General features: G+C 33.8%; 2 protein-coding genes and 3 non-coding genes across 5 annotated transcripts; 2 read left to right on the top strand and 3 right to left on the bottom strand.

Moving 5' to 3' along the window:
* The first annotated feature begins 12,337 nt into the window (after positions 1–12,337).
* Positions 12,338–24,481, top strand: LOC123658907. Its single transcript, XM_045594198.1, has 2 exons — positions 12,338–12,954; positions 24,417–24,481. Exons 1-2 carry the CDS (start codon positions 12,456–12,458, stop codon positions 24,479–24,481), a joined length of 564 nt encoding a protein of 187 aa, XP_045450154.1. The 5' UTR covers positions 12,338–12,455.
* Positions 24,482–49,811: 25,330 nt separating this feature from the next.
* LOC123658870 (probable ATP-dependent RNA helicase DHX34) lies at positions 49,812–71,559 on the bottom strand. Its single transcript, XM_045594159.1, has 19 exons — positions 71,009–71,559; positions 70,709–70,827; positions 70,150–70,316; positions 66,352–66,555; positions 65,899–66,031; positions 65,113–65,261; positions 64,614–64,721; positions 64,103–64,208; positions 63,482–63,687; positions 63,087–63,290; positions 60,752–60,934; positions 59,901–59,998; positions 58,933–59,137; positions 57,653–57,715; positions 55,349–55,530; positions 52,711–52,821; positions 52,399–52,520; positions 50,328–50,616; positions 49,812–50,128 (listed from the first exon to the last, which is right to left on the bottom strand). Exons 1-19 carry the CDS (start codon positions 71,542–71,544, stop codon positions 49,852–49,854), a joined length of 3,462 nt encoding a protein of 1,153 aa, XP_045450115.1. The 5' UTR covers positions 71,545–71,559; the 3' UTR covers positions 49,812–49,851.
* On the bottom strand, positions 51,379–51,450 carry Trnaw-cca. Its single transcript has one exon. It is a non-coding gene; the product is annotated as a tRNA-Trp (tRNA).
* Trnaw-cca lies at positions 61,231–61,302 on the bottom strand. The gene has a single exon. It is a non-coding gene; the product is annotated as a tRNA-Trp (tRNA).
* On the top strand, positions 61,834–61,905 carry Trnaw-cca. Its single transcript has one exon. It is a non-coding gene; the product is annotated as a tRNA-Trp (tRNA).
* Positions 71,560–72,089: the final 530 nt, after the last annotated feature.

The following is a 72,089-nucleotide window of genomic DNA, read 5'->3' as shown; positions in this document are numbered from 1 at the left end:
ACGTATGTACGTGTGCTAAACAATAACATAAACTTTGATTAATCTTCATATATCGACATAATGTCATCAAGTACTTGTAAAATAATTTTGAAGCCGGTAGAACGTTAACATAACATATATTGAATATCTTAAATCTATTTAGCTATTTTGGTGCTAAAAATAATTTTTAATTTCTCCTCTTTGTATCAAATATCTTATAAAAATATCAAATAATTTGAAACATTGTATGATTAGTGTAAATTTTGTTACATAAATTATAGGAGCCAAAAAGTATTAATTATTAAGAGGAAGGTGATCACGCTACCCTCTGTGAAGCACATTATTCTTCCTTTTGCCAAACATTGATAAGATATAAATAAAATATAATTAAAGCAATTTTTAATTTTTTATTTATTTCTTCACACTTGCCTATTACCCAAACAAAATCTTATTGTTTTTAAAAAAAATTGATTAAATAAATTATGTAAAAAATAAAATAAAATACGTTAATGAAGCATAGAAAATGATCTTATGTTAAAAAAATATATGCTATAATTAAAACGAATAATGGAAAGTTATCTCAGACAATCTAACTTTAATTTATAATAATTGCACATAAGCAATGGGTAACCATTAACCAGTTCATTTGCACATAACTAAAAATAAAATCATCTTGAAAGTAAAATTTGACAATCATTTCAAGATTTACACTACTAGAAAAAAATAAAAATAAGCACATTAAATACAGAGAGATTCCATACAATATAATAATAATATTTTTACGATGATTGACTGCTATTAAGAAAATTTCTTAATTTAAGAATTTCTAACATTATAAATCTTAATAAAAAAAAGAAAATGTCCAGCTTATACAGTTGCTAAATATAAATGTGTAATATTTTTTGTAGGAAGTAGGTAATATGTACAAATATATTTTTTTATACCTACCACTTAAGTTTACGTTTAATGGTAAGCGGTTTCCGTAGCCTACGAACCAGCCAGAACATCGCGAAATCACAGGCTCGTTGTAGGGGGGCTACATAGCGCATATCTAGGTGCTCCAACTGCTTTACATAATACAAGGACACAAAAAGAATTTAAGCTGTATTATTTTGACTGTATAATGGTTAATTGAATACTATAATTATTTCATTTAGAGCTTGATAAAAAACGAGGAAACACAAGACAGAAGGAATTAAATATTTGTTTTATTGTCATTTTCATATAAAAATACAAAACTGTATTGATGACTTAGTATGTTTTTGTTGATATCAACATCACACATTCCTGCAAAACTAAAATCCTTCAATTCTTTTTTAGTAAGGATCAAAGTTTTTATAGTATTAATTAGTATAATCTGTGTACAACCCATATCTATTATTCAAATGCCAATTACTGCATGAATAAAATAAAGATGAACCTAATGGCTTTACCCTTATATTTTTCTTTAATCAATAAGCTTTTTTTATATAAATATAATATTTCTAATTAAAAAAATTAAAACGAGTAATAATTGTGTTAGTTGCAGTGAATTGTTGCACGTAACATGTTATTAGATGTCAAAAACTTAAAGATAACTACTAACTTATAGATACATCAGTAGGTAATTTTTAAAAGTGGTCATCTCCAATTTGAACACTTTTCTTTTGAACGAAGTATTTACAAAGAAACGATTTGGAATTCCTAAAAATAATTTTAATTTTGTTCCAATTTTTTGTTCCAATTCCCATAGACTATTACAAAATAGTTTTTATTAAATGTTCTCTTAAAAAAATGAATTTAAATGTCTAATATCCACATACGGTCAATGATCTGCATAGACATTTTTTTTAATAATGTAATTATTAATAAAAACATAATAATGCTAACTGATCTAGTAAATATGAGACGATCAGGAGATGATTGGTTCTTGGTTGGATACTTACCTATTTTAGATCCACGTACTATTAGATTTAATAAACCAAATGAAAACAGCATTTTAGTTTAGTTTTGTACTACGCAGTGTTTGCATGAAATAAACTCTGCAACTATTGAGCTTTCTAAATTTCTTGTCACTATAATCTACGCCTTTTTTTAGTCGGTATGATGATCATCTTCTAAGTGCTAACTAACTTTTAACTGAGGTGGGGAACAGCAGGAAAACCCCTGTTCAAAATACGAAGCAGCCCGACAGGGGTAGTACCTCGACCTTACAGCTATAAGATCACAGCTAAATAATATTGTTTTTAAGCAGTGTTGTGTTCCTATTGGTGAGTAAGGTGACCAGAGTTGGGGGGAATCGGAGATATGGTCGGCAACGCGCTTGCGATGCTTCTGGTGTTGTATGTGTCTATAAGCTACGGTAATCACTTACCATCAGGTGAGCCGTACGCTGGTTTGCTGACCTAGTTATATAAAAAAAATGCTAGACCAAGAGTTTAAATACTCATTGACGATCCCTCGCTTCACTTACCACTATGCGTAGTTAAAATAGGTACATTTATTAGGTAATAGTCAAATTGAAATAAGCATTTTTTTTCAAACAAAAAAAAATAACAAACTTGAATAAAAACAAATATGTCTTATACTGTGTTCGTAAGTAAGATATAACGATATAATAATACACCATACAAGCACAACTACATAACGAAGTACTGTTTATCTGTGCCCAATAACGATGGCATTTGATGACACATTGATTGTAAACATTGTTCGCCGTGACATTTCCGTCACACGCGACATTTCACTGTCACGTGTCATCGTGACATCGCGTGACGGCAGGAGCGTTAATATTTAAACACCCCATTATTGGACGAAATTCTATCGTTTTTGAATTGAATCAGTAATAGGTATTTTCAGTAATTAGGACCGAAGACCGTGTTATACTTATATATCTATGTGTATATTTATACATATAGGTGTAGGATTTTTATTACGCCCATTAAGCTGATGAAGTAACTTTAGAGTTCGATTGAACCCTAAAAATGCTTAAAAATATATTTCTTTTTTTATGTATATAAAGAGAATTGAAAATATAAATGGCCTATGCCCAATAGTAGGATGTTACAGGCTGAATGCGTATGAATGTATATGTATATTTAATGTCATTATCTAAAAAGTAGGTCATTGGTTCTCATTATTGAAAGTAACAAAATTAGCATTTTGCAAAACTAGACAGGCAATCTTAAGTCCACGACAACGACGACTTCTACTATCGCCTGCTAAGAAGGCCAGGGATGTATTTTTTTTTCAGAGTAGGTACCTCTTCAAACAAAACGTTATAATTGAGATGATCTTAAAGAGACGTTCATATAAACTTATAGAGATAATTTTATCAACATCGAGAAAAATTTACTTTTTAAATACGATTTTACTTATTGAAACGAAGCCTTATCGCGCAGTACACGCACTGAGCGGGATGGGAACGTGATCGAAAAAAGCGTAACAAGATTTTTTCTCGACACTTCTTGCCATAGTGCATTTTTTTATTTTATCTATAATGTGTACAGCTTTGTCTTTTTTAGATATACCTTGTAATTAAACCATTATATAGAAATAAATATATTTTATTAAAAAATTTTCAATGTAACTTTGTTCAATTAATATTTTACAATATAAATTATGACTGTACAGCAAAAGTCTACCAAACAGCGAACGGAAGTTCGTTCCCATCACGGGGTTCATAGACTTTTCATGTCGTTTTTTAATTATAATGGTTCAATCGTACTATCTTGTCAAAATGTAAATTTAAAAAAAAGATAAGAACGTTATTGAAACAACTTTCAATATGTTTACTTCAAAACCGAAGTTACATTGAACAGGTATCACGAAATCTTTTTTTTTTTCACTAAATCAGACAGATCGTCTAACAAATGTTTATAGTAATTTATAAACGAACCTTATTGCAAAGGAATAAGTTTGAAAATCAATGTAAATTAAATGGCAGAATATGCGGTTAGCGCATTCAAAATAAAAATCGTAACGTCTCGCTTGTCAGCAATTTGTTTTGAAGAGAGAACACTTCTAATTTGCAAAAAGAACACTCCTATGCTTAAAAGTACTGGTACCGTCACGCGAAATCCGTAGGTTGGGAGCACACTAAAAAAATTCAAAGTTCTAAATTTAAAATATGATTTTAATTATTAATTTTTAAATTATTGAATGGAAATGTAAAGTAACTAAATCTAAAAAACTGGTTGATTTGTAGCCGCTATTGTAACTTATTGACAACCCAACTAATATTGTATCTGTTGAAAGGTTACAATAATCATCATTACCCCAAAAGTACGGGTATGCACATATATTCACATAGGTAGGTCAATAGGTAGGATAGGTACTCTGGTACTTCAGCGGAGTTTTTATTTCTCAAATAAAGTTTATGTTCATAACTATGATCTAGGAATTTTAATCTAATCCATCTCTGATCTCCTTTTTTTCTACTTTAGAAGTTACTATTTATAAAATTGACATGAGTCTATTTATTAAAACATTTTTAGCTTATAAATACATTTATTAAAGTATTATAAATTGAGAAAGGTAAATCAAATTATATTTATTACGCATTAACATAATTTGTTATTTCTTTCAGGTTATTTTTAAAACGACTGTGAACGCATCCTTATCAATTCGAAATTTGAATATGAAAAGTTAAGAATGGAGCTTTCTAGACTTTTTTGGTTTTTTTTTATGCGCCGTTAATGAGTGTGGCTTCTTAGGGAGCAGGTTATTTCCATAGGTAATTCATACAAATTCGTTTCTGAAATTCTGTAGAATCGAATCGTTTTTAATGTTAGAGTTTAGGTTTTACTAATGACTGCACGGCTATCGATGGTTTGTTCGAATGTGCGAGCGTACAGGAAGGTTTCGATATGGGAATTAGGGATATGGAATAGATTATCGAGTAGAAAAGTGATTTAGAAATTTTGGTATTCTCTATCATATCAGTGCGTTACTTTTCTAATAACTATTTTAATTATAATACTCAACTCGGTTTCACATGTTGCCTTTGTTTACACTTACAGAATATCTGCAAATAGGTACCTACTAAATTGTTGTAATATTTATTAATAAATTCGTCAATAAAATTTAATGATCATATGCCTAAATACACATTGTCATCTTTGCAGAGATGTTAGATGAGTTAGGCCAAATGCTGGCTGGCCTAAACAGATCCTCCCAGCGCGTCGGTCTCTGTATGAACTTGGACAAAACGAAAGTTATGTTTAACAACCGAGTCATACCGAAACCGGTATCGGTCGATGGTACACCTCTCGAAGTTATTCAGGATTGTATTTACCTAGGCCATACTGTCCAACTAGGCCGCAATAACTTCGAGAAGGGGGCCGATAGGAGGATTCGGTTGGGCTGGGCGGCGTTTGGCAGGCTTCGTCGAGTCTTCACTTCGAAGATTCCACAATGCTTGAAGACAAAAGTCTTCGAGCAATGTGTCCTGCCTGTGTTAACATACGGAGCCGAGACGCGGACACTGACGAAGGGACTGGTCCACAAATTTAAAGTCGCTCAACGTGCAATGGAACGGGCTATGCTTGGAGTTTCTCTCAAAGATAGGATTAGAAATGAGATTATGCGCGAGAGAACGAAAGTAACCGACATAGCCCACAGCATTAGCAAGTTGAAGTGGCAGTGGGCTGGTCATCAGTGTCGCAGGACTGATGGTCGTTGGAGCAGACGGATCCTGGAGTGGAGACCGCGTCTTGGCAAACGCAGTGTGGGACGTCCTCCGGCCATTTGGACCGACGATCTACGTAAGATCACCGGTGTAGGCTGAATGAGGATTGCGGAAAACCAGAATGTCTGGCGCGAACTTGGGGAGGCCTATGTCCAGCAGTGGACTGCAATAGGCTGAGCTGCTGATGCCTTAATAAATGTTCCTTTATTTTCGTAATATTTACCGCCTTTATTCTCATACTTAACGATAATCATTTATACCTAAAATTCCGTATCTACCTACATCAGTTCTGGTTCAAGTGTTAGGTACAAACAGAGCATAGGTACCTATTCCTATAATGAACGCCAAATGGTAAAGTCAACTAATATGATCGAGATTCATCTCATTAGTGGTACAGCGGTAATCACTTATCGATTTCACGTAATTATCAAAATTAACATTGAACGGTTAATGGGAACCTGTGGTGTTGTTTTTTAACCGTCCTTCAATAAAATATAACATGATTTAGTTTTTTTTTTTTTGAGTGAGGTTTAATTTTTAACTGATTTAAAAAGAGGAGGAGATTACTCAATTCGATATATACTTATATATATTATGTATGTTCGGGGATAACTCCGTCGTTTATGAACTGATTTTGATAATTCTTTTTTTGTTGGAAAGAAGATATCCCTAGTTTGGTACCACGATAAGGAAACCAGGATCTGATGATGGGATCCCAGAGAAATCGAGGGAAACTCTCGAAAATCCGCATAACTTTTTACTAGGTGTACCGATTTTGATGATTTTTAATTTAATCGAAAGTCGATATTTATCATGTGGTCACATTTAAATTTCATCGAGATCTGATTACAACTTTTGGAGTAATTTTTGGTAATGCGTATTTACTTGACTATTTTTTCGTCTACCTACGTTGTATTACTTGTCGATATAATTGAAATCGGTTTTTCTTCGTTTGCCTGGAAACACAATTATTTTATTTATGTTCGGCGATAACTTTGTCGTTTATGAACCAATTTTGATAATCCTTTTTTTTTGTTGGAAAGGAGATATCCCAAGGGTGGTACCATGATAAGGAAACCAGGAACTGATGATGGAATCTCAGAGAAATCGAGGGAAACCCTCGAAAATCGTAGTGACGTTGTGAAAATAATTTTTACTATCTGAGAAGTACCTACTTACTCATGTTACGTATATTAGTTACCCGTTTAGAATTTTAAAATAAATGTAAACAAAATATTACCCATAAGTTACATAAACATAAATAAATTTATTATAAAATTGACACCATAATTATAGTCCTCAATAATAAACTTATGGTATTTTTTATCATCGGTTGCAAATCAAGTTCCACTTAAGAATATGAGACCCTAATAAGGACCATAAAGCACCGTATTTTTTTTTCTCGAAGCATTGTTTCAAAACGATCACGCGATAGTCAGCCGCAGGGAAGGCGAGAAACAATCGAATTCTGACAATTCTTATTTTGAAATTGAAACGCTGAGGGCTCCGCCATATTGCACGCCATGACATTGTAATATCAACTTTTTTGACAACAATAACCATTTGTTTTTTTTGTGGATATACCTATACCTAGGTATATCTATTTACTTGCATTTTTTGGTACTGACTTCATACGTTGTGAAGGAACCTCTTTAAAGAATGTACCTTATGAAGTATATCTTAGGTATATCTAACGTACTTTATAGGCAGTTCAGTTTTGATACCTATACCTACTTAGGTTACTATTTTTGATTGCAATTATGCGTGAATCGTAAAAATACACAATTACCATTATTTGTGGTTAGATTTTCATATAGATGAAATTTACTTATTAAAAAACATAATTTGTTGACCATGATAGGCCATTACTATTTTCGACAATTAATCAAATAGGAAGGCCACGTCTATGTTTATTAGGTAGGTACTAAAATGTAAAACAATAGATTTTTAGAAAAATTACTAGAAGATTGGAGCCTAAATCACAAAGTTATCTGTGTTATTTGTATATAGCTACACTCACCTACTGTATCTAATCATGCATTTGATTAAAATTGTTTATACAGAATAATAAATATAACAAAATAGAAATAATAACAACGAAATTCTTTTAACGCTGACAAACTGTGAGAAAAGAATCCAGATAATTATTTGAATATGTAATATTTATAATACCGTGCAATTTTAAAAATCCTACCGAATTCCGAACATTTGAAATTCTAAATCGGACACTTTAAATACACTCACTGACTTTCATTTAGCCGAGAGCATAAAAATGTTTAAAATTCCTTGACAATCACCCTCAAAAACCTATTAGGATTATTTCGTGATATCGTTACAACTGAAATGCGCCAGTAAGCTATTCGATTCGCTTTCGGCTACAATTTGAAAAAAGAATATTCAAAGAATTATTCTAAATATTTAAATAATTCTATAAAGAAATTTAAATTATTCGAATTAAATTTGGAACCTAAAACTTTTGACAAACCGTGTGAATATATTTACGTGTTTCGGTATTCAAATTTTGAAAATAATTCGATGTTCAATTTAATTTACAAATTATAGCGAGGCACATAATCGAACATTCATAAACAATTGTAAATATTTTCATTTAATCTGCATATTATGGTGGACAAAACAAATGTTTACGTAACAAATTTAAACCTATAATTAATCACGTAATAATCACGATGGTGTAGTAATGTGACAAGTTGTCTCCGAAGATCGTGGCTTTTATTTACGACCTATCTGATGGTAGGCGGTTACCGTACCTAGTCTATACACGCCTACAACACCAGAAGCATCGCAAGCGTGTTGCCGACCCTACCAACCAGCCCGGGAGCTCTGACCGCCTTAGTCACCATAGGAACACAACACTGCTTGAAACCAGTGTTATTTAGCTGTGATCTAGTTGCAGTTACAATTCCTATTTAGGGAAGATACCTCAGTTCCTCTTTTATCTACCTACTTTACTTAAACACCAGATAGTTACTTATTGGAATTGTTGTATTGAGTTCCAATCCCTCTCGTTAATGCAAGAGGCACCCAGTAGCCTACTACTGCCAAAAGTATCCCGATACTTGCAGGCTCTTTGAGTTTTAATTACATGTCGATTGTCATGTTTACGTATACGTACCTACCTATGTAGATACATATGATGTAGTTCACATATTATATACCTATATACTTTGAGTGTATAACGTTTATGAATCTTAATGAATATATAAGAATTTCAATTATCTTCATGATTGCTTATACGTATAATTATACCTACAATTGGTCATGCGATTCAAGCTTTGTATCCCTAATCAGCTAGCACGCAAAAATTCCCACACGGAAGCCAAATGGCGAATTCAGTAAAATTTTCGAGATCGATCCGACCAATTTAATCGGAAGCACGAGCCGTGATAGTCAAATTTATCTCAAATTGATCTCCATTTAATGTATTTACGGACACGCTCCCCGTTCACGCGATTTTGTATATATATTTTTTGTTAACTCTCAAAACTTTACAAAAATATTAAACGATTATTTGAAGGTTTTTCGTTTCGTTTATTTCTTAAATGGTTTAGTTTTTACAAAACCCTAGATAGGTAAATTGAGTAAAAAACGTACGATTCTTAGGAACACAACACTGCTTGAACGCAAATATTAGGTACTTAGCTATAGGTAATTTTCTGTAAGATCGAGGTACTTCCCTAGTCAGGCTGTTTCTAATTTTAGCAAAATATTTCCTGCTGTGATATATTAAAACTTAGTAAATCGATCTCAACAATCGCTAAGATCGCTAATTCTTTAGGTATCTATTTGTCGCGCTATTAATTGGTCGACGTCAAAAAGTACGTTAAAATTCAGGTAGATACCTACCTACCTACTAATGGCTCAGCTCGACTTTACGTGTTCAAGGTAACGTAAGGAACCCTAGAAGGATAAACGCCCAGACCAGATACAATTATTTATAACTACCTACAAATATAAATATTTACTCTAAGCTGATATCAAACACACTACCTACCGTCAATAACAAAACTTTCGCAGATCTGTGCCAGAATGGTCATCAAGTCGTAAATAATCTAATTTCAGACTTTCTATATCTTATTTACATACAAATTTGTCTATCTTTCATAATTTGTAACAGTTTTTAAGGTTGCTAAATTGTTTAAACAGTTATGTTGATAAATGTTAAAAATCATACCATGGGGTTAGTTGTAACAAAAACCCGGGGCTAGTTGTAACAAAATTCCAGGCTTGATGTAACGTGTTACAATATGCCCCAAGTTATGTTCTTCTAGAATGAGGGTGTATAAAAGAAAGTCAGAGCGGGCAACACAAAGCCAAGAAGTGTACGAGTTAGCGGCAGCTAAAGTTTTAGAAAAAAAATGCAGTATTCGGAAAGCTAGTCAGACTATGTGGCTACGGCACTAAAGAATTTAGCCACCCCCTCTCTTCCCGTGGGTGTCGTAAGAGGCGACTAAGGGATAACAAGGTTCCACAACCACCTTGGAACTAAAGAAGCCGACCGATGGCGGGATAACCATCCAACTGCTGGCTTTGAAATACACAGGCCGAAGACGGGCAGCAGCGTCTTCGGTGCGACAAAGCCAGCCCTGCGGTCACCAACCCGCCTGCCCAGCGTGGTGACTATGGACAAAACACATGAGTTCACGTTATTTTTGACGTAAACTTGTGGAGGCCTATGTCCAGCAGTGGACTGTTTAGGCTGTAATGATGATGATGATGATGATGAGTCAGACTTTCGGATTATGTCACGTATCTCTTTATAGACACATATTGTCTGGTATGTGGTGAAGCTTACACAGATTCAAATAAAGAAGATTGGGTAGAGTGTATCATTTGTAAGATGTGGGCACATGTAGGATGTGTTACAGGAGACACTATTTCTTTTATTTGTATTAATTGTTGCTCAGATGAAGACTGAATTTAATTATAATGAAACCTACCAAATGTTGATTCTTATAGAAGTACAATAATTTGTTAGATAGATATTAAAAAGAGATAATTACGAAGCATACCTTACATATAAATAATTTAATTACTTACTGTGATATAAAAGTGCAATGATGATTATAAGTAGTGTTTAAGTACATAAAACAGTTAATTATTTAATTTTTAGGCGTTGATTACTTAAAAGTCTATTTGAGTTGATTTTTGATAAGAATTACATAATACCTACTTTAAAAAGGTGTCAATTTTGTTAAAATAAACAAAGAATAAATGATTACAGGTATTAGTGTCGTTTTTTTTGTCGTTACTACTTGCCCCGGTAGATGTTACAACTTGCCCCAAGCACGAGGTAAGTTGTAACACCGCACTTCTTCTAGAAAATAATTGATTGTAAAATAATGACTAATAGTTATGGTATTATTTTTACTTTATTGGGTAGAGGAAGAGTTACAGCATCCATCCATCTTTATTTAGTAGCAATATAATCAATAGATTTCAAGATATATTAGTTTTCATGAAAAATGTTACAACAAGCCCCTCTCTCCCCTACCTCCAAAAAACTACGGTAACAAATTCAATACTTTGGTACTTAGATATTTTATGCTTTTATGTGAATAGTTATATTCATAACTTGTAAATTTTACTCAAATACAAGTCAAATCCGAAATAACTATTTAATAATTCTTTAATAACTGTTTAATAATCTCATCTTTTAACAAAACCTATAAAAAACTACCAAAACAAAAAAACGTGTTTGCTTTAGACCACACGATTGAAATTAAAATTCTTTAGCAATAGGCCTGCACTTTGTCTTAGATATACGAAACGTAACGTATTATTATTTATTATTATACGTTATTATTATTTTACTCATATTGTGAACTGGCTATGGGAGAAAGAGAGAAAGAAAGTGTGTGCGCGAACCTCTCTTGTTTCGTTCGCCTCACTCGATCTCACTTTTCGTAACGATCGTTCGAGCTTACTCCCTAAGTCAAGCGTGCGTAAAAAAGTTTTACTTCAGAAATATTGTAAGCACAAGATCAGATTAATCGTCTGACGAAAGTGACATCTACTTGACATTCCATAGTCTAGCCAATGATAGAGAGGCACGCCGCCATTGGTCGAAAGTGTCACTTTGTTTGTTTTTTTTTTTAAGTTTTTTTTTTTCAACCAAGACATTTTGTATCGTATAAACTTTATAAAACACCTCATTATAAAAGTATATAATTATTACTTATTATGTTTTAAAAGTATTATATTATAAATTCATATCTATCAAAAACAAAAATAGAAAAAACACTAGTCTTAAACTAAACACTTTCAAATAACTCTCTAATTATAAAATTAGATATATTCCTAAGCGGCTGAAATCTCGCACATTCCATTTTCAATTCAAACACTTGTTCTAAATTCGAATGTCGTGGGCGGGCGACGCCGGTTGGTCGGAAATGTCACCGACGACCTCATTGGCCGCAAGTGTCACCGTGTCGCAGCGCGTGACACTCGCTATTGGTTGGAACACGCCCACACGCGTGTTCTAATTTTAAATTTAACATTCTTATCACTCATTGGGAAGTTGACAATCACATAGATCACTGTGTAATGTACCGTATTTTTTTTTCAATAGAAACGTGTTTTATTTTGTTATAAGAAGTTATTGATTTCGAAAAGGAAACAACTCCTTTTGTAAATAATCAAAACTCCATTCATGTAATTCATGTAGTCATTGTAATTTCTTTCCTTGATCTTTTCATAGATTGTTGAGTATAATACATTGTCCACACAACCTGTACATACGTTAGAGATTGTTACATTTATCTAAATTCTTAAACATAAAAAAATAAAAATGATGACTCGTGGATCCAAGGCGCGCCAGGCGGAGGAACAACTCCGGCTGGCGCTCCAGGAGTTAAAGACATACAGGGTACAGTGTGAGCAATTACTAAGGGAGAGAGACGAAAATGAGAAGGAGTTAGAGAAGATTTTCAAAAAAAATACAGAATTAAAAAATCAAATGTCACAAATGTATACTGAATATACTAATGTAAAAAATGAAAATGAAAATCTTCTCAAAATAGTCAATGGGTTTGACCAGTGCAGAGATGAATATGAGGAAACCCTCAAATTCAACAGTGAATTGAAACATCAGCTGCATGAGGCAAATAAACAAGTTATTCAGCTTAAAAATATAAACCATAGTCTAACAGCCTCTCAAACCCAGTGTCTATACAATGAATTGGTTGAAAACGCACCAAACTTAGTGTCTTCTGTCTCAAACTTGAAAAATAATATTAGTGTAATAGATTTGACCAGTGATGACTCGAACACTACCATCCCTATGCCAAGTAAAAATAAATTAAAAAAATATATCAAAATTAATAAACTCATCAAAAAATGTCACAAATTCTTAAAAACAAAAAATATTTATAAAAAGTATAATAATATTTGTAAAGAGAAAATAGAAATTAAAACAAAAATGATATCATACTGTCAAGAAATTAATATATTAAAAAAAGACTATGAGGCGGATGTTAGCTCACTGCGGTCTGAGATTGGAAATTTAAAGCATAGTTTAGAAATATTAACATCTAAATACAGTACTGCTCAGAAAGAAATTGCTGAACACATATTTGCCATGGATGACCTGGTGAAACTTGGCAACAATAACCTCGAGCGTTTTGACTCTTTTATTAATTATCATAATTGCGAATGCCACCTTTCAGCCTCCGGTCCAACAGGGCAGATAGATACTAGCTTAACCAGTGAATCCCTTACTCGGCCTGCGGGGACTCACACCGACCCCAAATATTATAATGTACAACTACCTGTACATTCCATATCTATTCCTGAGGAAAAAAATAAAATAAAAATTTACAGTGACGAGTTAGGAAAAGGTATGGGAGTATTATTGAGTGATTTTTGTGTGGGCCAGCGAGTAATCAATCATTGCATGCCCGGAGCCACTTATAATCAAATAGTAAATAGCATTTTGAGTGAGGCTCACTGTCCCAACACAACTATTATTTTATTAATTGGGAGAAGGGGTAATGTAAACAAACACCTAATGGAAAACATTTTAAATAGATTGAATCAGTTAAATATAAATAAAATTTTATTGTTTACACTACCTTATTTAGCTAAATTGCCACAGGAAAATAGGTTGAGATATGACATTAATAATCTAATGCACACAATAACTACTTGTAAGTATTTAAATGTAAATATTAAAAAAAGTAACAAAATTGATGTTATTGACATAAATAATTTATGGAACAATAATAATTATATGTTGACATATAGTAGGCTGAGCCTACCATTTTTCTTTAAACGACAGATAGCATCTGTGCTATCATATTATATACAAACTGACATAGCCAATAATCTGGTTACTTTGATATCTGCTCATATTGAGCAAAACTGTAATATGACATTTTCTGACGTGGAATCCGTTCCAAATAATAATTTAAATTAATTATTAAGACAACAGAGGAAACCTCTAGCATATTAATAATCCATGACATTAAATCAGATAAATGTCATAATAATTTGGTAAGGAAAGCCCACAGTTGTAAAAATTTATATACTGTAAACTTGGTGCACCAAAATATACAGTGCATGCTAGGTAAAGATCTTGAACTGGAGTTATTTATGAATGGTGAAAATATCAATATTTTATGTTTAACAGAACACTGGCTCTCTATTTCCCAGTCCATATTTAACTTCAGCGGTCACCAGGTAGCTAGTATGTTCAACAGAGAAAAAGCTATACGCGGTGGCTCTTTAATAATTGTAAGTAAACTTTTTAAATATAAAGAACGTAAAGACATTGTGAGCCTCTCTGTTGAGCAAACTATTGAATTAGCCTGCGTAGAGCTTGAGCACTTCATTGTTGTATGCGTATACAGACCTCCTAGTGGGTTATATGAGTACTTTGAGAAAGTATTGGAAGAAGTTTTGTTAAAATCAAATAATTCTAATAAGGCTATTGTTGTATGTGGGGATTTTAATATTGATTTATTAGATAATTCTAATATAAGTCTGAGATTTAAGTCTATGCTTCTATCATATAACCTACATAACTTATTTACTGAACCCACTAGAATCACTGCTACTAGTGCTACATGTATTGACAACATATTTACAAACTGTAAACCTTATTCTAAAGCTATTATTAATAAGTTAAGCTCAGACCATTGTGGCCAGTTAGCTTCCTTTTCTTATTCTTTAAATGTCAACAAAAATATTTTAAAAAAGACCTTTGTACCTATAAGTGCTACACGTATGGAGAAGTTTAGAGGTAGTATTGTGGCAAAACTTCCTTATTTATCATACATTAATGACCCTAACTACTTATATAACTCTTTATTTAAATTAGTAAAAACTGAATTTTCTACAATATTTACTTCAAAAACAGTCAATTCAGGGGGTCTCTTGACATTTGGTGAATGGGCAACTACTGGCATATATAAGAGCAGGCAAAGGCTTTATGAATTGTACAGTGAAAAAGCCTATAATCATAGTGTATCGTTTGCTTCTTTTATAAGTGCCTACTCAAAAATGTTTAGAAGAGTATGTTCCATGGCAAAATCCTTGTATATTAAAGACAAAATAAGAAATGCGCATAATAAAATTAAAATGACATGGAACATAATTGCTTGTGAAAGTGGAAGAGTCACAGATCGCAGCTTCGATTTTAAGTTAAATGTCAATGATAAATTTGTTACCTCAGACCGAGAAGTTGCATCTGAGTTTGAAAAATTTTTCACTGACATTCCGCTTTCAACAACGCAATCACTTAATTCGTCTCCAGGCATTGCCGAAATTTTGCTAAAGAAAAACGTTAAAGAATGTAATGTAATATTTACATTTAAACCTGTAAACCCCAAAGATATAATAATAGCCTTCAGAAGCCTGGACGTCAAGAAAACAGCTGATCTATGGGGTTTATCTGTAAAAGTCGTTAGTTCGATAATTGATGTTGTCGCACCTCATCTAGCTACTATATTTAATGGCTGTATAGAACATGGTGTGTTTCCTGATCTAATGAAACACAGTAAAGTAATTCCTATTTTTAAATCAGGCAGTACCCTAGATCCTAATAATTTCAGACCAATTTCAGTACTCCCAACATTTAGTAAAATTTTTGAAAAAATCATCCTCGGGCAAATGTTATCGCATTTTAATGCACACAATCTACTACATAAGAAACAGTTTGGTTTTACAAAAGGTCGCTCCACAACAGATGCTAGTGTTGAGCTAATTAGAAATATTTTTGAGGCATGGGAGAGGTCGCAGGATGCTCTTGGGATATTCTGTGACTTATCCAAGGCCTTTGATTGTGTGCACCATGAGACGTTGATCAGGAAACTGCATCATTATGGGATTAGAGATAAGGCACTCAGCCTCCTGAATTCCTATTTGAATAATAGAATACAGAGGGTTGATGTAAATGGTAAGAGATCTCCTGGGGCTCCTCTGGATATGGGGGTTCCACAGGGCTCTATCCTTGGCCCATTTCTCTTCCTTATTTACATAAATGATTTGCCATTTTTTGTACAGGACAAGCATGAGATAGTATTGTTCGCTGATGACACTTCACTTATTTTTAAGGTGAAACGTAATTTACTTATGTACGACGATGTAAACGATGCTCTCTCAAAGGTTGTCTACTGGTTTGATTCAAATAATTTATTATTAAATAACAAAAAAACAAAATTAATAAAATTCACGACACCTAATGTTAAACTTGTTGATAATGGTGTAGAATTGGGAGGAGAGATGTTAAAACCGGTGGAGTCCACTAAATTCCTAGGCATCACTATAGATTCGAAATTGCGGTGGGATCTTCATATTGAGGGGATAGCGAATAGGCTCAGCTCTGCAGCGTTCGCGGTTAAAAAAATTAGACTTATTACTGACGTAGATACAGCTCGCGTAGTATATTTTAGTTATTTCCATAGCATTATGTCATATGGAATCTTATTATGGGGAAATGCAGCTACTGTCAATACTATTTTTGTCCTGCAGAAAAGAGCTATTCGTGCAATTTATAGTTTAGGCCCTAGAGTATCATTAAGAGATAAGTTTAAAGAAATAAAAATATTGACTGTTGCTTCTCAATATGTGTACGAAAATGTTATGTATGTTCATAAAAATATACACGAATTTCCCAGGAATTGTGACATGCATAGCATTAATACTAGGAACAAACATAAACTTGTAGTGCCTGTAACTCGCTTACGCCGAGTCAGTAATTCCTTTTATGGACAATGTATACGCTTATACAACAGGCTCCCAGAAAACGTTCAAAAAGCTTCTATTGCTAAATTTAAAAAAATTGTGAAAAAACGATTGTGTAGTAAAGGATATTATTCGATTAATGATTTTCTAGAAGACAGTACGCCTTGGGAATGATGTGATCGCTTCCAGGCTATTTCAACTTATAAAATTATTGCTCAATTCGATTTGCTTTGGGGAAAAAAAACATTACTGTAAAAAAAAATGATATTAGTCCCGCTGAGTTTCTTCCGCCAGTTCTTCTCAGGTCTGAGGCTTCTTCTTTCCGAACTGGTAGTAGACTCATGACGTTCAGTAAGAAATTGTAATAATTTTATGCTGAATAAAATATTTTGAATTTGAATTTGAATTTCCAAGTTTTGGAAAACTATCATAAAATCTACGTTAATACAAATTTAAATTACCTACATTTATATGTAGGTGTATCTACAAATTCATTTAGGTAAATATGAAATAGTAACTTATGGTACAGTGACAATGGAACATGAACCTAACGTACCTCAATAAGAATAAAAGAAAAATTTGTGTTTGGCTAAGGATCTCTACCACCATAAATGATTAATGAAAAACTGATTTAACACTATCGTATTTAGTTCTCATATCCCTCTATTCATAGGGTTATAGCGGGTTATATCCGGTTCTAGGTGACCTAATAACGCGAATTAGCCGGGACATTTGTCACCGGTGCGGGCGTGCCTCAATCAATAGTTCCGCGCACGCGGCGCCGCGCTGCGCCCTGCGACAGCCTTCCGTGCCATTATCTCGCTTTCGGGACGTGTGTTTAGATAAATAATATTACCTATTATTATTATTATATTATAATGAGTATAGATAGACAGTTACTATACCCAAAGGTTGTCTGGAAGAAATCGCATTCTTAGCTATAAGACCGCCTTTGTACATCTTCCTCTAACTGTACTACTTTTGTTTGTATCTTTTAATGGTGTGCAATAAATAATATTATTATTATTATTTTACTCATATTGTGACAAATTTAAAGTTACCTGTATGAAGGTACGGGGTAGGTATGTATCTGTAGTGGGTAGGTAGGTACGTTATCTGTGTAACTACCTATTTAAACAATATTTAGTAATTATTTTTCTATACCTAGAAATTCGGAATCATTATTTCACTTTCATTATTTATAATCACATTTTAACAAATTTTACACAATACCTTAACAAATTATCGGTAGGGACCACTAGGTAAATATTTCTAACGAACGATTGTGTCTATAGGCGTAAACAACATAAAATCTGTTACGTAGATTCTAAGTTTATCTCAAAAAGACATACCTACCATGCAGTCGGGAAAATTGTTTGTTTTTCTTTATTCAATTTTTTCAAATAGTTATTTAGGTAGGTACCGACCTAAGGTAAATAGGATCAATTTTGCTTTGGCAAATAGACGGATAGTAACCACATGGATAGTAGCCTACTAATCTGTGTCCATTTTATCACACCAAGCACTTCAGATCAACAGTCCAAAGACTGCCGAGTAAACCTAGGTAGATAGATACCTACCTTCCTTCCTAACTAATTACGTAGTCACGTAGCACTCGAACAAATTGTCGTAACTCGGCCCAACTCCAATTAGCCAACAAACATAAACTTCGGGGAGCGAATGCAAAAAATCACCGCTTATTAATAGCCAACGAAAAGTTCCACAACTCGAATCGATACTCGAAACTTCGGTAACGCGCGATTTCTGTGTATTGAGATTAATTAACAGACGGTATGGTTCTTGTATTTGGGTTATTTTTTTACCGTGAATTTTGAATACGACGAACTATTGGGTAAGTAACCTACTGTTTATGTAGATATACCAATATCTGAGTGTGTTAGTAGCTAGTTATAGGTACCTACTAATATTATAAAGCTGAAAAGTTTGTGGTTTTGTTTAGACGCGCTAATCTCAGAAACTACTGGTTCGAATTGAAAAACTATTTTTGTGTTGGTTAGCCCATTTACCGCAGAAGGCCATAGGCTATTTGCCCCTGAAATTAACGTGTATGAAACCGCGGGACACAGCTAGTAGGTAATGTACTGTGTAAATCAGTGTCCCTTTTAATACTTGTCCCTTTCATGTGACCCACATACCTACCTATTGCGAACCTAATTCTTATGTATTATGCATTTATAGTATGGATATTATAATTTTTTTTTATTTACTTAATCAGAACCAGAATCAGAATTAGGTGGATAGGTAGGTACCTATATATTTCGTTGACTTGATGATAAGCTGTGTTTCTGAAATAAGCACATACCTAAATAAAAACTAACTAAATATGTGTATCTGAGTAATAGTTTGAAATAAATAGTCACTCATCACTTCAGCCTATCGCAGTCCACTGCTGGCCATAGGCCTCCACAAGTGGCCACACGCCAAAAACGGCGTAAACTCATGTGTTTTGCCCATAACCCTTGTCCCTTAAATATCAACATTTTTTTTTAAAAGGGCCTCTGCCAAAATTAAAGGAATTAATTTAATTTGCCGAGTTTAGAAAACAATAAACAGTAAATAATTCAGTTACAAAAGTAACTTAATAACATATGTATTGAAATTAAAAATTCATAAAAAAGACGCACAATAAACGCATCAGATCAACAATTGGAAAACGATGAAATAGCAATATCGCATCCTACTTGTCATGTCGCTTAATGAATAGGAATTTCTTTAAACGAACTGTTTAATATTACAAAAAAGTAGTAACTTTTCATTTAATGAAATCAAAGTAAAGCGTAACCTTTAACACACAATAAAAGTGTTTGATTGTAATGGAAGTTCGAGGGATCAGTGATGTAGAGGCAATTGTATTCTGTATAAAATTTTATGTGTTAAGATGGACCCCTGAATAAACAGGCAAAATGAATTGTCTGTATTTTGACGTTGGTTATGGTTGTTGTATGGTTGTGTATGTATGGTTGTTGGATATGGTTGGAAAACGGAGAAAGTCAAACTAACACTATGCTAAAATGCATGTTGTTGCGTTTGTGCGTATCTAGTAGGTACCTATTTTTCTAGCTAACAGGTTGACAGCTAGACCCTGCTACAAGCCAAGTCCAGCTAATGGACAACGGTATTTAAAATAAATATAATATAGGTATAGACAACAATTTATTTATCTATATATACATGTTTCTAATCTATTTAAATTTTATTTGTCTATCTGTTTTCTCGTTGATATACCATACCTATACAAAATAAAAAACCTAAGAACGACTAAAGCGATATTTTTAATAATGTAAATGTATAACCCAATGTTAAAAGAAATTATTGCATTAACCCATATTCAATTCAACAAGAATACTTACCGGTTGTCTATGCGATTTGGTAATAAGATGTCCTACCGAACCAAATTAAATTACCACTGCGTCTGAAGAGCAAAGCAATTAATTAAATGATATGAGAGTATGTAAACTTCGCTGTAATTTAAAGTAATGTTGTTTCACATTCACCCAAAGGTAGATAGTATATAAGGTCAATCACCATAGCTATAAAATGTAACGGCCAGCTGTAAAACTGAGTCGAATCCACTCCGAAACAAAGGTCGAAGATTAAAAATCACATTTGGTAAAATCGCACGAGTTTTTTTATGGTACTTAGTTAATATTTTATTTACCTTCTTTAAGTAACAATGTCAAGGTCCTAGGTATAACCTCTCTTATTATTTAAATGGAGAAAATATCCTAATCCTGTATCGGGACAGAGGCATTTGCCTAGCAGTGGTATATTACGGCTAATCGATTAGTCAATAAATCGTAGGGTAAATTGCCGATCCTTTGGGTGACCCGTCCATTATCGCAGCGTCTGCAACGTTGCTGAAATATCAAGAGTTTTAAGATGACAATTGTACATAATAAGCCATTATTTATACTTGATTTAGTACCTAATAGAATTTCCTATATAGCATTTCCCTTTTTAAAGAATAATACTGAACTTGTACGAATCTAGAGATTTTAATTGTAAAGTACCTACGCTCCTCGATGTAGAAAAAAAGAATATCATAACTTTTGCTTTAGGTAACAACTTGTTTATTTTTATTTCCATATAAATTAGATGGCACTTAATGCAAACAGTACCTGGAGGACCGAGCTTAGCTCGGTATTTTTTGTAAATCGTGTGTTTTGGAAATCATACTTAATTTTGATGTATTACATATTGATAAAATATGCGAAATTCACCTTCGTATTCTAACAATATTGAAGCCATTTTTTCATTGCCTAAAAACAGGGATAAAACGTCATTTTCTAATAATAAATCCTAGCTAGATTTATTTATCTCCCCCGAAATCCCCTGCATACTAAATTTCTGTATGTATATATACAAGAATTGCTCGTTTAATAGTATAAGATACAAATAAAATCTCTCGAGCAACACTAGTAAGTAACCGTAAAATTGAATAAACGATTGCCGTGTCCTCGGGCCAACAAATCCTGAACCCCTTCCATCGCAACTGAAGTGCTACTCCAAACCCTGCTTATTTATTTCATTCACATTTGCATTCCATTTCATTTCGACTCGGACACTTTTATACTTCACCTTATTGTCGTTTTATTTTTATGCCGAGGGTTAACTTCGGTAAGGGTTGCGCAGTTTGTTTTTTAGGGTTTATGAGCTCGGGTTAACGGCGGTAGGAGAATTTTTTCTCGTACTTTCCACTTCAATGAGATATGTTTGGCTTACGTTTTCGTTTCATGAAAATTACACTATCGTTTGTTTTGAAATGTACTTACATTGTGCAACATTGCTTTTTAAATGGACTAGGTACGTATTAGATAGCTATATATCTACCCAACACTCGTATTCAAATAACCACTTTAGAAGAACGAGGACCACAATATTGATTGATTCAGAATGCAATATCCCACCGCTGGGCAATAGGACTCTTTCTCCATCTAGGAGCGGTGACCGTGAGGTTCGGAGCTTATTCCACCACACTGCTACCCACTGCGGGTTGGCAGATAATGAAACATAATATTTTTACTAAGCCAAATTATCAAGAACTACTTATGTAAATTTTCACACAGAATAAGCATACCTACCTATATTTTTGGTCGTATTGGTATTCTATTTTTGGCTTAAGTACTTTTTAATATTTCAACGCAAACCTTGAAATTTAGGGTGTTAATTTACCTTTATAAAGCTATATATATCATGTAGGTAAATTGATGGTTTAGACTAGTTAATTTCGTAATTTAGTAAAATATTGATTAAATTTAAATAAAGCCATGCGTAGAAGAATAAAAATTATATTGTCATAAAACCATAATTTATAATATTTTATCATGAAACAAATTTAAAACAATTATTTACAAATTATAAAAAAATTACTTTCGTAGTTAAACATATATCCATAGAAATGCATTCGTATCTAAGCCTTAATACAAAAGTTAAAGATTCAAAACCTCTCCTACTACATACCCTCTTGTTAAATACACGTCTTAATTAAACCGAGCTAAACACAGATTCTATTATAAATAACAGTTCTCAACAAGTTAATCTAAGTTTCTAGTTATCTTTCCTAATTCGCCTGTCCGTCCGTTCCGCTGCGTATCTAAAGCGATTCCCGCTGCGAACGAGATAACCTTGCAGCAATTTTAAAATGACATTGAAAGGGTCAGGATATTTCTCCTACTTAATAGAACAGAATAAAGAATAAAAAAAAAATAGAACGGATAAATCTTTGTAAAAATATTATATTTAGCTTCATTTTTGTATACAAGTATCTACTGATTCAGCTTCAGTTTGAGGAGGTCAAATTGAGGCAACCCGTTCAGGAGTTTCAGGAGACCGTTTCAGGAGGCACCAAAATATATGTATCTAAGTAATAATAATAATAATAATAAAAACTCCTTATTGTACACCAATAGTGAGCAAAATCACAAAAATAAAAACAGGAGATAAGTAAAAAAGGTGGTCTTATCGCTAAAGAGCGATCTCTTCCAGGCAACCTTTGGGCAGAGGAAATGGTAGGTACATATGTAATGGTATATATGTGGATAATAGGTGTACACGTTTTTTTTTTTTGTTTTTTTCTCAAGGGCTAGAGTGGAATGCCACTATCAAGTTATGAAGCCTTGCTATAAAAAAAATCGAAGTTTAAAATATCTAAAGTCATTTTAAGTACCTACTCGTAAATCACAAGGCCAAGGAATACGTTCGCTCAGCCGCGAAAATTCGTAAGTCACTGGCAGGTTTACGCGGGAACGCTTCCATAAACAATGCCATTAACGCTGGCGTTACGCGGCAGATTTTAAATTTGGAACGTTCTGCGGCCATTCGTCATGTCGCCGCCGCGCCCGCGACATTCTGCCGCCGATACTACGTACTATAGTAGGACTAATTCGTTTTGATATTTTTGCTAAACTTTATACCGAGGTATTTTTTATTAAAGTAATGAATACGTTAAATAGCAGTAGATATAAATGTAAGCGCAAATACGTCAATTAGTATCACTATTAGATGGCACTTGTTTAAAAACTAACTTATTGCCTGTAGACGTAAATGGGAAATATGTAGTATATGCGAATTAAAAACAATAATTATAAACGCAAAAAAATCTTTCAAAGACATTTTCAGCTGCTATGTATGATCAGGCCTATACCCAGTAGTGGGATATTACAAGCTGAAGCGATGTATGATCAAGCGAAGTTGTGAATGAGAATACGTAGGTACCTATTTGAGCTTCAGCCTCTTTCGCCATGTAAGAGAAGGATAAGAGCTTAATCCATCACGCTGCTCCAATGCGGGTTGGCGGATATATTCCATACCATAAGTAACGATCGCTATCAGATGTACACGATAATAACCGGGATCAACGGCTTAACGTTATCCGAGGCACGGTGAGGAGACCCACAAGGACTGCACAAACACCCAGACCACGGTAAACATCTATATGGCCAATACAAATGTTTGTCATGTGCGAGTATTCAGCGCAACAGTTATTTAAGTTATTGAAATGTTTCAAAAGTATTTAGATAAGTATTTGGAATAGATTTTTAGACCTAGTGATCTTTCCCGGACCCGTGAGATAGCTAAAAATTAGCTTACCGCTGACACTGATGTATTAACATGAAATTCAAAACTATAACAAATAAAGTAGGTTGATTTTATTAAAATTAAAATATCAACACGAACCATGCCCACAATAACATCTTGACTAATGACGTCACGTGTCCCGCGCAGCGCAATCGCAAGCAAGAGCAAATGACTCGCGATGAATTTAAAATTTGAACTCGGAACAGAGCGCTAACGAGGGAGGCAGTGTCATGAGTTATTGTTGAGCTGTCGATGTCGTTGAGAACCCGCTTTCACGTTCGAATGAGGAATGTTCGGTCGTTACTTTAAACGAATAATTGTTCTATATACGTTTATAGATGGTCAGTGACAGTTATAGATTTAGATTTTATGCCGGTAAATAAAAGGAATAAATGAAATTAAATCTAAATTTTATTTACCACCTACGGCAAACTTTTCATTTATTAATTGGTCTTTCTCCATATAGGAGAAGGATCGGAACTTAATCCACCAGGCTGCTTCATTGTAGGTTGGCGGGGAGATTTTCTACTATGAGTAACGACCGCTAAAACCGCTAATCGGTAATATTATCACAATTTATTTTGTAAAGAATCACTACGTTTTGTAAAGAATTATTTTAAGATATTTCATGGCCCAACAGATAAAAAACTTCTATCGACGCAAAGAATTTACAATGTGACTACACATGTTACAAACCAAAGTAATTCAATAATAACTACTGTTAAACCATAGTCATGAAACAGAGCACTCCAAAAAGAATGCACAAATACAACAGATTTTTATGGTATTTCTTTTCTAATCCCAACACCGACAATACTGGTCTCTGTACTTAGTTCTAAAAATACATACGACGCGGGTGGCCCTCGCTACATCAATTATTACCAATTAGCACGTGGGCAGGAAACTCCGGGATGGGAATCATTGGGTAGTAGGTGCGGGACTGCGTGTACTCGTATGTACCTACCATTCTAAACTTTGTTGGATTCGCAGCATTGCAGTTGTAGTATGCTAAAATATGGAACACTATTTATTTATCAATTTTCATCGAATGATAATAATTTAAAAGAGATTAAGAGAAATATCCGTTAATGTATTTGTTTCTGTTTATTTTTAATGCAATATTTAGCGTATTTTAAAACTGTAGGTATGTATGTATATAAGTAGGAAAAAGTTAAAAAAAAACTTGTGACACCATTAATAAATGATTATTCGCAATTTGCGTAAATTATTGCTCTTTCTCCTATGTAGGTAGGTATCGTTGATAGTATGACCATATTATATTGACGCGTTAGCGCAGCGGTAATAGCACTTGCTGTTGCACTGGCGGTCGCGGGTTCAATTCCCGCTCACGATAGATACTTGTATTAGCCAACCTACCAACCTACCAAATATGCACACAAAATTTCATGAGAATTGGTCCTGCCGTTTCAGAGGAGTTTAACTACAAACACCGCGACATGAGAATTTTATATATTAGATCTAGTCAAATATAAAAATAACATAAATCATTAAGTGCATATGCATTTAATGATTTTATTTTTATTTTGATGATCATTTTCTTCTCTGGATAAACGACTGTTGAATTGGCACTGGACTAATGTTTAACTAATAACACGAAAGGTAACCGAACCGTCCATACCAAACTTTTTACGCAATCACCTCAGAGTTTATGAACGACAAGTCCAACAATAATTTTAAAGCGAAAATAAAAACAAAACAGACATAAAATTACCGCTCTACCAAGCAACACAACGCTAATGAATTTTAATTGCGCTTTTGCAACCTTTACAGCTCCCAACTTAAAAAGAAACCACTCTGTACGAGTAGATGTGAAAAGGGCGTTCATCGTAACAGCTCAAGATCGGTTGGTTGCAGCCGTGTCACGTTGAGTCATTGTGGCCCGAATATGGCATTTCCATGCTAATGGCACTCATTGGCCGCCAATCAGTTTAGCGGCAGACATTTGCTTAACGTATTATACTGCGATGTGCTAACACGGCCGCCATCTTGGCACGCGTCTAATGGACGCGTTCCAAATTTGATTGCATTGACTCAATAACGGCTTTGACAAACAACCGGTTGTCGGACAATTATCGCTGCGTTGCACGCCAATCGTTGCAGTTATTGGAAAACTATTTCGTTGAATTTCTAAATCCAGACATGAGTAGAAAAAAGGTTATTAATTAAATTATAGATAAGTAAGAATTTGTTGCAGATACTAGTAGGTACTGGAAATACTCAATAGTTAATATATCAGTCATAAAAATATTTTATGAAATTTACGGTATAGCATTAATTTCATTTATCTTTACAAATTAGACAATTTATTTATATAACAATAAAATTGATCAAGAAAACCCTTTCCACCCAAAAGACTTATAACATCTGGAACCAATTGCACCAAATTGTTATGAAAAATATTTGATTGTTCCAGATAGCCTTTTTTACCTTATATAAGTTATATTTTCTTTGCCAGTAGGTGTGTATATAAGAAACCTAAAAACAACGTAGATAGTTAAATACACATAACGCATAGGATGTTGCTCAATTCGTCTATCATTCATCCTTGATTATACAAAAATGTTAGTAACAATTAAAGCAATTACAAAGATTGCTAACAAAAAACCGGGCAGTCATTTAAATGCCGGATATTAATGAGTAATGATTTTTGTGCGTGCTCCGGTACACATACGAGTGTCTATACTATACACATACGACTAGGGCTGTCATCTGCTCGAGTTTTCTCGGGTTTGCTCATATTTTGAAAACCTTCGGAATAATTTTAAGGATTTTCGGATTTTTTTACCAAAAGAAAGAAAAGCAAATTAATTTATTTATAAAAAGTAGATAGAGTTTAGACGTTAATTTGTGTATTAAAATTATATCTAAGTATATACATATGAATACAATACCTACAGTGATTGTGTAATTGTAAACTCGTAAACGAGTACCTTACCCACCTTACGAGTTTAATTTTTGACATTTTTCTGGAGAATTATTGAATCGAGCTATCGTAAAAAAGTATTTTCGGAAAATCAAGTTGTGTCAGCCCTGCTATTATAGCGACCTGAGCGTAGTACTAACTGTGAACGATGTGAGACGTTTCTGTAACATATTATTAAAATTTTGTAATCTAATTGCGTCTTTAGGCACATGTAATACGAGATAGATTAGTGTACTAAACTACTTGCTTCATTTCAAGGGACAGTTAAGTTATAGTTAGTTTAATATTTTGTAGAAAATATGCTGTGTGGCTACGGCAGTAAAAAATATAGCCACCCCCTCTCTTCCCGTGGATGTCATAAGACGCGACTAAAGGATAACACAGTTCCATAACCACCCTGAAACTTAAAAAGCCGACCGATGGTAGGATAACCATCCAACTGCTGGCTTTGAAATACACAGGCCGAAGACGGGAAGCAGCGTCTGCGGTGCGACAAAGCCAGCCCTGCGGTCACCAACCCGCCTGCCCAGCGTGGTGACTATTGGCAACGCACAAGTTTCACGCCATTTTTAGCGCGAGCTTGTGGAGGCCTATGTCCAGCAGTGGACTGCGATAGGCTGAAGTGATGATGGTGATGATGATGATGATGAGAAAATAACCTCCTTCAGTAAATATATCAATTTAGGTTCCAAAGTAACAAATCCTTTACATTCTTAATTATTGTATAAGGAGAGTGGATATACAAAATAATAAGTATATGACTTATTTATTTATACAGTATTGTGCCTACACCATAATTACGTTTTACATATTAAACATATGTTAAGAAAGATACAGACTGTGAACTACTTACAATGGGCAGACTAATGGCTATTTAGCCATTTCATCCAAACCAAACCCAATCCGACCCAAGTAAAGGAAGGATAAATTTATGTTTAGCTCGAGATACACATACACTTATTTATTCAACTTAATTTACAAATTAGATTAGTTACTTTAGTTTAATTTCATATCTCTGGCTCGTATCCACACTGTTTATCACATACTAGTAGTATTCACTTAGGTATAAGACGATATGAAACATTTTTGAAATAGATATAGATACAAAGTTAGTTTATTTACATATCGTCATCAGCCTAGGTATTACAGTCCACAGCTGGACGTAAGCCTCACCAAGGGTACGCAACGAGAACTGATCATTCGCTTTCGCCATCCAGTTACTTCCAGCTACTCTCTTCCAGTCATCGGTCCATCTGGATAGAGGATGTTCAACATTTCGTTTGCCTGTCGTATTATCTAATCCGTTTTGGAGAACTATTTTAAGGTTACAAAAAAAGTCTCTGATATTAAGTATTTGTCCTGATCATGAACACGGAATCGATTTAGGTAAATAAAAATTAATCGCTAAATGTATTGTAAAACTAGAAAACGACCTTACTATTTTTTTATTTTCCTAATACCTTGAAGGTTTAAAAAAAAGTTAAGAAAATTATTGAAAAAATTTCATAAAAAGTAATTAATATTCCATATTCATGCGTTTGACACTTCGCAGGACAATAGTTTGTCCGGTCAGTTAATATATAAATATAAATTTAATGCTTTATAATTAAAACTTGTCGTACATTCTGTCGAAGAAATTATCTAAAGAAACAATCGAAGTCCTTTTTTCAAAACGTCGCTCGTTCCCGCCCTCGGCCGCGATTGGCCGATAGCGGCGCGTACGTGCCGAGCGCCGATGCGCTGATCCGCGATCGTCCTGAAATATTACATACCATTGTCCGTTTTAACTGTTTATTACGAAGATTTTTGTTGTATTTTTATTATTTACTATGAACTATGATGCTTATATAATAATTACTTTATATGTTATTGTTTGTTGAATCACAGTTCTAAAGCAAGGGTTGAATAATTGTGTTTGCAGGCAAACGAAGAAAAACCGACTTCAGTTATATCGACAAGTAGTACAACGTAGGTAGACAAAAAAAATGTCAAGTAAATACGCATTATCAAAGATTACTCCAAAATTTGTAATCAAATCTCGACGAAATTAAATATGACCACATGATAAACATCGGCTTTCGATTAAATTAAAAATCATCAAAATCGGTACACCCAGTAAAAAGTTATGCGGATTTTCGAGAGTTTCCCTCGATTTCTCTGGGATCCCATGATCAGATCCTGGTTTCCATATCATGGTACCAAACTAGGGATATCTCCTTTCCAACAAAAAAAGAATTATCGAAATCGGTCCATAAGCGACGGAGTTGAAGTCGGTTAAAAAGTAAACTAGCTTTTTTGCTACCAATGGACTATTGCAAAAGATGTCTTAATTTTTTTTTTATGTATATTTTATTAATACCATTTTTTGGTTTACTAAAAAACTTAAAACCCTTAGGATCGTTCACGTTACATTTGAAATAGCTATTACTTTTCGCCTACGAGTAGGGTAATAAGCTAAAAATCATACGACCCACCTGATTATACCTAAGTTTACCGTTGCACTTATATTACAAACAAAGCATAAAGATAGTTACAGACTGTGAAGTACAATGGGCGGACTGTTACTAGTTATAGAGCTATATACATTTTATCAACAATCGCTCTGATGTAGTGGTGCGCGTGGTACATAAAGCATCGACGGTTTGCGGGTTCGATTCCCGCTCGAGATGGATATTTGTTTGTGTAGAAATATTTCTTTCCAGTTTGAATGTCTATCGTTTTGGGTCTTCTCACCGTGCCTCGGAGAGCACGTAAAGTCGTCTGTCTTAGTAGGGAGCATATCCGCTAACCTACTACACGCTAGTTTAACAAAGTCTCACTTAATCAACTGTTCTCAGTTTTTTAACAAATACTTAATGCGTGATTTATTTTGTCAAACATCTTGGAGAAGTCTGTGTATATGGCAACAATTTGTAGTTTAATATCAGTGTTTTCAAGAAGATTGGTTATATACAAAAATGAATTTGTTACCGTTGATCTACTAGATATAAAATCATGCTGGTGCCAGAATCGAAGACCCTGGACACAGTAATGGATAATGATCGTGATCAATCAGCCTGTAATACCCCACTGCTCACCACCCGCTGGGCATAGGCCTCCATGTAGGAGAAGGATCAGATCTTAATCCATCGCGTAGCTCCAATGCAGGTCGGTGGATATATTCCCTACTATGAATAACAAATAATAATAGCTATCAAGTGTACATGATAACTACCAGGAACAACGGCTTAACGTGCTCTCCGAGGCGCAGTGGTAGAGACCTACGAGGACTGCACAAATACCCAGACCACGGTAAACATCTCTATGACCAATACAAATGTTTGTCATGTGCGGGGATCTAACCCGCAACCGCCAGCGCAACAGCCCCAAACCAGTGCTGTGACCATTGCACTGCAAAAATAACAAATAAATTTATATAAACTACCCATAAATAATAGGTCTCCTCTGACGACCGTTTGAAGCGCTGTATAAATTCTCCGTTAAATTACGTAATATTATTTTTGTATAGTAAACTCTCATGTAGGTAATAAAAAAAAAATTATCTGTATTTTAAAAGCGATACTATGTATATTATTCCATACTTCATTAAGAAAGTATAACAAAAACTTCCTTCCTAAAGAAAACTTATACATCTGCTCCTATACTTATGAATAAAAAGGTATCTCCGAAACCTATGTATATGAACATTGTACACGCATAATTTTTTGTAAATTTCTGTATTCACTGTATTCGTATTGTTAAATAAAAATGATATATTCACGTAGAAATATAGGCTAGTATGAAATTTGCCCGCTCAAATAGTTTATAGGGCCTAATTATAACTTTAACTTAAAAAGGAAATCAAAAAAAAAAATTTATATATACGCAAAAAATTATTTAAGACATCGAAATCCTTAACCTAGTAGGTACCTAGGAATAATAACTACCTTTAAAAAACTATCAATTGAATCGAAAAATGGCAACATATCGATATTATAACTATATAATATAATTATTTCGTGAAGTAATAAACTTAATTGCAATTCATTCCTAGACAAAACTAGAAATCTCTCTATCTCCAAAATAATTAAAGCCAATCGAACCCCCTTACCTAGTAGTACTTAATAGCGGTAACCTTTAAAAAAATCTATCAATTCGACCGAAACATCCTTATAGCCTTATAGGTAGGTATACCGATATTAATACAATGAATTCGATACAAAATTAAAGTTTTTCTAAAAACCGCTATCATCATAACGACCTGAGGTCCCTTTATCTAATTAGGTGTATGATTTATGATGGCCAAAGTGGGAGCAATTACTGACGGAGATTAAGAACGCTGACCGTCGTTAGAGACGGCTGTAGGGAGGATAGGTTTTGGTGTAACAGTGGACAGTTTGATGATAAACTTTTTTGTTTGTAGGTTTTTCACTAACAATTTTAATTCTTTCAAACGAACGCTTACTACATGTTGAGCCTCAGAATCATTTCTCGAGAATCTGGAGACACAACACCCAGACCTTAAACCTTGGAGTACTCAGAAATTTGTAAAGGTGGGACAAAAACAAATAAATGTAAAAATCGGGAAGAAGTAGAAAATTAAATTATTTTTATTTACTACAACTATTCATGTACTTATACTACCTCCACAACTACAATAATAATTTGTAGAGGTTTTTTACTGCTTACAAGCACTGCTATGTTCATGTGGTGAGTGACTAAAGCTCCTGAGCAGCGCGCTTGCTTGTGATGTTGCAGGCCCTAAGCCACGGGAATCGCTTACCATCAGGGGAATCGTACACTTGTTTGTCGACCTAGTGGTAAAAAAAATTGCCTTTGAGTTAGGGTGGGACAAATGCCCCTATCACTAGCGCGAAAGTCAATTGCTGTGTCACCACTGACGAAATATTTGTTGAAATAGAAGCAAAAATCAATTTATTCACATTGGTTCTCATGTGTTTACCTTGCCTTGATATAATCTCTGCCACCCATAGCTGGTCAGTAAAGAGGAAAAACTACTAAAAAGTATTGTTTAGATAGCTTACGATTATATAGCGTATATTTATAAAGACATTATGTCTTAGGAAGCACAACGCCCTTGGAATTGATTGGTCTACAAATAGTATCTATCAATTATAACTAGGTATAAACAAACTTTTAAATGCTACAAATTAAAGCTTAAGAAGTTAGACCAACTTCGGCAATCAAAAAATAGTGGTAACAATAATTCTGAACTAGTTAGTAAATAGATAGTTGATTCAATTATTATAAATAGCGTGTGAATCCTGTTTTCTATTAATAATATTATGGTCACCCCATACAAAAATACAAGATACCAACAAGCAATTTTCTTGTGGCATATGGATTTGCTACTTTATGGTCCTCTATTAAACATCCACGACCCATTATTGCTTTGCAGAAATTATCAGAAACGTAAAAATGTATAAAAATATAACAAAAAAAGGCGGCGCGTGCTAATATAGAATAGAAAATAACAGTAATTTTAACGTTTTTTAAAGTTAATATCTAGTATTATTTCATTAAATATGTTATAACAGGTGTTTTCCCGGTATTTTATTATGACTTAACAACCTGTTTTTTTAACCTCAGTTTAATAAAATTGATATCATCTCCAGAATGCATTCCCGTTTCTATATATACATAGGGGAAAACCGGGATAGATGCCTCACTTTTTGAAATAGCCACCTAATTTTAAAAATATGATTTTTATACGAATAATTTTTATTGATATAGCTAGTTAAATCCTTTATGTTGAATTATTACTATTTTTTTTTACCTACCCAACGCAGATTAAGCAGAAATCAGATGGATGCCTACCTATATGGATAGTTGCCCCACCATGAAAATAGTGAGTAGGATAGATGCCCTTTAAACCGTGTAAACGAAAAACCCAAACCAAATGTTAGGTAGTTCTACTCCTAAAACATCGATTGTCTCCCAAGAAACATGGGTCATAGTAATGAAAAACATTTTGTGTTTTTTTATATCTTTTAATTGTTATAATTAGAATTTAATTTTTATATCACACGGATTACTATACCTAATTAAACTTTTAAAGCGTTTTGTTTAACTAAATTTTACAAGCATTTATTCAGCAAAAGTATAAATTCTTAATTGTTGGTCTAAAATATCCATATCAAGTGTCAACATGCACATTGCACAATCATACTTTCTCATCGAAAGCTGACTGCAGGTTTTCTATAGTCCAAGAACATATTCGAGCTCGCATTTCTTCCTTTCTTTTATATTTTCGTGACATAGTTCTGCTAGAATCAGTAAAACATCCAAACATAAATATACGTAAATACATAAAAAATATAACAGACACAAAAAAAATTTAAACATATAAACTTACTCTGTATATAGTGAATGAAAGGATAGACGCCCTATACCTCAAAAAATCAGGGCAACTATCCTTTGTGATTAGGATAGATGCCCACGTATTTTTAAAATAAATTATAAACAAAATAGCATCTATTTACAACTATATGCAGACTCAATGACCAACTCAATGAATATTGACGTGATAAAAAATATAACGGAATTTATTACTATTTATAAAATTATACAACCTTAAAAACTAACTAACGAACTAAGGTGACTTCGACTCCTACTTATGCGATTAATTTTTATTTGTGAGTTCGGGATGTTAGGTTTTTAGAACATGAGGCATCTATCCCACTGCGGCATCTCTCCCGGTTCTACCATATTATTTTTTATTTTTAAATATCTTCATCAGACACACCTTGGTCTGTTCCTTAGTTTAGCAATATAATGCCTACATTTTAGATAATAGCCGTAATATTTTTAGTAAACGTTTGTTTAGGCCATAAGCAAAAATATAGTGTTCTTATCTACGAGTATAAAGTTTTAGTTGCCTCTGTGTTCAAGCATGACACACTAATGACCTTTTGAAAACAGACTAAAACAGTAGGAGAAATGTTTACCGCTCGGAAAGTTTTAACTAGTACGTCAAAGTCAATAACTAGTAGGTACGTCAAAGTCAATAGAGTTGAAAGCACAGCTAAAGTCATCAAGTAGGACCATTGCAGTGAGCTTGATGTTATCCATTGCACTGCGAATATCCTCCGCGAGCAGAAGCCAGATGGGAGGGGCATTGTTGATGACCCATTGATTCAATAACTTTGGATAGAATATGAAGGATCGATATAGGGCGGTATTGGGTAGACTGTCGGGATTCGAGGCTTTTGTTGATGATATGACAAATGCTTTCTTCTACAATGACGAGAAGAGACTGCGCGTAAGTGAGAGGTTTATTATGTGAGTGATCACACGAGTAATGTCTTCCAGTATGGGAAGAAGCATGGGAAGATTGAGGTGGTCACTCCCAATGACTTTTGTGGAAATAGAGTGGACATACTTATTTGATCTCGTTGCGACAGGTAAAGCTATAAGCCTTCATCACATTATCATCACTTCTGCCTATCGCAGTCCACTGCTGGACATAGGCCTCAAAAAGTTCGCACCAAAAATGGCGTGAACTCGTGTCTATTGCCCATAGTCACCACGCTGCGCAGGCGGGTTACAAAAATAAAAATAAAAACATATTATTTCTTATTTTCGATATAATTTCACTTATGAACAGATTATTAAACGAAATAAAAAAACAATTACCCCTCCAATTTGGTAATACAATGTAGCACGACGAGTATTTTAAGCGACTTTGGTTATTCTTTTTTTTTTTGTTCAGTGATCAGGCCATAATGACCGTGTGTCGGGTTCCCACGCGGGGAGCAACACAGATTAATGCTCACGCATGTCATACCGTTTTACCACGATTACGTCCTAAGAAATTGCACTGTTCCGCTGCTCTTTTTGAGACATCGTACTTTTTTATTTATTTTATCTTAATCTTGCTGTTGCTTAGTGCTACTTTTTGTAACGTTTTACAAGCAAAAGTTTGTGTAAAGTATATAAGTAGGCACACTGGATGTGATTATGATTATAGAGCGATAAAGACTATTTAAAAAATTTACTTCTTTGTAATGAAAAATGATAAGAGTAAATTTTTACGATATACGCGCACACCATCACAAAAGCTAGCTAGCCAATGAAGTATAACTTCATACGTGTGTACATAAGTACAAACGCACTTTTTTATTTCTATTACTATTTTCTGCATACGAAACGATGTAAGGAAAATGGTATAAAATAATATGGCAAGTGAAATCGTATGAAACAGTAACGCTGACCTGTTCTGAGAATGACGTTTTACAGTGCAACGTGTTTTGAGCCACAGATAAATATATTTTTCCAATATCACGATAATCATTCTTAGAAAATCCAGTCGCGTCTTTGAGCTGATACACACACTTTTTTTGACTTTCTGATTCATTTCATAATTTTTAACGCGTTCCCATTGTAGAGTATTTTAACAACATTATGTTAGGCTGTTTTACTGCTTTCATGTAGTGTTATGTTCCTATCGTCAGTAAAATAACCAGAGTTCGCGAGAATTCGCTCTGTTGACAGCAGGGGTTAAGACAGTAATGACCTTGTCATCTCTCTGTTTTTCCGAGAGCCCATAGGTGACGGCAACTGTAACCTTTATATTTTCTGTAATAAAGTGTTATTGCATTTATTAACATTACGACAATTCCTAACTGTGGGCTGATTATTTATTTCATTTAGGTATCAAAGAACTTTATTGTTAACTACAGATAAGCACAAATATACCTACATCTTACATATAATTACCTTAAATTAGCCATTTCCCATATTATCTACTCGTAATAGAAGGTCCTACAATAAATCCTTCTCATATTCAGTAATTTCAACATTCGAACAAGCATAAACACAATTGATGCGTGAAATTTCATTCTATACACTTTTAGCGCCACTTTCAAAGTTTTAACTTAAAAAGTTTTTTTTTGTCTTCGTATTATGGTATATTTTAGTGTAGCAACATTATTGACCGACAAGGCGGGAGGTCCTCTCGTCAAACTTTGTCATATCTCCCATTGTGCCAATCGTTTATTGTTCACTGAATATTATAAAAATGTAATTGCACTACAATAGACAATAATTGGCTTAGAAAAATGCAATTGATATTAAATATTTTGTTGCTAATCTCTGTTTGTAATGTAAGAACACAGATTTATACGATTGTCTTTTATTGAAGTACAAAAGAGTTTTGTTTAGTAACCGAACTGCCTTGAAGTAAACAGTTTGATTCTTTTGACAGAGTTTTATTCCTATTGTACTTATATAATAAAACATTTGATGTTTGGTGTTTGTCTTCATAGGAAGGAAATTTGTTAATGCAACTGTCATTGTTGTTATAAGTGCGCCTTAATAATTGACTAGGTCGACATTTTAATTTAAAAGGGTAAGTACCTTTAAGATTTGAGCATATCAGCTGGAAATCGTTCTACGAGTCCCAAGTTCTGGTAGCTAATCTCGACAGAATACTCTGAGCGAGATGCTAAAAACCGAGTACAAACGAGAATAAAGCTGTGAAGAATATTTGTATCATTAACAACGTCGACTTTATGCCAACTAACAAAGATCGCTTAGTATTGTACGCATGTAGATACTTATTTTTTATTAGTTGGTATATTTCGAAACATTACCGATTCGTACTGATGATACTGTAAAATTAAACTTTAATGATAAAAAATCTTAGGATAATTGGTTGTTGTTCTATATTTTCGTTGTAAGTATGTATATGTATTGGTTGGTGTATCAACTCAAGTCCTTTTCCCCATATTTTCTCACTCTTATTTCCCCCGATTTCTTTGGTTAGTTACACTTTCTAAGCTCCTTCATCAAAAAACAATTCATAGTCACATAAAAATACTAACGTCAAGTTGTTTGTTTGCACAGTTACTGTCAAAGTTTCATATTAAAAAAAGAGAATCCACATAACAAGACACCCAGGTACTACTAGAAGGAAAATTGTTGACTAAATAAAAAAATATAGAGCTAAAGAATAGCACGAAGAAAAGTGTAGAACAATACTTTAGCAAATAATCTACAGATCGTCAGTTGACAAATCGTGTTAATTTACAGCTCGCGATGAAGCGAGGCGTCTTTATCGAGCCGCATCGGTCACGAATACCGTCCTACGTATATCGAAAGAACAACTATACCTACATATTTTTTATCAACGATCACGTAAATAAATAATTAATTTTAAAACACATTAGTTAAAAAATGTAGTAAGTTTTAAAGAATGTTGTTCTCCCACTTAGCAAATTATGTGATAGCTTTGCTATTTTGTTACATCGATATACGTGGATTAGTGCTTATTAATATTAAGCTTATGTGAAATGATACAAATTTTATAAATTTAGCTATTTCACATGATAAAGTTTGTGTTCTGGTCGAAAACAAAAAAAAATTCGTTCTAAAATTATTCTGTAAAAAAATAAATAACCTGTAACCTGTGTGTAGGAGTACATCACCGATGATTCAGTTTTTATAGTCTACAAAACAACAAAACGAGCAGAATCCGTGTCGTTAGGATCTCAGTAGCGGGTCGTGTAGCTTCGACACGCAGACTCTTTCTAGGATTCCTTTTTCGTGTACACGACATTCTGTTACACTATATTTTGTATATTCTTATTGTTAATTTATACTATTTTATTTTTGTGTCACCCACACATTAGGAAATTCTAAATAATTTTTAATATCATATCAAAAATCGACCGTTCCAGCGGGGATCGAACCTGCATCTCCGACTGACCGTGTCGGTGCTCTAGCCAAGCTATGGAACGATGTACTCGCTAGATCGAAATTTTCGATATGATGATTTTATATTCGACCTTCTTGTTGTTAGTGAAATAATTAATGAAATTCAATATGACGGTAAAAATGTTTTTATATATACCGCTAATGTGGTAAACAAGCGTACAATTGGCTATGGTCCTGCAAAAGTTGGAGCGTCACAAGCGCGCTACTGACCTTATCCCCGACCCGCCTCAGAAGCTCTTGCTACCTTACTCACCGCAGGAACACAGCACTACTTGAGATCGGCGTTATTAAGCTGCGATCTTCTGTAAGGTTAAGATACTTCCCCAGTTGTTTTTTTTTTAATAGTTAGATATAAATATAAAAGCCGGTATACCTATATCTTAATTTACTAAACTACTGTTTCATACTTGTTTTATTTTATTACTTTTTGTAAATAAAATAATAAAAGCATGATAGCACCATGTTTTGGATTAGTTCATTATTATAGCAATTTTTACAGAAAATACATTTTAATAATACAGAACCTATTTTGATTTTAAACTATTTCAATATTACTAGGTCTTGCTAGAATTTTCTCGATAAAATCACTTAATGACAAATTGTAGAACCACGCTCGTGACGCGATGCAGAACAGATTGTTGTTAATTTTTATACCCGTCAAACGTTTATTGCTGATCACATACCAGATTAAGGACATTTAGAAGTAATTTTAATTTGTAAGGCTTTTAAAACGTAATTTGTAAAAATAGATTAGATAGAGAAATATTAAATACACAGATAGATTTTAAATATTAGTTCATATTCAATTTTTTTTTTATAAGAAGAGATAAATATATTACAACATGCTTTATGCTTTTTCTTTAATTAACTTATGTGAAAGATTTTAAGAACTTTTGAAATAAAGCGGGCCTTAATAGACGCCTAGACCTTATTTCATATACTTATTTATAACAATAAAGATTACAGTTGATATTCTTATCCTTCACAATATGATCTCTGACTCCAAAAAAATTAATACTATATCTTAAAATTTTAAAAAGCAATATTTCAGCAAATACTTCAAGATCAAAGAAATGTTAAACTTTTGTCATTAATGATTCAACTTAACCTCAAGGACAAACAGTCAACCGCACTAGCACGAAGTACCTACTTACAGGCACAGTATCGATTGTATGGCACCTAAGCTCGCGTGCCGCCGTCCTATAAACCTTGTAAACGTCTGCCTTATCTCACCTGCCCGCGCTACAGATGCTAAAACCGAGCTAGATAATCTCAAAAGGGCTTCATGTGTAGATAGTGAATGTACTTTAGGGAAATATTACCTCGCCTCTTCAAATCTAGATTTCTAGAATCTAAATGTTTTAAATCTAAAATATTTGACATTAAGCTCGATCGATAAAGCTAGGACACCACAATAATATTAAAATAGTTACAATATTGAAATAGTTATGTGTCAGGAGGTGGTTTTCAAAGTTAGTCAAGATCACTTTTCGATAATTCCAGCGAAGACAATTTTTACGCATAATGAACTATTTTCTTTTTTTTATAATGATAAACTTATTTTTTTTTTATAAATGTACATTGTATATAGCTGGAGCAGTCCGTCTGGGGATGTAATTCTACCTTACAGAAGATCACAGCTCAACATGTTTTTGGTTAAAGAGATAAAGAATTGACATAATTACATACAAATGAAATAAAATGATATGAATGTATTAAAAACTATAATATAAAACAAAAACTTAAAAAATTATGCTGTTATGAAATATAAACTGTAGCATTGTACAAGCCTTGGTGCTTTTCTTTTGCTACTTATAATTGTGAATATGTTCATATTTTTTTTATAATAAAACAAATAATAAAAAAAAATTGTGCTTGGGATATATTCCCCAAGCAAAATTAGGTATAAGGGTAGTGGGTTTTACAAAAATTTAAATTAAAAAAACGAATTTTAACATACTTAAGTTTTCCGTTTCTTCAATAACACTTTGCGCAATAAAACAACATTTTGTATTTAAAGGAGAATTTATGGAAAATGTACATTAAGGAAATATTACTGATAATGTACTCTGCAAAACTTTAATAACCTTTCAACTATCAGCGCGATAACAGATACATTAATTACGTGCGACACCTTCCTTGTAATTCGAGAAAATGTGACTCTCTGTATGACCCGAGACCCCGAGACCCACCTGACCACTAGTAGGTATATTCCACTTAACTCTCAAATGTTTTTAAAATACATATAAAATTTTATTATTTAATTTATAAACATGGAATTCTAGGTTTTTCTACTCTATATATAGTTATATTAAGTTTGTATTTTAAAATATAATTGAAACCCTTGATTAATTTAAAACTATTTGATTACATTTGAAGTACACTTCATAAGGCAAAGGCAGAGTATACAGTATTATAACTAATTTAATTCATATAATGATTAAGAATACGTAAATTTTCCAATTTGACTTATAATTTAAATAAATTAATGAATTTCATCTATATCATCACACATAAAGAATAATAACTTTTATAATATAATTATGGTAATGAAATCTTAATATTTCCTGAAAATACACAATCATTGTCTTTCTCCTTATAACTTGAAAATATTTAAGCGATCGTTTAATAATTTTTATTTTTGGTTGAATGCATATCATCATAGCTCCACATTTTTAATACTATTTATAAATAAATAAAAACTTATTATGAGGCAGTTTTGAGAGGAGTACACTCGGTCCGAACGCCGCGACAGATATAACACGATTTACTGCTCTATTGGGCGATACATCGCGACTGCCGTGCGACCGCGACGTCGACAGAACAGCGATAGAGAGTCGTCCTTAACTTTAAATTTTTAACATTTTTAATGATTCACTAGACTTGGGTACTTTTATATTATAATGTACGTATTATTTTGATTTTTGAGCTTTTTTATTGGGTTCTTTACTTTTTCCTTCTTTCTTTTTTTAATAATGCTGATTTTAAGCTTAGAACCCGTTGATGAAATAACGATCAAGATATTATATTTTAAATTCGTAAAGTGATTTTCTCAATATTTCTTTTTTTTTTATTAAAATATATTATTTAACACTTTCTTGATGACAAAATATTAATAATATATTTATAGCTAAGGACGTCCCCACACTCGTCGTTTCGCGATCGTCTTTCAAGTGGTAACGTTAGTACGGGACGGTTGCGCGTAAATTGAAAAACCTCGTGACCGGCGGTGTCGGGCATTGTCGGGCCAGTGCCGAGATAATGGACACTGCTTGTTGAGACTTTTAATTATATAAGACGATCTTTGCGGGTCACGTTTGATATCGAATGTGGTCACATTCGAGTTGGTCGCCTGGGAACCGTTAAATCTATGAATGTATTATCTTACTGCAGTATATCTACAATTACATATAATATATATACATAGTTTCACAAGTAATTCCATAGTTTACTTTGGCTAGTTTCGAATCGCCTTGTACGTGTTTATGTTTATTCAGGATTACAAGACGAAATTTACGCAAATGTACTTGTAACGTTTTATGTCAAAAGTTTATATACCTAAACACGCACGCGTCTAAATTTACTTTGAAAACTAATTAATTTGCTAAGAATCTTGAACTTTCTGTCCCACTTATATTGTAAATGTGAAAATTTGTAAGAAAAGATGAATGTTTAAATTTTTTACGCAAAAACTACTGAACTGCTATGAATCTTGGTGAAAAGCTGAAGAATCTTGGTAGAAAGCTGGAGAATCAGAGTAACAGACAGGCTACTTTTTATCTCAACATTCCCACGGGATAGTAAATTGCAAGCAGCAGCAAGTACAATATATTTTCACAGGGAACATTACACAATAACAACAAATCTAAACGCCACAAATATCAAAGAATACCCATAATTGAAGATTATTTAATAATTATCATCAAGGGACAAAAATGAAATCGCTAAAATTGAACACAGAAATCAAGACATTGAAAGCTGACCACTGCGCCATATGGCTGTTAATACAATTTAATTACAGTGAGGCAGACGTATTGCAAATGAATGTCAGTTATATACCTATATTAAATTTTCTCCGAGCCACGACTTCGTTTAACCCTGCTATCGCTCCCGTCACACACAAGCTCACCTCCACAAAATAATTTCATTAAACAACACAGCAGATGCCCTAGCTTTGCTTCCTACACGGTGACGGGTTGACAGGTTACCTTCACAAAATTAATCACGAAAACAAAAACAAGCAAAAATAAATCTTAGTCTCTTATATTAAGGAAGGTGGTGAAGTTTTTAGAGGTACTTTGATAAGGTTGAAGTCAAAAGTTAACCACTGCTTAGGAGTCGAATCACGATTCTGTGACTTTGATTTTATCTCGTAGTCAAGCAAAGTTTTGATGACAAGGTCGCTAAAACTGTAACTGGCTGGAAACAACTTTCTGATTAAATGTTATTTTAGTTTTATGATGGATTGTAAGTTAAAGGTTTTGTAATTGATACTATTGTTACAAGTAGTGTTGCCCAAATGCAAGAACAAGACGAGACTTAGCCAGTCTTGGTCTTGGTCTTGCGCCAATACACCTGGTCTTGGTCTTGGTCTTGGTCTTGCGCTCCCAGTCTTGGTCTTGGTCTTGGTCTTGCAGCAAGAGTCTTGCAAGTCTTGCAATTACCTGTTAGTCTATTACTATTTATTAAAGTTTACTTTAAATCTTAGAAAAACGTATTAGAATTGGAACATTGTGAGCTTGAATTAACATAGCCATAGTAAAGATCAAGCAGATTAATAAATAACTGAAGATTTGATAAGAAATTCGAAAAATCAACTGACCTATATGTCGTTTTCCATGGAAGTAACTGTTTCTTAATAAACATTTATGATTTATAAGCTTACATTTGCTAAAACATGTAAAAAAACAAATTAATTACAATAACTTGACTGTATTTTAAAGAACAATACTTATCTGTCTAGAAAGAGATTGAACCCTCAACTTATAAGAAATTTAATAAAAGAGTTTTACGATTTATCATTTATTTGAATAAAAAATAAAATACAACACAAATCAACAGCTTTATCATTAGGTTATGATACTTTATATCAATTTTTTTGACCAAGAATTAATACAAAGTAACCATCTGGCTGACTCATCACTTAACCTATTTCTATGTTTTCTAATTACTAATGATGCTTTAGAAAATAACTTATTTATTCTTTGGAACACCTGTAGGTACTCTTAAAATTCGAAATTATTTTGCATGAGTATACCTACGCCCTATGGCGGCAATCAAATAGTGTCAAATGTTATGATTTCGGCGTGGCGGCAACGATTGTTTTAGATTTCAAAAGAAGCCGCCGGCGCGTGTATCATAACCATGTACTTCCGAAAAGCGGCAAATTTCTTTGAGAAGTAAGTACAAAACCTTTGATGCCGCATTATCAAAGTGCCGATGGTTAAAACATAACTATGCATGCACTCAGTTTGATTTTAATAGATATTTTTTTATTCGCTATGTTTATGGTATTAGTCGTAATGCGCATAGGTCCAGTTTTTCATATTCTTTGATACAGTTTTTTGCGTCTCATAGAATTCCTAAGCGTACCTACCTATACACCGAACTGTTACACCTAACTACTCAGTGAAATAGCGCTAAGTCCTAGCTGCAAGACGCAAGAGTCTTGCAGGCTATGTCTTGTTCTTGCTCAAGTCTTGCACGGTCAGTCTTGGTCTTGGTCTTGCTAAAAATACGCGGTCTTGTTCTTGGTCTTGGTCTTGCAAAAACGCAAGAACAAGACCAAGACTGCAAGACCAAGACTGAATTTGGGCAACACTAGTTACAAGTATTAATTATTTCTTAAGCAACTTAATAATGGTGTTTTCTCGCAAACGAAAAAAAAACCGACTTCAATAACATTGACAAGTAATACAACGTTATCAAAGATTACTCAAAAATTAGATCAAATTTGAATGGGACAACATAACAAGCACCACCGTTCGATTTAAAAAAAAACACCGAAACCGGTTCACCCAGTCAAAAGTTCTGATGGTTACCTCATCATTATTATTAATACATTTAAAAAATACAATTAAATTGAGAACTTCCTCCATTTTTGGAAGTTGGTTAGAAATCGAAAGATTCTAATATGTCTGTGCTTTTGTATGCTTGCCGATAAGTTCATTAATTTTGAAACAATTTTATTTTTGTTTTTTATTGCACACAATATTCTCCAGCGTATTTTAATGTTCCTGAACATAGACTTTTTGGGAATTTTTATCCGATATTCGTATTTTATTTAAATCGTGATGCATTCTAGAGATATGAGATAAAACTCCTCAAATCATGTTAGTATATCAAAAGTCATTCATTGTTTATTTTGGTAGTAATTACGTCTTAACAAAAACTTTTCACTGTATAAATTAGAGACTAGTTAGTGTTATCCACCACGTCCTACTAGAGTTGGTGATCTCAGAATCTCAGAATTTATATCAAGACACGCATGTTTTTGCTCGATAATTCTTTCATTGCCAAGCACAAAGTGAATAAAAAAAATCGAAAACAAGACAAAACTAAAAATTTTTCAATAAGATTCACGTTTTATCCACCGATCGGGTATTATCGGGTGTTATTCAGTATATTATTTTTTCAAAGTTTCTTTTCATTTACGAAAATAGTTATAAAACAATATTATCTATGTAAAGATTTGATATTATACACGTATCGATTTATATATAAGATTCTCGTGGAGTGAATATGACGTGACGTGAGGTCATTAATCGATAGCTGTAATTTGTGAATCAGATCGACGCAAATCTTGAAAGTTATTACTGAACGACCAAGTTCACCTAAATGCGGTACTGCTTTTATTCAAATATTTATAAATACTTGTAGTAAAACTGTAAAGGGTCAATTCTTTACCTACACTGAATAAATTTTGATTGTTTTTTGAAACGCTCGATCACTATAATCGTTATGGACCCCATAATTGGAAATAATTTCATTTTTACCTATTTATCTGTCTTGGCGGCGCATCACATCCATACAACTTACGTATGAATTTAAATGTATCTTGACATGATTACAGTCCATACTTTGCTTTCTTTTTGTGAGCTTTCTTTACCAAATTCAGTAAGATTCTCGTAGCTGAAGAATAAAAGTCAGCGTGAAATCGTAAACAAAGTTGCGGCTACATCCTGCATTCATATATTCCCTACAAGGGTTACACAACATGTGTTGAAAATTGTGAGACCCAAACATTGTACAAACTTGCCTTTTTGTTGGCGTTAAATGAATTACTGTTACTACTACACGAGAATGTTACATATATGTAAATATATCCGTTTATCTATATAATACGTATATATGTTAATATGTAAATACTTATCTATACAGAATATCAAAACTCGGAACATGTTACTAGGGAAATATTTTTTAAATAAGACCAATTATTGTAACCAGGCAAAAAAAAATAGTATGTAGTGTGTGAATTGTGCCTTAATCCAAGATACGGCTTTGTGTATTTTTATTTTTATTATTTATATTTATATTTTTCTGGTGTAGGCTGGATGAGGATTGCGGAAGACCGGGATGTGTGGCGCGAACTTGGGGAGGCCTATGTCCAGCAGTGGACTGCGATAGGCTGAAGTGTGTGTGTGTGTGTGTGTGTGTGTGTATTTTTATCACACTCGGCTTCGCACGGGTATTTAACTAAAATTTCAAAAAAAAACCCAAATTTTTTGAAAATATAACATATTTTATGATACAAATAAGTAGTGTAGCTTCCCAAAGGTGAAAGATTTTTCGAATCAGTTCAGTAGTTTCGGAGCCTATTCAATGCAAACAAGCAAACAAACAATCAAAGTATAGTATGGACGACTACAATTATGACGAGCCACGCATATTTACCCATGTTTGTAAGTATTCTTCTCCTCGTATTTTCATTAGCTATAGATTAATGCTGAAAAATCTACCACTTTCCTAATTAAACAGGTTTTCCATAATAGGTCTCACAAAGGCTATGATTACCGCGTTCAAAGCAAAAAAATATGTTGTATATAAGTCTGATATAAAACCTAAGCTTGCAATAGAATATTCGAAAACCGAAGTCAATCCTTTCAAACCTCTAATCTAAATCGATCTAAACATAAACATAACTTCCTATAAATCATAACTATTTAAAACTTATTTAATTTTCTCAGACAAATTAAAATTCCCTTCTTTAGAGAGTATCGCGTGCGTTTAATAAAGTACAAAGGGAAAACGAGTATTGTACTCGTATGGCGAATGGTCCTCTAATGTCAGGCTGGACGGGGGCGGGGCAGCGCATCTCGCGACTGCTTTACGAGAGCGAAGCGATCTACACTGCTACATTCCATACTCCATATTCAGGCCCCTTTTATATACTGGAAACTTTGGGCAAGTTGAAACAATAATCCTCCCAAATTTCTCTAATACTTATCTATATCATAATAGTTATAATAATTAAATCAGATTTTAACTTGACATTATTTAATCTATTGTATCTTAATTGTAATTATTATTATTATTATTTTTATTGCTACTGTTTGATCAAGTCCTCTTCTATTGTTACATTAACAGGATAACTTTGCATGACGTGTTTGCTTTAATATGGTTGTGCATTTGGAAATGTAGTCTGTGATAGAATTGATGTTGTAATGTATCATAAATGTAACAACTGCTAGCAAAGCTTATTAAATAAATAAATAGTAAACTGGTGGCTTCTGGTGAGGTTCAGAAGTATGGTCGGCAACGCGCTTGCGATGCTCCTGGTGTTGCAGGCGTCTATAGGCTACGGTAACCGCTGACCATCAGGTGGGCTTTTTTGCCACCCCAGTAGTATGAAAATACATACACATTGCAAGATAAATATTGTAGTGTAATTTATTGTATACTTTTTTATTATATGTAGTATAAGTGTTTCACAAAATTCTTGAAAAATCGCTTTTTGGGCCTCCTAACAGAATGTAACCACTTTGAAAAAATCACCCCGTGTAACCGCATCCACACACAACGCACGGTGCGTTATTGTGCGAATTAAAAAGGGCATCTCGATCCCGCACCGGCAGCCGGCGGGCGGGTCACGATGCTGCGTGTGTGCGCGCCTTAATGACGAGCAGAACGGTACTTATTAGCTTACGGGCGAAATTGCTTTGTCTTTTAATAACGAAATTGCTTTTAAGCAGGTATTGTGGACGAGAGTTTTCATTTCATTTGTCGTTATTGTTGGTAGACATGGAATTGATAATCACTGACAACTTAGTGTCAATATGCACCCATGAATATGTTAGTTATTTTTCTGGTTTTTCTTTGGCTCACAAGGTGTTTGAATGATGTCATACACAGTAATTTTAATTAAAATCCTTATAAATTGTTAGTAAGTAGGTAAATAATAAAAACTTCAGTTAAAGTAGATTTTATGTTGTTTAGTTTAATCACTTAATGCAACTAACTATTATTTCTGATTAAACACCGTCTGTAATTTTAAGGCAACGGAAATTTTACGTGAACAACTAGTGAACTGGGCTGAACTAAAGCAGCTTGTAAGTATCACACTGTTGGGAAAAGCTCTTTTGTGTTACAAGAAGAAGATTTGAAGTTTAACTAACCCAAACTGCTTTACTATATGTCGTTTCACGGTGATCTGGAGAAATAATAGCTTAATGTTAAAAACCTAGTGATTACGAAAATTGACAATTCGAGAAAGACTGGATTTAACTTAAAGGCTTCCTTTTTCCAGATATTTAACACGTGGGTTAATTGTAAAAATAAATAAATTCACAAATAGCAGAATCACGATTACGTTCAAACTTGTAATGGAACATAGTTTATCTGTTGTAAGCGCGCGGAGAATTGGCACGATCCTTCACGCCATCTTGCTCAGTTATCTACAATTCTTTTTTAGGATTCCTCTAATTTACTAATCTGTTTTTATTAAAAAAAAATGTTTAATGCAGTAGAAAATTTATCATCTTATCGTACCTACTGAACGGATATTTAAATTGGTTCTGTACTTATTTTTTTTTTAAATGAAAATAGTAATTCTATTTCAACATTGTCTTTTTTGTGACTTAATAAAACCTCCTTGAGGTTTTATGTCATAAAATATGGTCTTGAATTTTTTAATAGAATGAGATCGGCAAACAAGCGTAGTGCTCACCTGATGGTAAGCGATTACCATAGCTTATACGAGTAGACACCTACAACACTAAATGCATCGCAAGCGCGTAACCGACCCTACCCCCAATCCGCCCCGGAAGCTCTGGTTACCTAACTCAAAACAGGAAAACAACACTGCGTGAAAGCAGTATTATTTAGCTGTGATCTTCTGTAGGGTCGATGGTCTTCCCCAGTCGGGCTGTTCCAGATTTTGAACAGGATATTTCCTGCTATAAATGTATGTTAATAATATATTCTCCATTGAACCCTAACTTCAGTAGAATATTGCACGAGCCATGAAAAATTTTAAAAAATTACACATATACCAAAAAATTTGATAATAAGTAGGTACATTGAACCAGCGCTTGTAAGATCGGTGAACTTTAAAAAAAAAAACTCAAATTATCAGGAGAAAAAAATTAAGTGAGTATACGGGACTCTACAACATAGAACAAAAAGTTTGTGCACTCGGGAAGTTTTATTTTTAATTTTATCAGCGCAATGGCACAAGTTCGTGACTCGTCTTCGTTCAGAAGCGTTGTTCGACTCGCTGCTAAAATGACTGTTCGGAAATAGATTATAGGAGATAATTTTCATGGAGTTTTATTAGTTTAATAACTGTTACCGTTAAGATTTCTGAATAAATTGTGAGAGTCAAGCAAAATACTCAAAAAGTGCTGTTTAGATTTTTTGAGGTAGAAAACACATGTATAAAGGTTGATCTTTTTAATTGATTGATTGATGGATTTGACTTGTCTGTTGGGGAAGTTTGTAGTGGCCCTGCTTTCTGCTCCGCGGGTTGCTGGATCGATTCCCCCCTGAGTCTGGGTCTAATATTTGTATCTATTAACATATGTATAAAACGCAAGCATTAATTTGCTTGCCATTGAAACAGACGACCGTGTGTATGTATGTATTAAAAAAATTGATTGATGTGGCTATTTATATCTTTAAACGTATATTTGTAAATAAATATTATCCTTAAACAGTGAGAGGCGATTTCAGCGAAACAAGTTAAAAGTATTTGAAAACCAGTTCGTTTTACATATAGTTAATGAGCAAAAAAAAACTTTTTATTGAGGATGCTAACAATGCATCACTAATATAAACGAAATTACAAACTGAATGTTGTTTTAAATTTTTATAAATTTAAAAATTAGTAAACTTCTTATCAAAAAAAAAAATGTAATTTGAAAGTATTTTTTAGGAAAGTTAATAAACTACATTTCTTCAGTCTTTCCATTTTTATATATCAACTAACGACCCGCCCTGGCTTCGCACAGGTGCAAAAACTATCAGTGTTCCACTACTATATTACGCATGTATTAAACATATAAACCTTCCTCTCACTCTATTTACTAAAGAAAACCGCATCAAAATCCGTTGTTTAGTTTTAAGGCATACAGACAGCGGGAAGCGACTTTGTTTTATACTATGTAGTGATAATCTATACCTCAGACTCAGAGAATACAGACCTCTTCTAATATTTAGTAAAAATATTATTATATCATTAATTACATTTTTTTTTATATCTCCTACATCTTTTATTGGAAGAAAGTTCCTTACGGCAGGCTTGACATTTGGCTGGGCGACCGAACTGAAAAAAAGGTGATACTAAAACCGTAAGAAAAATATATAACGGAAGTGACGTAATATCAGCCACACGACTGTATAATATGACGTTTGTAAAAATAAAATATTACTAGTAAACTTTTTTTTTTAAATTATTTATGTAATTTTATACTGTTGACAAAAATAAAATAAATACATGTTTTTTTATTTCACTTAATAGTTTGAACTATTATTATTATTATTTTGTTTGATTATTTTATTTTACGATATTTGTTATTTTCTAAAATACTAAATTTCCTAAATACTTTTTATGTACTTTAATTAAAAACCAATCAAAAAAAATTAAAAAAAAATCAAGATTTAGAAAATATATATAAAATTCAACATTTTTTTTTTAAATTGTGTTGCTTCTATACTATCCGAAGGAACTTCGTTCCTACCTGGTGTCCCATGACACCACATAATTTTCTTTATTGTATAAAGAATACCACGATTTTTTAAGAACAATTTAATTACATGCTTTTTTGTGCTTCAATATTTCAACAGGCGTTAAATACAATGTTGATTTACATATATCACATTCAAATTCTTTAGTGTTAGGTTTATTTTCTTTAATCGGTTTCTTCTTTACGTCCTTCTCTTCCGTTCTAGAAGAACACGTAAACTCTTTATGCTGTAATCTCTCTAAAGGTGACAGACAAACAGAGATCTCACAATCTGGACACGTCCAAGGGAGGCTGTAAGTTTCTTCATAGCTTTTGTAACTCCACTCGGTGTCTACAACACTGGAAAGATAAATTTTGTTAGTTTCATTGACTTTAAAATATAGTAAAATTATAATGTTATATGTACTATATTGGCTACTATTTATTTTAAAGAACTTGGTCATACAAGCGAACAAGGCGCTCTAGACGTCTTTCTAAACTAGAAAACTAACCTTCATTTAAGATGAAAGTCAAGCGTGTTAAATAAAAAAAAACTTACCAATTAAAAACAATATTATCAGTAACATAAACCCCACCCTTTTTCTCGTGAGGACGACATTCGAACCCTTGTTCGAAGGGATTAGGGTCTATAGTTGGATGTACTTCGTCGGGACCCACATACATAATTTTTAGGTCTCCTGGTAAACATCTCTTTATAGTATAATATATATCACTATTTATATAAGTTCTTATATCACACGACAGTTCATATTGGAGCTCCTCATACGATGATTTTGATTGATTTGCCTTTTGTAGTTCACTTTCAACTGATTTGTTTGGATTTGCATCTAGAATGTTACGATATGTAATGTTTGTATCAGTGATTATATTATGTACATCTAAACTACTACTAAATAAGAAGGTTCTAATTTCAATTCGACTGTATTTTTTTTTTATGTTACCTCACAACTTTTTACTGCGTGTACCGATATTGATGATTATTTTTTTAAACGAAAAGCTTGTCATGTGGTCGCATTTAATTTCTATCGAAATCTGACGAGTACTTTTTGAGTTATCCCTAATGCGTATTGATATAATGCGTATTTAATTGACTATTTTTTCGATCTACCTACGTTGCAATACTTGTCCATGTAAATTATAGTAGTTTTTTGTTTGCGAGAAAACAATGACTACGAATGCAGTGATTTATATATCAGGATAGATTAATTTTTGTAACCGACAGAGAGACAAAGACATAAGAAGCAATTAGTAATCACACTTTTATTATAAATTGGAATGCAAAAATATTAATAATTTTAGTTAAACACGTTTTCGTTTAGAAAAATATTTAATGATATTTTTAACCGGTAGTAAGTTATTAAATAAAATATTAATATAAACTTTTATATATATAATATATAATAGTTTCAATATTTTGGATAAAAATAAACGCAGTCATTGTATAACGCGGGCATTGTGTATTCTTTTCGAACGACATTTTTTTTAATATTTTAATTATTATTTTTTTTTAATATTGTCTGAGAAACACTAAAAAGCTAGTATCCATATAAAAATGGTATATATAAAATCAAAACTAAAAAAATTCAAATTGACCCCGACGTGATTTGAACACGCAACCTTCTGATCTGGAGTCAGACGCGCTACCGTTGCGCCACGGAGTCTATAAAAAAGGTTACAAAATGTTACTAGACATGAGTTGCACTAAATAACACAATATAAAATATGTACTAAATATAACGACTATTTTTAACAAACTTCCAAAAAAGGAGAAGGTTCTCAATTCGACTGTATTTTTTTTACGTATGTGAGTCCAGAACTTTTGACTGGGTGGACCGATTTCGACAAAAAAAATTTTAATCGAAAGGTGGTGCGAGTCATAAATGGGACCACCATTTAAATTTATTTGAGATCTAACAACTACTTTTCGAGTTATACCTAATAATGCGTTTTTACTTGACGCTTTTTTCATCGACCTACGTTGTATTATACCACATAATTTATTATATTATATAATGATAATTCTTTATTTGTTGGAAAGGAGATATCCCTAGTTTGGTACCATGATAAGGAAACCAGGATTTAATGATGGGATCCAGAGAAATCGAGGGAAACTCTCGAAAATCCGATCTTGATATTGATAATTTTTAATTTAATTGAAAGCTGATGTTTGTCATGTGGTCACATTTAAATTTTATCGAGATCTGATAACTATTTTTTGAGTCATCTTTGATAATGCGTAGTTACTTGACTATTTTTTCGTCGATCTACTTTGTATTACTTGTCGATGTAATTGAAGTCGGTTTTTTTTTTCGTTTGCGAGCAAACACAATTATGACATTTTTCTCTATTGCAGATTCTTTTCTGTATTACCTCATAATTTTTGTACACATTTGAGAATGCTTTTCGTGTGAATCACACTATAGTAAGTAGTAAATTTTAAGCTATTCCTAATAATGCTTATTTCATTCGCTGTTTTTTTTTTTTTTTTGACAATATTGATTATATTCTTATTTTATTACTTTTCGGTGTAATTTTAAGTATTTTTTTTTTCTCGATACACATTATGTTTTATCATTAAAGGAATTATAGAATATTATATATTTTTATACCTAGCAATCGTCTATTTATAAGAGCCTCCCAGCGTTGTCTTAACTTCACAGCCTTCATAAGTAAATTTAAGCCAGACTCTGGATATGGAAACTCTAAGAGTAGCCATGAATCACACACTAATCTGAAAAGAATTAGAGATTAGGTTTTAACGTAAATAATTTAAGCAGTTCTTTTTTACGCAAAACTAACTAGTATTTCTATTTTTATAGGTTTAAAATGGAACTAATTAAAACTGGTAAAAAATTTATCCTCATGCGCCTAAAAAGTTTCACTTCAAAAAAATCTTTATAATATTATAAATTGCCCCTTACCTGGTAAATCCAATATTAGTATCTATAGAATGTGCTAGAAGGAGCAATGTTTGAGCGGCTGGCATTCGCATTGAGTTTACTATGTATGGTTTAGTTGTTTCTAATAATGATCTGGAAAGTATTTGTACTTATTTAAATTTTTACCAGAATAAATGTAATGTGATTTATCTTAGTTAGACTAGTATAGTTCGTGTCCTGTAAAAAGAACGGTGACCTTGAAGCTGCGCAGCGGCGATTTATCGGTCTATTTGGTGGTATGAGGTAGGGGGCGTGGGGCGGGAGGGCGGTCGTGTTTATCACGCGTCGCATGCTTGCCGGTGTGCTATTGGTTGTAGTTCAACGTCGACTCAAAATACTATCGCGCACAAAAGTTTTAAATTACGAAATAGTTTTACATAGAGAAATGAGAAAAATTATTTATAAAGTATAATTCGCTTCATGTAAAAAGAACGTTGGCTGTCAAAATGCGCAAAGGCGATTTACAGTGCTGCCAACTCTTGAAAAAACTTTTACCTATTGTCCATTTTTTGGAACAGTCTTATTTGGTAAACAAACCACTGTCAATCGTAATTCACGTTTTGTCCGCATTTATCATTCACCTTCAAAACACATTAACATATGGACACTTGTAAAATTCCATTTACTATTTATTTCACTAAAAAACAAATATCAATTTATCATTTTAAACACATAAAAACTATTTAAATACGAATATCGAGAGTACAGATAATTAATATTTTTGAATTCGTATTCAAAAACTTAAAAAATTGTTATTGCTTTTGTTTAAAAAAAATGTAATTTTGTAAAGTGATAATTATTATACTTATTTAGTCCGAATTATTCGCACTGGTATTTCTAGTATTTTTTAATGTACCTACCAATAACCATTATACGAAAACGCGAGTGAAAGCCTAATTAAAAAATAAAACAGTAGTACTTTCGTGTGCAAGTATACCCATACGCAAACGCACCCCCTCCAGTTTCTTTCAGCGATCTTTTTACATGACGCGAACTGTAACTCGTGGTAAATTTTAAAGTATTGCACGCCTCCGACTGTGCTTTACTGTCACAAAATGAAAAATACGGGAAGCGCTTACACTTAAACCTCTATATGTTTATAACAATGCATTAATATGCCATACAATATTTATTTATTTATTTAAATAGGACACCAGCAGAATACACATGATAACATTTTTTTAATAGAAAATGCTAATTAATTCTGATGTGTGCACCTTTATAGGTGACACAGCATTAACATGTAAAAGCTAGTCAGATAATTATTATATTATTTTTTTAATAATTAATAATTTTGAACAATTGTTCCAGCGGGGATCGAACCTGCGTCTCCGACTGACCGTGTCGGCGCTCTAGCCAATTAAGCTATGGAACGATGTACTCGCTAGATCGAAATGATTGATATGATGATTTTTATTTTCGGTAAGCGAACCGTGGTTTTGATATAATATTCAAAAATGTTTAGAATTCTTAATGTGTGGGTAACACAAAAATAAAATCGTACATATTTTGAACAATTGATTAAAATTTTGATTTATATTAAAACAATCTATCAATATATTTTTTTAAATTTAATAATTTTTAATTAGAATTCGAATATTTGATTGAATGTAACAATTGATAATGAACAATTGATTAAATTTAATTGAACAAAGAATTGCAAGACAATTCAAACAATAGAACAAACTAACACAAAAAATAACAATAATAAACTCGGATTACCAATTGGACCGAATTGAGCCTGTGTGTACTTGTACAATACACACTTTTATACAGAATACACACCAAGCTATTAATTAAATATCGTTTGAAGTGTTTTTCAAATACTATTATAGTAAAAATAATTGATTAAAAATAAGTTTTGCTGGACGTCAACGTTTTTTAAGTACGAATGATAGCAAAATCACGCCGAAAATTCTTTAATTATTTTACATTAAATATTTTTACGTTTCTGTCATAATGTTTTACAATCAGAGCCATCTGTAATTATCTGCAAGAACCAAATCAACTAATCGAACTTATAATCGTTGTATCGTTGAAAATTCGTTCATAAACACGTTACTAGAGGGCGCTGCTAGGTATAAGCTGTATGTTTTGTTTATTGTTTATATACTGTGTGAGTTATACTGACTGTAATACTATTTATTGGTTTACGCGAATAACGGGAAAAAACTAGCGTCACATGATTATAATTAAACAGTTTAAATTAAACATAACTAAACACTCATTAATATAAAACAATTCGGCAATTTTTTAATCAACGAGAATGACATAGGACTCTTATTATGATATTACATATACTCGTATGTGCTTATATATCAAAATAAAACCTGTAGAATGTACTGTAAACGTTCTTCAAGCATTAAAAAGAATAAAAAACTGAAGCTTTTATCTAATAGATACGTAAAATTTTTATCAGAAAATTATCAGTAACCAATGAAACTAGCCCCTAATAATAAAAAACGAGTATGCTTTAGACCACACGACAGAACTTATATCTACCTCTCAATATCCGTTCGCCTCACTCGGTCACACTTTTCGTAAAGCTCTCGTCACACATTCACCAGCTTACTCAGCAAGTAGAGCGTGAGTAAAAAAGTTTTACTTCAATAATACTCACAAATAACACAACATTTGATGTTTCGAAGACAAGGGTTGCCTGCTTTTATATCCAAATGGCTCGTCTGTCTGTACATCGGCGTCTGTGAGTTGCAATAGTCTCGGATTTTTACCGAATATCGATGTAGGATGGAGAAACACGAACGGTTTACTCCATGTATGGAAAAGTTGTTCTGATACTGACTGGAAACAAAATAATATAATTTTTATTGTATATGAATAAATTTTAAAACAAGATTACGGTAAATCTTTGACTCAACCACCACTCACAGTAACCACTCTAGTGTAGTGGTGAGTGTAGTAGCTTAAAACACAGGCGGGTTCGATTCCCGCTCGGGATGGATGTTTGTATTTGTACATATATTTAATTCCGGTTTAGCCGTCAGTCCCGGTTGTTATCATTAATACCGGATAGCGATAATTACTCATAGTTGGGATTATATACGCCAACACGCAGAGCAGTGTTGTCGATTTAGCTCCAATCCTTCTCCTACATGGAGAAGATGCCTATGCCCAGTAGTGGTGTTCAGGGCGAATCGGAATTTTTGACTTGTAACGTTTAATATTATTTTATTTTAGTCGTTATATTCAAATATATATAAGACTAATAAACTAACACGCATCTTATTAGCATATCTTAGCAGTTATTTTGCATGTTGATATATTTATTTAAATTTTAGTTAAGCTAAGTTTGATTATTAATATTATCTCAACTTTACACTTTATATAAATTTGATTGATGACCTTTTTAAATGAATTTTATTATTAACATGTAGCATCTTTACTGTTAATTTTTTATGCGAAGTAATTTTAATTATACTTGCTACACGGCATTAATATAATGTGGAATGTTGTGTACCCCGTGATGGGATACATATTAGATAATAATGTAATAGTGAATTATATATAATGTTCCATATGTATTTTGTGGATGTACCTATAAAATAAAATAAAAAAATAGATAAATAAATAGTTATGTAGTGAAATTTAAGTAAATAACAGAAATAGATAACTTATACATAGATAAACAAATAATAACTATATAAAAAATAATATATATATAAGAAAAAAAAAAAAAAAATCCTTACTAACAGTAACATAGGTTAAGTGTACATTGTAAGTAGAACATAAGTGTACATATATGGTAACTAGGAAATAAGTGTACATATATGATAACTAGGCAAATAAGTGTAAATATAGACATAGATAAGAAAAATAATAATGTTAGAAATTAGAAAGCAATTATGTGTATACTTCTGCATAAACAGTATTTAGTAAGGAAAAAAGAAAAAAAAAAAAAAAAAAAAAAAAAAAAAAAAAAAAAAAAAAAAAAAAAACCGTCGGCGTCGGGCCACGTCCTAGTTTTACTAGGCAGTCACAGGACTGTCGATCTGTAGTATAATAAGTAGAAAAATCGCCTGTAGTATTATAATGCATGCATGATAAACAAAGGCACGGGCATTTTGAGCCCGTGGATCAAAATTTATAAATAAAAAAAAAAAAAAAAAAACACGCATCTTATGCCTAAGCTACTAATATTATAATATTACAATTTTTTGTGCACAGCTTATAAACCGTTGGAGTAGACGGTTCCTAGAGTGGAGACCGCGTCTTGGCAAACGCAGTGTGGGACGTCCTCCGGCCCGTTGGACCGACGATCTACGTAAGATTGCCGGTGTAGGCTGGATGGGGATTGCGGAAGACCGGGATGTGTGGCGCGAACTTGGGAAGGCCTATGTCCAGCAGTGGACTGCGATAGGCTGAAGTGATGAGCTTATAAACGGTATTTATATAAGATGAGACTATTATTATACATAAGTAAATATTGACGCCGCGTTGGCGCAACGGTCACAGCCATGGATTGTACCTGTTGGGCTGGCGGTTGCGGGTTCGCTCCCCACACATGACAAACATTTGTAAATGTTTTGTCATGTTGTGTGTAAACATTTGTATGTCGGGTGTAACACCTGTATGGCCAAAGCTATTGGCCATACAAGTGTTTGCCGTGGTCTGGGCGTTTGTGAAGTCTTTGTGGGTCTCCCCACCATGCCTCGGAGAGCACGTTAAGCCGTCGGTCCCGGTTGTTATCATGTACACCTGATAGCGATCGTTACTCATAGTAGGGAATATATCCGCCAACCCGCATTGGAGCAGCGTGGTGGATTAAGCTCTGATCCTTCTCCTACATCGGGAAAGAGGCCTATGCCCAGTAGTGGGATATTACAGGCTGAAGCGTAAGTAAATATAATTTTCTATTGCGTCCTTATAGTTATTGTGTACTTTGTGAGATGTATCAAACCCGTACCTTACAATGGTTGTATTCGTCCGCCACCGCTACTTGAGGATACAAAGCTCTGCAGAGTACCAACTGAAATATTAAAAAAAAAAAAATTTAGGCAGTATATTCAACATTATGATAAAATTACGACTAGAAATAAACAAAAAGTAATGTAGGCGTTTTCAACAGTATCCTGCAATCTTTGTTACACTAGAAGTCACCACTCATTACGAATGCCATGTAGATAAATTTCATGATACAGCTGTTTACGTTTATTTATTTATTTATTTGTGCATTGTTACACTTTTTACCACTAGGTCGGCAAACAATCGAACAGCCCACCCGAGGGTAAGCGGATACCGTAGCTTATAGACGCCTGCGGTACCAGAAACATCAGAAGCGCGTTGCCCTCCCTACCTCTAACCCTCCTCGGGAGCTCTGGCCACCTTAGTAAAGTACTACGGCTAACTTACTACATTTTAAACTAATAAACATAATTTCTTCTTCTGAGTTGTTTTACAAGTGTAATTTTGTTACCAAATACCTCTGATTACGAAAATAAAATTTAAATACCTATCTACTATCGAAAGGATTTTTTCAAAATCTTTTTATTATTTCCAGCGATTAGTCTTAGACCCTACAAAAATCTTACAAATTTTATATCTAAGTACATTATGAGTAAATTAATATAGATTTCTAATCAGTACCTTTTTTTAAATTAACATCCACGGGCTCTAAATGCCAATGGCTTTTTTTTATCATGCATTATAATACCATGTTCGATTTATTATTCGAACTACAAATCGACAGTCCTGTGATTGCCTAGTTAAGGTCGGACGTGGTCTGACGCTGGCGGGTGTTTTTTTATGCATAAATACACTCATACATGTATGCACACATACTTACATTACATACTTCATCATTACTGTGTGGCTACGGTACTAAAGAATATAGCCACCCCCTCTCTTCCCGTGGGTGTCGTAAGAGGCGATTAAGGGATAACATAGTTCCGCTACCACCTTGGAACTTGAAAAGCCGACCGATGGCGGGATAACCATCCAATTGCTGGCTTTGAAATACACAGGCCGAAGACGGGCAGCAGCGTCTTCGGTGCGACAAAGCCAATACTGCGGTCACCAACCCGCCTGCCCAGCGTGGTGACTATGGGCAAAACACATGAGTTCACGTTATTTTTGGCGTAAACTTGTGGAGGCCTATGTCCAGTAGTGGACTGTAAAGGCTGTAATGACATACTTACACATATACATTTATATAATTACTTATATATTTCTACATGTAATCAGTACCTTTAACATAATAAGATCTCTCCCGCTATTCGTACTAGAACCATTGATCAGAGCTCGTATTCTACTGGAGTCATTTGTCATACGGAACTCTATATCTCTTATATCGACTATATTATCGTCATCTTTATCATCCACTATCTCCCATGAATCAACCTTGAGGCGCTTACGACGTTTTGAATCTTCGGCTGCTTTTTGTTTATACTGCCTGTAAAAGAACAATAACATAATATTCGGTAAAGTCAATGTACCGAAATTCTAGTATCCAGGTAAAATTAAAAAATATATTATAGAAAGGAAGTAAAAAATACTTCGTTGTTTAAAAAATTAAATTAAAAAAATACCACATCTGGTTATGCACGCATAAACAAATAAAAAAAATAGACGGGAAAGTTTGATAATTGAATAAAATGCTCTAACACAACTAAAAAAAATAAAAATATTAATAAAAATATTTTCTATACTAGCTGTGCCTGCGACTTCGTGTGCGTAGAATTTAAAAAATAGTTTTTATTCAGTTCGCAGTTAATAACCTAAAATAAAAGTAGCCTTAACTACTTCTTATTATATCAGTAATCTACCAGCGAAACTCCCGTCAAAATCGGTCCAGCCGTTTCAGAGATTAGCCGGAAGAAACAGACAGACAGACAAAAATTTTTAAAAAATGTTATATGCATTTACACTCTAATGACACTACAATTTTATTTATTTGTATAAATTACAATCTAATACAATAAAGCATATTTTAATATTAGTTATAACTTTATTGTGTCAATATTAATAGTTAATTAGAACCACATATCTTTTATTAACCGGCTTCTGGCAACACTCGTAAGGTATAGATATATTATTAGAAAATAATAGATATAGTATTAGAAAAAAAAAATGCTACCTATTTATTTTAAAATGCATATCAAAAATAATCTCACTGAACAAAATTTCTAAGATATATTTAGGTTTGTATATATTACCTTCTCATATCCTTCAATTGCTTCATCTGACCGTGTCGTAACGCTCTTTCCGCTGACGACATCGTTTCAGGTTCGGGTGCCTCTTTCAAATTATTATCCTATTAAAAATATATAAAAATTAAAACTGAAAATATGAAATGTGGATTACAGTATAAATTTTTGTGAAGAAAATAATAATAATTCACAAAAATAATGTGATTAATTGCAGTAAGTACCATTAATATTTATGAAGCTAAAGTAAAACAAAATTATACTTTAGTTGAGATTGTAGATTTTGGTCAACGTATTAAAAAATTGTTATTATTTTATTTGTATTAATAAAATAGTGTTATTTTTTAAGTATTCTTGTCATAAGTTGCAATCAAATAAAAATTATTTTCTTTCTTTTTTCTTTTCTTTATATTGAAGTACGAAGGAGGAGGCCTTACGCCGTGGTAAGGCACAACAGGGAATATCCTGCTCAAAACCTGGAGCAGCCCGACTGGGGAATTACCTTGACCTTACATATGATCACAGCTAAATAATACTGCTTTCAAATAGGGTTGTGCTCCTGTTGGTGAGAAAGGTGGCCAAAGCTCCGGGAGGAGGGGGGTAGTCAGGGTCTGCAAGACGCTTGCAACGCTTCTTGTGTCACAGGTGTCTATAAGCTACAGTAACTACTTACCAACAGGTGAGCAGTACGCTTGTTTGCCAACATGATTGTATAAAAAATAATAACTAGCCTATAATTCCAATGTATGATGAAAATTTATTATTCTATTATTTTTTATTTAAAAATAATTACAACCTTGTACATAATATTGCCTTACTATTTAATAATATACACACATTTCAAGACATCAATTATTTACCTGTAACAAGGTATTAAGCTGTGCAGCCAGCTTGGTCAATTCGTACAGCCTCTGTTCTTCAAGCCCTCGTCTCTTACACCACGCTCTGCCCCCACCACGAGATTTTTCTCTCAACCACGCGCAGTATAACGACAGCAGTGTTACTGGATCACCGTGATCCGATTCGTCTGATTTACGAGAGTTCTGTGACAAATATATTGTCTTCTTTATTGCACTTTAATAGATAGTTCAAGTTTTTATTTTGAAAAAAAGTTGTCAAAAGCAAACTTATCTCTTTACTCGTTATCCCGTAGATATAATACTCCGTTAATATGATAGACATAAACATTTACAAAATATAAGATATCTATGTATGTATTTAAAAATCTCTAGGTTATACACTTAAAAATATTGATACATACATTAACTAAAAAACTATCAATGCAAAATAAATTACGACAAAACTAGTTTGTTTTAAGATCAACAAAATATTTCCTTTTTGACCCCGACGTGATTTGAACACGCAACCTTCTGATCTGGAGTCAGACGCGCTACCGTTGCGCCACGGAGTCAACGAATTTGTAAATGGAATATGTGTAACAGTTTGGAGAAAGTTTTCAGTCTATGCTTACGTATAGATAAAAATGTAGATTTTATGTAACTGTACTTTTTTTAAAACTTCACGATAAAATAACTATTAACTATGAACTGAAAATAATTATAGTATGTACCTGCTATAAAAGTTTTACATCTTACATAGAGGTGACTCTGCGTTGAGATAAGAATATCTCTGATTGAATAATACATAAGAGTAGTACCACACCACTACTCAGGTAAAATCCCTGACCTGACCATGACACGTGGCAGTCATCCACGCGTCTATTCAGGAGGAAATATCGTGCTCAAGCCCAATTGGGCTAATGGGGAAGTATCTCAACCTTACAGAAGATCACAGCTAAATAACACTGCTCTTAAGTATTGTTGTGTTTCTGTGGTAAGGTGGCCGCAGTTAATGAGGATGCGCTATTTTGACAGCGAGGTTAGGGTTTAGCCATTATCAAAATGATAAAATTGCAACTTGCAATTTCGCACAGAATTCTATCGACTCCGTGGCGCAACGGTAGCGCGTCTGACTCCAGATCAGAAGGTTGCGTGTTCAAATCACGTCGGGGTCATACAACAATTTTGAAAAAAATACTTAAATTATAATTTTTGAATGTCAACAAACAACTTATCTTTGCTTAAAGTGTACTTTTATTTCTGTCTAACGTTAAAACAATTTAGGTTTTATTTAACTATTAGTGATGATCACTGCAGACGGACGTACTTTTTATTTGTCTAAAGTGACTTTTTTGTAATAACATTCCTCATATCATCATTGGCCTTAGTCCGTCTATTGCAGACGATTTAGACAGTGTCAGACAAACACTGTGTCGCCGAGGACACTCTTCAGGAAAACGCAGTGTTGCCTAAGCTCTGCGCCATCCTCTCGACCTCACTGGCTAGGCCCACAGGAACGACGAGTCAATACGTGTGGAGCCAGTTCGGCTGCAGGAGTCTTGCGCAAAATAGAGCTATGCCACGAATGCTTGACGGAGACCCCATTCCGGGTTTCAAATGAAGTTTCCTTCTCCAGGACCCTGATGATTTTGAGCCAGGTTTATCCCTCGGCCGCCTTTTACGACCCCCACGGGAAGAAAGGGGTGGTGCTATTCTACTCGGCCGACACCACACGGCATATATAATATATTAATATAATATTATAAATGTGAATGTAAGTTTGTTTGTTACGCTTTCACGCGAAAAATACTAAACCGATCATCATGCAACTTTGTACACATACTCTTGGAGGTATTAGAAGTAACATAGGATACTTTTTATTTTAAAAAATCAACACGAGCGAAGCCGCGGGTAAAAGGTAGCAATTCATAAAACAATAGTTTTACTTATTGTTAAAATTATTTGCACTGGTTGTTTTTTACAAATACGTAATTCAAATACTAAATCTATGTTTGACAATAAATTAACAATCGCTCTCTAATAATACAAAAATAGAGCAATAAATTGCGCGAATATAGCGCGATTGACGCAACAGTCACCTTCAAAAAATTTTTTAGGGAAATTTTATGTGACGTACCATTTCTTTACAATATAAATATATATATTTATTTATATATTAATGTATGTCCAAAAAAATTTAGCTATATCAGTCGGATCATTAAGCATCAGAAGCATTAAGTTTTTGCTTACTTAAAATAAATAAATAAATTATATACAGGTATTTGAAATGGAAAACACGAATGACATACAAAAAAGGGATGTATGTGTTATCGATATTAAAAAATATATTACTTACCTCACACTCAAAGTCTCTATGAGCTCTAGTAGTGTATATAGACCGAATTCCCAAGGCTGCGGCTAGGGCTAAGGCTGAATCTAGTTTGTGTGTTGGTATACTAGCAGAGGCGACTACTAGTGCCTTTGCTAGCGAAACGTCCACCGGTAGACTGGCCAATGCCTTACCCAGTGCTGTTAATTTCTCGTTCGATGTTATAGCACCCTATATTTGAGATAAGATATAACTTTTCAAAAAATATATATGAAGTATTTATGCTGTAGTGATTATTGTGAAATTACTCCAGCTTATTCATATCACAACTGTAATGACAGATATCAAGTACTAATTCTTGTGTAATCTAGTGTAATTGTAATTTTATTCTACTAAAAACTATAAACAAAAAATATACATACATGTTGTTTTAATTCCAACAATGCATCCTCGATTGCCTCCACAGGTGGTGTGTCTATGAAAGGGAACTGTCTCACATCGTTTACACCAAGAGAACTCATCAATAGAAGTAAGGACGCTAATGGAACTCTAGAAACTTCTGGAGTGCTAAACGCTTCCATATCAGAGTATTGTTCTTCAGAATATATTCGGTAACATACGCCGGGACCTTAAAAATGTTTTAATATATTATAAATTTTCCAATGCTTGCTGTGTTTCGCAGATTGGTCTAGCAAAATATTGAGACCGAATTGGGTATAGGCGAAACACCATATCGCGTTGGTTTACATTTAAATATTATTAAATGTAATCAATAAATAAATAAAATATATTTAGGCAGCATTTGCCAAAATATGTATGTATTATTGTAAGCTGCATTCAAAAGTTTACGGAAATAATATACCAATAATGCACCCTTAAAATTAGGGTTAAAAGAAAAATTAGAAAATTCTAGATTTTTACCAAACTCTTTGTTTTACATAATTACTCATTATTAACACAAAATTTAAAGTTAAAACAAATAGATATTGCAAATATGTCCATAATATCTATTTTTACCACAGATAATTGAATAGCCATAATACCGGTTCGTCCAGCCCTCCCCTTCCTCTGATCAGCGCTTGCCTTTGATATCCAAAACTCTTTTAATCTCTGCATTTTTGTTGATGAATCATAGCTCATTTCTTTTACCTACAAAATGCAATATATCGCTATTTAATTTCAAAGTGTTTCAAGTACAGATTTTGTGGATACTAAATTAAAATTATTTTAAAGCAGACTTATAGTTATTACTATTAATAGTAGAAATTATTTAAAATACGACAAAATAATACGTCACCTTTTAGTAGACGAACAAAAGAGTGAATGCAACATGTAGTTTGTTTATATTATTGCATTCAAAATAGAAAATAATAAGAAACAATATTTTAGGCTTTATATTATTGTACTATGTCTATTGTTGGTTATTTTGAGTTCCCGAAATTTGGATACTGTTGCGGACACTATATATAGTCATAAGTACCCGTAACTAGTTTATATCTCAAGAATAGTGTAAGTGACCATAAAAGTAAATTAATATTATTTAATTTTACGAACCTTTCCAGAATCAACAACAAATCTTATCCCATCTATTGTAACCGATGTCTCTGCAATATTTGTTGATACTATACATTTTCTGACGCCCTCTGGTGGATAATCGAAAACCTAGAAGAATAAAAAAAATATTAAATATGTCAGTCTCACAGATTGGTCTTAACACAGAAAGATTTATTTTTACACCACTAGAGTGAAAAAAAAAAACAGCATATGGTCTGAAAGATGGTAAGCGGTAACCATAGCCTGTAACACCAGAAGCATCTGAAGCGTATTGTCGACCTACTCCTATCCAAGGAGCTCTGGTGACCTTCTCATTCAAAAGAGGAGCAGCAGAGCAGAAGTTTTATTTAGCTGTGATCATCTGTAAGATCGAGCTATTTTCCCAGTCACGCTACTCCGAATTTTGAGCGAGGTACTTCACGCTGTGCTGTACCTCAATAAGATGTATTTTATAGGAATTTATGTATCAAAAACTAAAATTGACTAAATATGAAAGTACCTTATCTTGTTCAGTAAGGGACAATCCACTGTGCAATGGTAAAATGATCCACTTTTTCGTTTTCTCCGCATACTGTTGAGCGGCGTCACATATTGTAGTAATTTCTTGGACACCAGACATAAAAATTAGGAGATCACCCCTTTCTTCGCCTAAAAATATAAATAGTTGTTATCAGATTATCTTTAGTTATTAAATATCAAAACTCGCTCTTAGTAGTAACGAAACTGAAGGATAGAAAAGACTGAAAAGTAGTCACATTCTTTGTATGGGATCTTTACCTACATGATGGTCTGAGATGAACAACTTGCTCTACCACAAACTACGAAAAAACAGCGACAAATAAAAAAATCAGCGACAATGCAACACAACTTTCTCTACTTTTTTGTTTAAGTATATGAGTAAGCAAGGAAGCAACACTACCATTTGTGGATGTACTTGAATTTTTGTTGTAAAACAAGTTGATATTGTTAACAAATATATTATTATATTTTACCATATAAATATTGCTTAATATTATTTATACTGGAATAATTGAGGATGAGGTCAGCATTGCGCTTGCGGTACTATTGGTGTTGCAGACGTCTATAAGCTACAGTAAATGCTTACTATCTTTTGAGCTGTGCGTTTGTTTGCGGACCTAGTTGTATAAAAAAAACTCATACTACTTTACATTTATACATAAACATACAAAACAACATCAGCTTAGAGTTACTAAATGTATTGATTTACTAAATATATTGTAATACTAAATTATGCCTTAAACTAAATAAAGAAAATGTATTTTACTTGGATATTTGCTATCTATTAATTGCATAATTTGCACATAGGGCTGAGGATCAAGCCTATCATCTCTTGTCGGCTTGTCTTCTATCAAAATGGGCTTGTACTTCAGTTCTATAGGAAATAGTCGACCTGGTACCTACAATAAGAAATTGTATTTAGTATTGAAATTACTAAGTATTATATTTTATTTACCATTTTGCAATCAATCATTAGTAAATCAACTAGTTTTTGTTTTAGAATTTATTTTTTTCAAACTATCAATAATTTTCTTACAAATGGCGATAGTAAACATGTGTAAGATAAAAAGGTATAGTCTCTTATAAATTTTTATCAAGACACTAAACTATTTGAACTTATTTTCTTTAATCTTTTTTTTTTTTTTTTTAGAAAAAAAGAAAAATCGTATTTGCTTAAGTTTTATATAATATTGTCCAACTATATATCAATAAAACATACCTGAATAACAACAGCTGATTCTTTAGAGAAATAATCTTCAAAAAGTTTTATATTGATCGTAGCTGACATAAGCACTAGTTTAATATCATTACGAGTGTGTATCAAGCACTTTAATATGCCCAATAGAAAGTCACCCATCAAATGTCGCTCGTGAATCTCATCAAGAATTATGACGTCATAGTTTGGTAAATTATCTGATGACATCTGTAATTAAAAAAAAATATTTTTTCAGACAATGTCTATTTTAATAGCCAATATTCTAGCATTTATCATATTATCCTATAAAGTTGTAATTCATCTATATTATGTACATGTAACTGTATTTCATTTTTTTTGTGTTTCCAATAAAGAATAAATATTCAAAAAATATATTATTTATATATTTAAAATACACACTCACACACACACACACACACTTCAGCCTATCGCAGTCCACTGCTGAACATAGGCCTCCCCAAGTTCGCGCCACACATCCCGGTCTTCCGCAATCCCCATCCAGCCTACACCGGCAATCTTACGTAGATCGTCGGTCCAACGGGCCGGAGGACGTCCCACACTGCGTTTGCCAAGACGCGGTCTCCACTCTAGGAACCGTCTACTCCAACGGCCATCGGTCCTGCGACACAGATGACCAGCCCACTGCCACGTCAACTTGCTAATTCTGTGGGCTATGTCGGTTACTTTCGTTCTCTCGCGGATAGTCTCATTTCTAATCCTGTCTTTGAGAGAGACCCCAAGCATAGCCCGTTCCATTGCACGTTGAGCGACTTTAAGCGTGTGGACCAGTCCCTTCGTCAGTGTCCACGTCTCGGCTCCGTATGTTAACACAGGCAGGACGCATTGCTCGAAAACTTTTGTCTTCAAGCATTGCGGAATCTTCGAAGTGAAGACTCGACGGAGCCTGCCAAACGCCGCCCAGCCCAACCGAATCCTCCTATCGGCCTCCTTCTCGAAGTTGTTGCGGCCTAGTTGGATAGTATGGCCTAGGTAAATACAATCCTGAACAACTTCGAGTAGGGTACCATCGACCGATACCGGTATCGGAATGACTTGGTTGTTAAACATAACTTTCGTCTTATCCAAGTTCATACAGAGACCGACACGTCGGGAGGACTCGTTTAGGCCGGCCAGCATTTGGCCTAACTCATCCAGCGTCTCCGCAAAGATGACAATATCGTCGGCGAAACGAAGGTGAGAGATGAATTCACCGTTGACATTGATGCCTCGTTCCCCCCAATCCAAGGTCTTAAAAACATCCTCTAGCGCAGTGGTAAACAGTTTCGGTGATATTACATCCCCCTGTCTTACCCCACGCCGGAGGGAAATAGGTCTTGTTCTTTGGTCATTGACATGAACGGTCATCGTCGCCGCGTCGTACATAGATTTCAGTACCTCGATATATCGCCAGTCGATATGACATCTCTGCAGAGAGGACAGCCCAGGTCTCGACAGAGTCGAAGGCTTTCTCGTAGTCCACAAATGCCATACACAGCGGTTGATTATATTCTTCCGTCTTTTGGATAATCTGCCGAACAGTATGGATGTGGTCCACGGTGCTGTAGCCATTTCGAAACCCAGCCTGCTCTGGTGGTTGGAATTCGTCGAGTCTTTTGGCGCTCTGGTGGTTGGAATTCGTTGACCTTTGTGGCTCAGAAGTGAGATCGGTCTGTAATTCTTTAACAATCTTAGTAACTCTCTTAAAGAACAGCACCACCACACTCCTGGACCACGCCTTCGGCGTGGTACCTCGGTGGATGACGGCGTTAAATAGTCTTGCCAAGGCTTTCAGGACAGATCGCCCTGCGGCTTTAAGGAGTTCAGTGGTAACTCCGACATCCCCCGGGGCCCTCCCGTTTTTAAGCTGCCCGAGCGCTGCACTAATCTCGCCCTCTTCGAAGTCCGGGATACTCTCCGAATAATGGCGCAACAATGGTGCCCGTGGATCTTCGGTGTCCCAAGTCGCAGGCTTGCGTGCGCTCGACGAGTACAGCTGTTCATAAAAATTCTCAACCTCTTCTCGGATCTGAGGGCGAGAGCAGACGGTTCTGCCATCTGCTGTTTTAAGCTTCGCAAGAAGGCTTCTCCCCAAAGGTCTTTGGAAAACTTTGTACCCCCTATTCTGCTCAATCAGAGTAGTAACCTCTCTCGTATTTGAGCAGCGGAGGTCTCGGCGAATAAGTTTCCGTATCCTCTTGGAAAGAGCCCTCTGTTCTGGCGAAGCAGCCGGCAACTCGTGCCTCTGCCGCATCAGATCCAAGGCTTCGGGAGAAAGTTTGGACTGCTTCGTTGGCTTTGTTGGTGGAAAGTGCCTGCGACCCAGTGTACACACCGACTTCACCACGTTGTCGGTTATCTCGTCCACGTCGCTAGTAGTTTCCAGCGAATCGAATCGGTTTTGGAACTGCTCGGAGCCACATAGTATTTGGGGCAGCGTAGGTCGGAGAGAAGATTTCATCAAGCGGGTCCGCTCCTTTCGGAGACATATATTCAGAGTGCCCCGTACTAGCCGGTGGTCGCTGCCGGTGTTAAACCTGTTAACCACTGAGACATCTCTGAATGTATGCCTTTTATCCGCTATGATGAAATCTATCTCGTTCCTCGTCACAGTATCGGGGCTTTGCCATGTCCACCTCCTTTGGGGCTTCTTCTCAAAAAATGAGTTCATCAAGAAGAGCCCCTCCGATTCGAGAAAGTTGACAAGCATCTGCCCCCTGCGATTCCTGTGCCCCAATCCGTGTAGTCCGATGCTCGATCCTCCGCGGTCTTGTACTCCCACTTTAGCGTTGAAGTCTCCCATAACAACGCTGTAGAAGGTCGAAGGTAGTGCCATGTAGGGCACTTGCAATGTCTTCATACAAGGCTTCGACATCATCATCAGAGTGTGCCGAGGTCGGCGCATATACACACTACATCACTTTCAGGGAGTACCTGTCAGTGAGTTTGAGTACAAGGTATGCAACCCGGGTCGACACACTGCTGACTTCCACAACGTTGCTAGTGAACAGTGTAGCAACTCGTCTTGTGGACCAGAAAACCGGCGCCACCTTGGGAAAGCCCATCACCTTCACGGAAGTAGAACAAGTGCCCGGAGTCCAGGATCATCGTGTCCTCACCCTGTCTTCGGACTTCAGACAACCCCAGTATGCTCCACTTAATGTGACTAAGTTCTACTTCAAGTTCGGTAAGGTGATGGTCCAACCGTAGCGTGCGTCCATTATACGTAGCCAGGTATATTTTATAGCAGCCTCCCGTACCCCGGTGATTTTTAGCACCCTCTACCACACCGTTACCTTGGCCGCTGCCATAGCCGGAAATAGTGGGGGCTGCCGGGAACTAAGGGCCTAAACTTTTGGTGCGAACTCATGGGTTTTTTGCCCATAGTCACCACGCTGGGCAGGCGGGTTGGTGACCGCAGGGCTGACTTTATCGCACCGAAGACGCTGCTGCCCGTCCTTGATCTGTGCATTTAAAAAAAAAGCCAGCAGTTGGATGGCTATCCCACCATCGGTCGACCTTTTAAGTTCCGTTAAGTGGTAGTGGAACTGTGTTATCCCTTAGTCGCCTCTTACGACACCCACGGGAAGAGATGGGGTGGCTAAATTCTTTAGTGCCGTAGCCACACAGCACAAATTAATTTAAAATAAATTTAGTTTAATTTTTGTGATTTAAAGTATTACAGATAATATAAATAGTAGAAAAAATAAGTTTTAATCAAAATCGGATGTACAAAGTTTATGAGTTACTTTAATTAAAAGTAAATATTGAAATAAAATAACTATGTATTACAAATAATATTACCTGCCTCAACAGTAATCCTTCAGTTATAAAACATATTTTCGTATCTGCTGTTTTGCTTTTTTCAAATCTAATTTGGTAGCCAACTTTAGTCTCAAATTGAGTCAGCATTTCAAAAGCTACTCGCTTTGATAAAGATACACAAGCTATTCTTCTAGGTTGGGTGCAAGCTAAAAAATTAAAAAAAAAAAAAAACAAATTTTAGATAAAGGAAAGCAGAAGACTAACTGATCAGGTATATCAGTTAGAAAGGAAATTGTGTGTACATGGAGTAACAATTTCAAGATGATTTTTTATTCGAAGAAGATAATAACTTTTTTTTTAGATACTTAGATCAAAGGTTTTTAGATAAAAAAATTAAAAGAGGATAGCACAACTGCCGAACTTAGGGCACTATATGTGGTATTGATGTGAAACTTATTAAATTATTTTTATAAGTTTTATTGTATTTCTCCCTATTTTATTTTAGTTGCATTTCAGTCTTATTGTATCTGACATGAAACGATAAATAGGTAAGTTAAGGAATTTGTTTTTAAATGTTGTAAAAAGTCTAGGTAGTTACCAATATTTTTAAAACCAGCTACATGTAAGTACTGAGGCACTTGTGTTGATTTACCACATCCTGTATCACCAGCAACTATTACTACTTTCTCGTTTTGTACGGCTGCCACTATTTCATCTCTGAAAAAATATATATAAAACTTATTTATTTGGTCTAACTTTAAAAAATAAAATTATAAAAAAATAAAAATAAATAAAAAAAATTATCTAGAAATTTTATTTTTTTAATATACTTGTGTCTGTGCAGTTTAAAACTATTTTTATGTTGACATATTTCTTTTTTAAATAAGATTTTTCATACCTATATTTAGCAACAGGTAGTTCACTTTGAGCCTTTCTCAATTTCTTTAACTTCTCAAATTTTTCTTTATTTTTAAAATCTAAATATATTGATACTATATTTAAGAATGAATCAAACATTTTCTTATCAAGTTTTCTTTTTTCCCTCTCATCATACACTTCTATATATTTCATTTTACTCATAAAATTTATACAATCATGCTTAGAAAAGTTAATTGGTAATCCAATATCATTTAATTCATTTTGATTACATTCATTATCTATAATTGGTTTCCCTGCTTTTTTTAATGTCATTTCATACTTTTTCACAAACACCCAGAAGTCGTCAAGACTGTTTACTACTGTATTAGAATCATTACTGTATGTCATAATTTTGTTCAGATTTCTTTTATAGTCCAGATAACTGAATTCAGAGTCTGGAGTCTGCTTTTGAGGACTATGCTTTCTTAACTTGTGCCTTTCTCTAGAGCTACTTTCATGTGAAGAAGGCCGTTGTCTCTTCGATGATCTGTGACGATCATGGAATTTCTCATCCATTATTATCTGATTACTGAAATGTTAAAATAGCTTTTAAATTAAATGGCTAATTATCATCTTATTATTACTATACATTCTAAATTGAGTCTTCATTTCTGCTTACCAAAACCAATGAAAAACCTTTTAATAAAGACATTAACATGTGATTTGATATTTATATACATTAGAAATTATAATTTCCTGTATATATAATGTACTCTGTGATTATAATTATTAATGAAATTTAATTTATAAACTAACCTCCATGTCACTAATGTTATTGACATTGACAATTGAAAAACTGACAATTGACATTTTTTTATCATGAGCATAAATTATTAAGGCTGTGTACCTATATGCACTGTGACCACTTTACAAGTTTACAGTATTACGTCAATTTAGTATATTGTAAAGCCGTTCCTATATAGCCAGCTATACTGGTTACTATTTAAAACGGAACGCAATCCCGTATACTGTCAGCCGCATTTTTTGACGCAGCATTCAAATTTCAAATGAGTGTATTAAAAAGTTGTATAGTTATCTCTACTGCACCGATCAATCAATCT

The sequence above is a fragment of the Melitaea cinxia genome, chromosome 13 (genome assembly GCF_905220565.1).
Source record: "Melitaea cinxia chromosome 13, ilMelCinx1.1, whole genome shotgun sequence".
In the NCBI taxonomy this organism is placed as follows: Eukaryota; Metazoa; Arthropoda; class Insecta; order Lepidoptera; family Nymphalidae; genus Melitaea; species Melitaea cinxia.
The sequence above is the reverse complement of the archived record's forward strand: the minus strand, read 5'-3'. Positions and strand labels throughout refer to the sequence as shown.

Coding starts and splice junctions, on each gene's coding strand:
- LOC123658907 (XM_045594198.1), top strand. CDS start 12,456: ATGATGACTCGTGGATCCAAGGCGCGCCAGGCGGAGGAACAACTCCGG. Junction 12,955..24,416: donor CACTACCATCCCTATGCCAA/GTAAAAATAAAT, acceptor TCCATATAGGAG/AAGGATCGGAACTTAATCCA.
- LOC123658870 (XM_045594159.1), bottom strand. CDS start 71,544: ATGGATGAGAAATTCCATGATCGTCACAGATCATCGAAGAGACAACGG. Junction 65,262..65,898: donor AATAGATAGCAAATATCCAA/GTAAAATACATT, acceptor TTATATTTTTAG/GCGAAGAAAGGGGTGATCTC. Junction 50,129..50,327: donor GATAATATTGTTTTTAATTG/GTAAGTTTTTTT, acceptor TTATCTTTCCAG/TGTTGTAGACACCGAGTGGA.